General features: G+C 40.8%; 2 protein-coding genes and 1 pseudogene across 2 annotated transcripts; 1 reads left to right on the top strand and 2 right to left on the bottom strand.

The window, feature by feature from the left end:
* Nucleotides 1-17,218: 17,218 nt before the first annotated feature.
* Nucleotides 17,219-17,864, top strand: LOC110943153. The gene is made up of 2 exons (XM_022184909.1): nt 17,219-17,663; nt 17,749-17,864. The coding sequence occupies exons 1-2, from the start codon at nt 17,219-17,221 to the stop codon at nt 17,862-17,864; spliced, it is 561 nt and encodes a 186-aa protein (XP_022040601.1).
* A 32,385-nt stretch (nt 17,865-50,249) lies between these two features.
* On the bottom strand, nt 50,250-53,553 carry LOC110943152. Its single transcript, XM_022184908.1, has 2 exons — nt 51,948-53,553; nt 50,250-51,613 (listed from the first exon to the last, which is right to left on the bottom strand). The coding sequence occupies exons 1-2, from the start codon at nt 53,551-53,553 to the stop codon at nt 50,250-50,252; spliced, it is 2,970 nt and encodes a 989-aa protein (XP_022040600.1).
* Nucleotides 53,554-67,546: 13,993 nt separating this feature from the next.
* LOC118492595 lies at nt 67,547-67,655 on the bottom strand (annotated as a pseudogene).
* Between the last annotated feature and the right edge of the window lie 4,434 nt (nt 67,656-72,089).

Here is a 72,089-nt window from a genome sequence, read left to right as displayed (position 1 = left end):
TCCGGTTCTATCTCCAAATTGCTTCTAGGAATCTTCCACTTCTCCATCAAGCTTCCGTTTTCGAATCTCCGTTTAAACTTGAAGTTCAAAATTCTCGTACGGACAGTCATAATAGCCTCCTGAGCAACCACCGAAGCCGTACGTTGTCTCCGAGTAAACAACCTGTTGTTCCGTTCTTGCCATACAAAGTAGGATGCAGCCGCAATCACCAAACGACTAATGACGTTGTCGGGTTTCTTCAGACTCACGTTTTGTTCCATCCAAGCCATAATATCGGACCATTCACCATTCACATGCTCCATATTGGTCATCATCCTAACATTGTTCCAAACCTGAGCCGCAAAAGAGCATTCAAAAAACAAATGATCTCTCGAGTCCCTGTTAAACAACATAAAGGGCAACACATGAGATTTAGATTTGTTGCACTACCCGCTTCCCAAACAGATAACCGATCTTGCGTCTTCAGTTTGTTTCGAATAACAAGCCAAATGTGGAACGAGTGTTTAGGGATACATTGTTTAAACCACACCATATTCACCCAGTTTACTTTGCTTTCATGGTGACGAATACTATTCCAAACCTCCCAAGAAGTAAATGAACATGTATTTCCTTCTAAGTCTTTCCAAACCAGCCGATCACGAACATTCTCCCGTAGAATAGGAGACACTAGATTAATTAAAACTGGAAAAAGATTGTACCAGGCAATCGGCCACCTCCACTCCCCATCCGGAGACACTATATCCGCTAACGAAGATTGTAGATTAAAACCTGCATTAGCGATAATTCTTGGGGTAATAAGGTTACGAAGAGGACCGGGATCACACCAAATGTCACTCCACGCATTTGTATCAGTCCCACTACCAATAGATTTCCACACGAACGGCCGAATCAGGCTACGGATGGCAAGTAGTTTCCTCCATCCCCATGTCATGCGACCTCGACAAGGAACCTCCCAAAAGTTTCTACCTTTTAGTTTGTAACTATGTATCCATTGAACCCATAACGATTTCCTACATGTAAGGATGCTCCAGACATGAGACGTCAAAAGGGCTTTATTAACATCCGATAAGCTACGAACTCCCAACCCACCCTCATCCTTCGGAAGGCATACAATCTTCCAAGCTACCTTTGGTTTAGCAGACCGATGGTAATTGCCAGACCATAAGAAATCCCGCATGCGCTTTTCCAAATCATTTATAATTCGAGCTGGTAACATGAACACCGTAGCCCAATATATATGCATAGCCGAGAGAACAGATTTCACTAGCTGTAGTCTACCCGCAAAGGAAAGAGTTTTAGTCGTCCAGTTATCAATCTTCTTTTCCACTTTTTCAACCAAAATCTTACATTCCTTATACGAAAGCTTAGAGGAAATTAGTGGAACCCCCAAATAGCGAACAGGAAGGACACCCACTTGAAACGGAAGAATGCTTTGAATTTCCTGCTTGATAGAGTTCGGAACATTACCAAAGAAAACCGTGCTCTTAGACATATTAGGGACCAAACCCGAGGCCACAGAAAACTGATGAAGAGCATCCCTCACAACCTTAACCGAAGTAGCATCACCGTTGACAAATATAAATAAGTCATCTGCAAATGAAATATTTATAATCTTCTGTTTTTTACAGTGAGGATGGTACCGAAACGCATTACTAGAAGTAGCTTCATTCCTTAGTAATAGCGAAAGGGTCTCCATAACCAAAGTAAAAAGGTAAGGTGACATCGGGTCACCTTGTCTTAACCCCCGCTTGCCCTTGAAGTACCCATGTAAATTACCATTAATGTTCAACGAATATGAAACCGTGCTTACACAAGTCATTATCCAACTAACCATTTTCTGATGGAATCCGAACGCAATCAGGATGTCCTCAAGGAAGGACCAGCTCACCGTGTCAAATGCCTTCTGTAAATCAATCTTAAACGCGCATCTAGGAGGCCCAATATTCAGGTGATAATTATGCATAAGCTCTTGTGTCAGGAGGATATTATCCGATATCTTTCTACCAGGAACAAAGGCAGATTGACTTATATTCACCAAGACATCCAGACTACCTTTAATCCTGTCAGTTATAATTTTGCTGATACACTAATACAGCACATTACAACAGGAAATCGGCCGATAATCACCTACCGAGTTGGGGGTTTTAACCTTTGGAACCAAAGCAATGATGGTATGATTTACTTGTTGCAGCAGCTTCCCGTTAACGAAAAATTCCTGGATAGCTTTCGTAACCTCATTCCCAACAATCTCCCAAGAACTTTTAAAAAACGCCGATGTGAACCCATCCGGACCCGGAGCCTTGTTCTCACCTATGGAAAACATGGCACTCTTAATCTCCTCACTTGTAACAGGACGAATCATAGACGTTGCAATGTTAGGATTGAGGACATTAGTGCATAAATCATTAAAGTCCAGCTTATCCACATTACGCGCTTTGCCCAAAAAGTCATAATAATGGTTGACAAAAGCGGCATAAACGTCATCGCCATTAAACTGAGTACCGTTAGCATCTTGGATGTTATGAATCTTATTGTACGCGTTTCTAGTTTTCACACAATTATGAAAGTACTTCGTATTAGAATCCCCTGCCGCCAACCATTCCGCTTTGGCTTTTTGTTTTAAAAAACACTCCTCATCATAGGAGGCCGATTGGAACTCCTTGAGACACCTAGCCTCGGCCTCTCTAAGCATAAGATCCAGCGGGTTAGTATCAATAGCCTTTTGAAGGTCATCCAGCTTCAACCTCAAAGACTTGACCCGTTCATGAAGATTGCCTTGCATGAATAAAAGACGTCTCAGGGGAGACTTCAAGGCCGTGAGCTTCTTAACCACCGAGAACATAGTGACCCCTTGAATCTTCTTAGCCCATTCATTAGAAACACACTGAGTGAAACCCTCCTTGGACACCAGGAAATTCGCGAACTTAAAAGGTTTTGGCCGATCACGTTTCAAACTATGTATCTTAAGAATACACGGGGTGTGGTCCGAAACACGGTAAGGGTGGTATAAAGCATAAGCATCAGGATAAGAGTCCAAGAAGTGCACATTACCCATGATCCTATCTATCTTTTTTAACACACCCACTCCTTGTTTCGGCTTTTGGTTCCAAGTGAAGTGCATCCCATGGCTCTTGACATCAATTAGCTCATTATGTTGGATGCAATCATAAAACTCTCTCATTCCAATGGATAATGTCGACGATCCAACAAGACAGTCCTCCATAGATAAAGCCGAGTTAAAGTCACCCATCACCACCCACGGCCTATCACGAATAAAGCTTTTGTGTTTGCAAAGATTTTCCCATAAAACTCTTCTGTCTTGGTACTTATTTTCAGCATAGATAAACGAATAAAACAACAGCTTGTTATCCGATTTCCTCCTAATTTGAGCATGAATGACCTGATCCGTATAGTGGATAACCATAAGATCCACCATATCCTTGTTCCAGCCAACTATAATCCTAGTGCCCCTCGAGCAGCTACTACCATTCGAGCACCAGTCCCAACTGCGGAAAACCCCTTTGCACACTTTATCCAGATTCGAAATATTGACATGCGACTCCAACACAGCACAAATATTAACATGATTATCAGTTATTAATTGGCGAACCTCTTTTTGTTTCAGGGGCCGGTTCAAGCCCCTAACATTCCAAACCATGGTACTATCCATTAACACCCTTTAAACCGGGAGTGCTTGCCCCCTCAGAAGGTTTTGCGTTCGTCTCAGCTGCCATAAAATCTGAAATTTCAGTGTGTAAATTGTCAATAACTCCATCATCATCATCCGCAATACTGTTCGAGCCTCCCTTATAGCTTACGTCGATAACCGGGTCCCCATCCACAACATGCTCACCCGATAGAGCCGAAAAAGAGTTACGTAAATTCAAATCATTTCCATTGCTGCCATTACCACTATTACTCTTGCCTCCTTTATGGACAGATCTCTCATCATTCTTACTTTTATCAGGCTTCGACACTGGCTCATTCGATGCATCCCCCTTCGTTCCAGACGTGCTAGCATGATTTTTATTAACCTTAGGTCTATACACAACCTTTGGTTTTTGCTTTTTTTTGAGGAAACGAGTACCTTGCCATCCTCCGGTTATCAGTAACAAAGCCCTCCTCGTCAACCGTTATCACCTTAGCCTTACCATTAGATTTTTTGGACAAGAATGATCATCATGGCCAAACAAGCAACATGAACTACATCGAAGCGGTCTCCACTCATATTCAACTTTGACCCGTTCCAAAATAAACCCCTCCTCATCCATTTTCGGGATAGCCACAATGATGTGATCCTTTAGCTCATTATCAGCATTTATCTCAATCATAGCACGAGCGTAACTGCTCCTACCCCAATTATCAACACACATATCAGCAGTATAAGAATCTAACCTTTTGGGGGTTCCTATCTTCGACGCCAGCAAACTCAATCCATCATCCGTATAAACTGCAATTGGCACATTGTGCAACTTAACCCATATAGGAACTGTTTTAATGCTGTCTTTTTTTAGAGTAATCTTGGGCGACCATACATTTAAAAACAGCGGAACCTTCCGTATTAACCATGGTCCTCCTTCCAAAACCTTCGTCAAGCCTTCTTTTGAATCAAACTTGAAGAAAAAGAAGCCTGATTCGTTCATCATAAGTTTTAAAAATCCAAATTTAGCCCAAACATTCTTCGCATAATATTCAACCACCGGGTATGGCAAACGATTCCCTAAAAAGTACCCATAGAGCACATTATCAAATTTGTGTTGTACCTGCTGCACCACCTCTCTTGGAATAACAATGTCCGCATCCTCTCTTATTTCCTTAGGTTCCATATGTCTGAAGTTTACCTCTCTTTTCTTACGAATTGACTGCACTTTCTCAGCATATGAAACTGATTTTTCACCATTTAAGGTATCCCAAAACATCTCTTCATGCACACCTTCCGAATTGTTAACACCACGATCATCAGCCTTATTATCAACTGGAACGGTGATCTTGGAGAGTTCATCAATAATGTTCACTAGCTTTGGTCCCTGTTGATGATCAGATATAACCCCTCTACGCGGGCAGAAAGTCTTGCCGTCAATATTTAACAACCTAGACGCAAAACCCTTATTAGGGTTTGACGAAGAGGACAGAAAATCCGGCGGCTTCACATGCCTAGCATCCGATTCCGACACCTTAAACTGAGTATAATCCATATCTTACCCAATTAAAAGCATGCAACGTGGAATAATCACGAACGAATAAGAAAAAAAACCCAAGCGATTTGACAAAACCCTAGCAGGAAAACGGAAAAGAACACTAACCCTAATCCAGACGTCAAAAGATTAGAAACCACGGTGAAGTCTAGTATCCTTACTCAGAAGGAACGACAACACCACAATCGCTAACCCAAATCAATCAAGAAGAAGATCAGCAGGAACGATGAAGAAGAAAGCTAGGGTTTCAGGAGAGAGCCAAAATCGCCCAGAGCCATTATGGACAGAGGATTGATTACTCAACTTTGTTGTTGACTCGTTGTTACATGCCTTGCAGGTCGTTAGGTGCGTAGATGGAGCTTGCACGAGGAGGAGAGGTCGTTGTGGGACATGGACTGTTGAGTTCCATGTTAACCTTTATGAACTTTTAAACTTACACTTTGGTTTTAAACTTTATGCTTCCGCTGATAACTTGAATTTGATTAACTTGTTCTGAACACCAATTATATTGTGTGGTTGGACTTTTGTTTATTTAGTTACATTGTTCAATATGATTGGTGGCTAGATCCTGGTCAGTCACGCCTCCTGCGGTGATACTCCGCTTGTGGATTTTGGGGGTGTGACAGATTGGTATCAGAGCCATTGGTTATAGTGAACTTGGTTTTAAAAAGGGGAAAAAGCTTTTTGACAAAACCAGACTATAACCTGTACAGTGCTCAACGATCCACAACGACGCTTCGCTCCACGCGCAAGACTCTACACCATAGGTGATACGGTTTATATTTATATTGCCTGACTATTTGTTTGTATAATGCATTGTTCATGGTATGCTTAGTCGGCGTAATGATTATTGTTTGAAACCCTGTGTGCTTACTCTCTTCTGTCATCCCATACTTTTGCACTTCCGCGACACTTCTCTCACTTGTATTTCCTTTGATATGAAGATCATAAGTGGAGGTCTGAACTTGACTCAAGCCCAGTTAACGGCTCTAATCAACGAATGAGTTGCTGAGGCACTCGCAGCAGCCCCTGCAGGAGGTATAACCTGTCATTTCGACTTGTCCTAGGATGTTTAGATCCTACTCTCGCGAACCAACTCTTGTGCTTAACCTTGTCTTTTCTTTCTCGCGCGACAGGTCAGCATGCTCATCCTCCCGTGTGTACGTTCAAGACCTTTATGGACTGTCGACCTAGTACCTTCAGTGGTACAGAAGGAGCTGTAGGTCTTCTCCACTAGTTCGAGAAGGTCGAGTCTGTCTTTGAGATGTGTGAATGCCCTGAGGCTCGGTGAGTGAAATTTGCTACTGGAACACTCGAAGGTGCTGCGTTAACTTGCTGGAACGCACAGGTTCAAATGCTAGGGTTGGCAGCTGCTAATGCCACCCCATGGAACGACTTCAAGGATCTGATCAAAAAGGAGTACTGTCATCGCGACGACATTCACAAGCTAGAGGTGAAGTTTTACAATTTGAAGATGACGGGGTCTGAAATCGAGGTGTATACGAAGAGATCGAACGAATTGGCTGTATTGTGTCCTACTATGGTTGATCCTCCTATCAGACGTATCGAGCTGTACTTTAAGGGTTTAGTGCTAGAGATTCAGAGCCATGTGACTGCAGCTAACGTCCCTACGATCCAGCAAGTCATATGACTGTCCCATCGTCTCACTGATCAGGCAGTTGAGCAGAACAAGCTGCCTAAGCGTATTAGTGCTACTACTACTTCAGATGCTCCTAGCGACAAGAAGCGGAAATGGGATGGAAATTCGAGCAAAGGTTCTACTTCTGTTCAGTCTCAGTCTCAGCAGCGAAGGACTGACGACTACAAGAGCCCCCGTCAGCAGTCTTCTGGGAATCAGGGACAGGGTGGGTACAAGGGAAACCACCCTAAGTGCAATCGATGTAACTTGCACCACAGCGGGCCGTGCAACAAGGGTCGTTGTCATAGGTGTAACAAGCTTGGTCACGTAGCAAAGGATTGCAGGAGCCCATATCCTGTGAATCAGAATTGTCAACAGCAGCCACAAGCTCCACAGAACCAACAGTAGCAACAACAGCAGGGTAATAAAGGGTGTTTTCAGTGTGGTGCTGAAGGTCACTTCAAGAGAAACTTTCCACAGCTGAACCAGAATCAGAACAACAACAACAATCAGGGAAATGGAAACAATGGGGGAAATAATGATGGCAGTGGTGCTAGGGGACGTGTTTCGTGATTGGTCAGGGTGATGCGAGGAATGATCCCAATGTTGTGATGGGTAAGTTCCTACTGGATGATTTCTTTGTTTCAGTTTTATTTGATTCGGGTGCCGATACTAGTTACGTGTCCTTAAAAGTTAGTCAGATGCTTAAGCGTACCCCAACACTTTTGAACACCAAGCACATTGTAGAACTAGCAAACGGTAAAAGTCTTGAGGCCACACACGTAGTTAAGGATTGTAATCTTGTTCTTGTTGGTCAGACCTTCTCTACCGATCTTATCCCCATCGTTCTTGGTAGTTTCAACGTCGTCATTGGGATGGATTGGTTATCTCAATATCAACCGGAGATTCTTTGCAAGGAGAAAACCGTTCGCATCCCTCGTTCTGGTGAAGAACTTCTCGTGATTCGTGGTGACAAGAGTGGTGCTGTAGTGGGCATCATCTCTTTCCTTAAGGCACAGAAGTGCTTACGAAAGGGCCACACAGCTATTCTAGCCCTCGTTACAGACACCTCAATGAAAGAGAAGAAGATAGAGGACATCCCGATCGTACGTGACTTTCCTGAGGTATTCCCTAAGGAATTACCTGGTCTTCCGCCTCATCGACAGGTCGAGTTTCAAATCGAGCTAGCTCCTGGAGCAGAACCAATAGCTCGTGCACGTATCGCTTAGCCCCATCCAAACTAGAAGATCTGTCCACGCAACTACAAGAACTCTTGGACAAGGGTTTCATTCGTCCTAGCTCTTCGCCCTGGGGAGCTCCAGTCTTGTTTGTGAAGAAGAAAGACGGTACCTTCCGAATGTGTATTGACTATCGCGAACTCAACAAGGTGACTGTGAAGAATCGTTATCCTCTTCCATGTATTGACGATTTGTTCGACCAGTTGCAAGGGTCGAGCTTCTACTCTAAGATTGATCTGAGATCGGGCTATCATCAACTGAGAGTCAGAGACGAGGACGTCTCCAAGATAGCATTCAGAACTCGTTACGGGCACTACGAGTTTTTAGTCATGCCTTTCAGGTTGACAAATTCACCTGCGGTCTTCATGGATCATGAACCGAGTGTGCAAACCTTACCTAGATAAGTTTGTTATTGTTTTCATCGACGACATCCTAATCTATTCTATGAGTCAGGAGGAACACGAGCATCATCTGCGACTTATTTTGGAACTTCTTCGAGCAGAGCAGCTTTATGCTAAGTTTTCGAAATGCGACTTTTGGCTTTGTGAAGTCCATTTCCTAGCTCACGTGGTAAACGAAGATAGGATTTATGTTGATCCATCCAAGGTTGATTCAATCAAGAACTAGCATGCACCCCATACACCAACTGAAATCCGCTAATTCTTGGGTTTGGCGGGTTACTACAGAAGGTTTATCAAGGATTTCTCAAAGATTGCGCAACCTCTCACTTCGCTAACTCAGAAGGGTGTCACCTACCATTGGGGTGATGCACAGGAATCTGCGTTTCAGCAACTAAAGGAGAAACTTTGTAGCGCACCTATTCTATCATTACCTGAAGGCACAGACGATTTTGTGGTTTATTGCGACGCGTCAATCCAAGGACTTGGTTGTGTGTTGATGCAACATGAGAAAGTCATTGCTTACGCTTCACGGCAACTCAAAGTTCACGAAAGGAACTACACTACCCACAATCTGGAGCTGGGAGCTACTGTTTTCGCACTCAAGATATGGAGACATTACCTGTACGGTACCAAGTGCACCATTTACACCGATCACAGGAGTCTCCAGCATATCTTCGATCAGAAGGAATTGAACATGTGACAGCGTCGATGGGTCGAACTTCTGAATGATTACGAATGCGCGAACAAGTATCATCCAGGCAAAGCCAATGTTGTGGCCGACGCCCTCAGTCGAAAGGAGACTAAACCTAAGCGTGTACGTGCGTTACAGCTTACCATCCACTCTAGTCTCCTTACTCAGATACGAGAAGCTCAGATCAAAGCGTTGAAAGCAGAGAACATCAGGGCTGAGTCCCTGCGAGGATCGAGGAAATGGTTGGAACAAAAGGAAGACGACGCTTATTACGTGTCAGGACGCATCTGGATTCCATTTTATGGTAATCTACGTGAACTTGTGATGGATGAAGCACACAAGTCTTGTTACTTAGTACATCCTGGTTCTGATAAGATGTGCCACGATCTAAAAGCTATGTATTGGTGGCCTAGTATGAAAGCTAACATAGCGACCTATGTGAGTAAATGCTTGACTTGTGCGAGAGTCAAGGTTGAATACCAGAAACCATCAGGCCTACTTCAACAACCAGAGATCCCGACATGGAAATGGGAGCAAATTTCCATGGACTTCGTTACTGGTTTACCTAGATCTCAACGAGGAAATGATACTATTTGGGTGATAGTGGATCGACTGACCAAGTCTGCACACTTTCTGGCTATCAAGGAAACGAATAAGTTTTCTACTTTAGCAGACGTTTACCTGAAGGAAGTAGTTTCAAGGCACGGGGTGCCAACCTCCATCATATCTGATCGTGACGCACATTTTACCTCTGAGTTGTGGCAAGCGATGCACAAATCCTTTGGTTCTTGTCTAGACATGAGTACAGCATATCATCCGCAAACGGATGGGCAGTCTGAGCGCACCATCCAAACCCTTGAAGACATGCTTCGAGCATGTGTAATCGACTTTGGTAACGGCTGGGAAAAACACCTCCCGTTAGTGGAGTTTTCGTATAACAACAGTTACCACACCAGCATCCAGGCTGCTCCGTTCGAGGCATTGTACGGGCGGAAGTGCCGATCACCTCTTTGTTGGGCAGAAGTTGGCGACAGCCAAATCACTGGCCCAGAACTCGTAGTAGACACAACAGAGAAGATAGCTCAGATACGACAACGAATGGAAGCAGCTCGTGACCGTCAGAAAAGCTACGCTGATAAGCGCAGGAAACCACTCGAGTTCCAGGTTGGGGATCGAGTGCTACTTAAAGTCTCACCTTGGAAAGGTGTAGTTCGTTTTAGTAAATGAGGCAAACTCAACCCGCGATATGTTGGACGTTTCGGAATCATTGAGAAAATTGGCAAGGTGGCTTACAAACTGAATCTACCTGAAGAGCTCAGCGGAGTTCACAACGTATTCCATGTGTCAAATCTGAAGAAGTGTCTGTCATATGAGACCCTCATAGTTCCTCTCAAGGAACTCACTATGGACGATCAGTTATGATTCGTCAAAGAACAAGTAGAGATTATTGACCGAGACATTAAGGTTCTCAAGCGTACCAGAATACCCATTGTTCGAGTTCGTTGGAACTCCCGTCGTGGCCCAGAGTTTACCTGGGAATGAGAAGACCAAATTAAACGCAAGTATCCCTAGTTGTTCAAGGAAAATGAGTCCACTACTGAAGCTACTGCGAAATTTCGGGACGAAATTCCAAACCAACGGGGGGATGATGTGATACCCCAGGAAAACCAGGAAAACAAGCAACCTAACTAGCTTCCTCAGTGACTACGTGCTAAATTTCGCGACGAAATTTCTTTCAACTTGGGGATGATGTGACAACCCGTAACTTCGAGGTATAAATCATTCGTTTCGCTCTTACAAATAAATATATATTTACCTATTTTCGACAAATTAAATTTATACTCATTTAGTTATAGTGTGCACACGTGAAGTCGAAACCAAGTCCATTTAGGGATGAACCGACCCGAACCGTTTGAACCATGACATGACCCGTATAACCCGAAACTCTTGAGGTTCGAGTCATGACATAAACACTATACATTAGTAATTGTTATTGTTATTAACAATTGTGAGCAATTAAGAATGCATGCGTTGCATTTAAGATATATATATAACAATACTATTATAGCATACAAATGAGTGGTGTGTGGCCCAAGCTAGAAGCAAGCCCCCAAGAAATCAACCCATCATGAAACCGTGATATTGGTTCTCGGCCCATGCAGCTCCACCGCCCTCACCCTCAATTTATTAGGTTACGTAACACGCATATTCCCATATTAATCCCCCTCCACCACAAACCCTACGACAATTGGCAGCAGTTTCCTCCACCATCACGCACACCACCTCTCGTCCCTCTCCCTCCCTCGGCAACCGGAGAACATCACCACTCCTCCGTCACCGATCACCGGTAAGCCCCACAAATCTCGTTACTTCATTTTCGAACGCGTTGTCTCGGTTTCGGTCCAACCATAGCGTCGTTCGGTACCTGCGATTGAGTGATTACATGAAACTATATGAAAGTATGTATATACTTGTTCGTTGATCTGTACAAGTGTTGTTCATGCTCGATGTTATACATGAAGGTAGGAATGATAAGTGTTTAGTTTGCACGTGTGTTTAGTTTGCAGTCTATACATGTGAAATATATGATGCCTGGGTTCGCCTTACTCATACCGGTCGATTTCGTTTTAAGGCCATGAACACCGTATATGAATCCTAGTAGTACTTGTTTACGTAACTATGTATATGTATGTATGTATCCGAAAGAAAATTTAAAGAGTATGTACGAGAACGAGTTCCGGTTCGACTTCGGTTCAAAAACAGGAACTCGTGTACGATCAGGCGTGTTAATTGATTAGATTTGCAAGGATGTGAATTGTGAAACATGTCGGTGGACTGTAAGTGATCATATAGGTACATTATGGAACCGAAATGTATATCATAATAAACTGTTGATGAGTTAGAGTGCTTGTATGCTTGACATCATGAAGGTGATTATACTTGACTGTGCTTATGTACTTGATTGTGCTTATATGCTTGATTGTAATGCCGTAGCTAACTGTTCACAATGTATCGGAATGTGAGTGGTTCTTGTGTACGTGATTGAAATCGTACTCGTACTTGGGTGGAGGTGTACTGTATGAACGTAAGACTACCAAATTTCGGAATGTATTGTAGGTGAGCGATGAGGGTATGAGTGTAGCTGTGTTCGCTTATATGTATATATTCTCATGCAATAAAATATTTTTATGCAATCAATGTTATGCACATATGATATGTGAGTGTTGGACGTGTATCTTATGTATATGGCAATGATTCATGTGAGATTAACCTGGTGCAACGAACAGTATCTTTAATGTGTGGTTTAGATATCACAGAAAGTATGGTCTTGGTTATGTGATTTTTGTTTCGTTCTTTTGTACCATGGATTTATTTGTGTCTCATTATGTAAACAACTATGTGATGTATACAATCAATATGCATACCTTTCATGGTTTGACTTAATGTTATGTGATGAATTGAGATTCTAAGGGTACATGTAAATAAATGTGTATGTGATAACTGCGAATGTGCTAGTGATTTAGACGATAGAGTTTTAGTGTAATGATTAGAGTTCCCGACTTTGAAACCAAGACAACCACACGAAACGAAGCGAAGACATTTAAGATTTATATAACTAATAATAAAATAGCATCGATATCAAGGCATACCAAACAAAGTGGCTTCTACCTGTCGATTTACTTAATTGTTGAGCACCCTAAGGTGAGTTCACACTTTCTATAAGGCATGGGATTCCCGGTGGTTTGGGATAGGTTAAGAAACTAAAACGGAACCTGCATATTCTCCTTGGGTAGAATATGTACCTCCATCCTCCATGGGAAGGATGGCAACATTAACCTGCGTATTCTCCTTGGGTAGATTACGTACCTCCATTCTTCCGTAGGATGGATGACAACATATAACTTACTAGACAAAACTCTATCATGAAGTCCCTCATTTTTATATCGACTTAATCGCCATGCCAATGGCGAGCGGGTCATTAGTTAAATAGCGCTATTAGGTTTGACAAGCCTCACACCGTGCCTCAGAGGACGGGAGTGGACTAATGGATCTGGGCACTCAGTCATTGATGATAGACATTGACGTAGGGCACATAAACATGACTCCAGTCAGTTTTCGATATGGTATTGGGTCAAGTGGTTAACATGGGGTAGCCCCCACTGGTTATGGTTTGGGAAACAAGGAATTGGTTAACACATGGTTTTCGAAAGAACTTATGGTTTTTTTGGAACAACTTTAAAATGGACAACCAAGTGTGAACTCGCTCAACTTTGTTGTTGACTCGTTGTTACATGCCTTGCTGGTCGTTAGGTGCGTAGATGGAGCTTGCACGAGGAGGAGAGGTCGTTGTGGGACATGGACTGTTGAGTTCCATATTAACCTTTATGCTTCCGCTGATAACTTGAATTTGATTAACTTTATGCTTCCGCTGATTAACTTGAACTTTTAAACTTATACTTTGGTTTTAAACTTTATGCTTCCGCTGATAACTTGAATTTGATTAACTTGTTTTGAACACCAATTATATTGTGTGGTTGGACTTTTATTTATTTAATTACATTGTTCAATATGATTGGTGGCTGGATCCTGGCAGTCACGCCTCCTGCGGTGATACTCCGCTTGTGGATTTTGCAGGTGTGACATGTAAGATAAAGGGTGTTTCGACACCGACCTATAGGAGACGGCCGGAGTTCCCTGAAAACCAGGCGGGGCTTCTGCTTCGAACTCTAGGTCGAGAGACTTGGTTACTGCTAGTGATGCCGGAGTAGCGATAACTGTAGAGATTGTCGTTGATGGTGGATGACTGGTTGTCACTGCCTGACTTGGTGTTGTTGCCGTGTTCTGGTCGCTTGCCATTGGGTTTAAGTTAACTGGTGATACCGTTGGTTCCACGGATGGCACCAATGAAGAAACACTGACCTGAACGGTAAGGCTCCGACTAGAATTTCAACTCTTGCCGATCCGAACAGCAGGCTGCAAAACAGAATACCGTTAGGACTCGTTATAGGAATGGGGTTATTCCTGTAACCACCCTCCAACGTGAGAATAAGTCACGGTATTTGGGAGTAAGAAAGTATGTAGAGAGAGAGTAGGTAAGAGCAGAATGTCCATACCTTTGATGTTTACTTCTATTTATAGTTTACGATTAGGGTTTCCCATAAACTAGGAGATAATCCGATGAGTTAGGGATCTGCATGATGTTCCCAAAATATTGGGGATTTGGTTTCTTGGTTTATCCATGCAGAATGGAACATTCTAGAATAAACGTGGTAATTGATTATTTATAATAAAAATAATAGGTGATGACCGGGTTGGGCTAGCCGGTCCGGGTCATACCTCGTCAATCATCCAAATCACAAAACACAACCGACATATATGACGTTTTAGTAATCTTCATTTTGTTATTTATGGGTTTTGGGTATGTTTTATTGTTGACATTTTGGTGTTTTATGACTTTTTATACTTTTTTAGGAAATTTGGACTTTGCAGCATATAAAAAATATTTATATTCGTACAAAATTTACACTGGTGCGTAAAAATCCTTTTATTAGTCAAAACTATTGACTCGACAATTTTTTTTTTACTTTTTTTTACGGATGTGTTTATAATATTTTCATCTACGTTTGTGCAAAAAATTTTTGGCCCAACTCACATGGAAAGAAAAAGTTCTCACGGTTCTCACAACTCATGGTGGTTCTCATTTGAACCAAGCTATATATATATATATATATATATATATATATATATATATATAGGGGAGGGTTTAAATGAGAACGCTAAATATTTGTGAGAACCGTGAGAACAAATGAAAAAACCATGAGAACTTGATCAAAAACAATTCAAATTCAAAAAATTTTTCTACACTTATCATTATTATTCGAATACAATGTTAGAAATTCAATTTACACGTTTAAATTTACGTGAATTCATAAATAAAGAAAATTTACACATGTGTAAGTTTGCCATTTACACATGTGTAAATCTGCTATATTTACACATGTGTAAAAAATCTAAAAGGAATGATTTTGAAATTAGAAATGAATTATTTGATGTTATAAATTCTTGTTTTGATGTTGTATCTTAATTACAATGAGTTTTGTATAAAAAAAATTGGTTTTGATTGGTTTTTTCATTCGTTGTCACGGTTCTCGCAATATTTAGTGTTCTCAAGATAACCATCCCCTATATATATACATATATATATATATATATATATATATATTTATACAAACATGTATACACTGGCACACATTTGATACACGTAAAACACAGACACACTAATACATTTACATATGCATACACACCACCCCTAAGATATCATACATGTAAAACCTTTAATAAAACCTTTAAGAAATCGTATAAATTTTTAGTGGTTTATATGTCTAGCATGTTAATAGTTTACATATAATATGTTAGTGGTGTGTATAACTTGGGGTCCATTAGGATTGTCATATTAATTATATGATGACTTAATTTCTTTGTTGATTGAAAAGCCAAGCAGCCGTGATATTAGCTTTGCCATTAAGAAGCCAACTGCCCAAACATTATTTTATTGTTTTTAATATGTGTACCACTTTTATATACTAAGAGTGTGATTTACACGAGAGAAATGGAAATAGAATATATGGTGGGTAAAGAAATGGCTATAGATAAACCTGAATACTTTTTGGAAAACATTTTCCTTAGATGTGTATATGCAAATATGAATCTATTACTATACCACTACATCACTAGAAAAAATCTGAAAAATACGTAACTTTAAGAGTGGTCGGCGCCCAAGATGAAACTGTGGGTTCACGTGGGTAGCAAGGGTACAGTGCCGCAACCATCATGGGTTTGCAATGCTGCTTCAAGTCCTAGTTCATGAACCAGCTATAGAGATGGATGTATTGAATAGTGATGTACACAAGTTTCAACTTTCAAAGCTGCATTTCTTTAATATTGTATTAGATTGAATGGTGTGCTGAAATGAGTGGTGAAAGTTCAACTAGATGGTTGTCCTCTCCCTTCAAATGAGTTCAAATGAGGTGTCATCATTCTTTTAGGTGGGTTCATCATTCATGGGTTTAAGTGGGTTCTAAAATGGATACCTTCATTTGTTAGTTACAAGGCTACACGGTGCGGGCGTGAAAATCTGGCCTGGATGTCAGTCTACGCCAAACTAACCACCTCGTGTCCGGTATGGAGCATGGCGTTGTGTGGAGAGCGAGAAGAATTCCACCGGCGTGGAGGGCAAGTTTGGAGACGACGTGGCCGCGTGTGGTTGGTTGGTTCACGAAACGTTCCACGAAACGACCCTAACGGAGACGAAAACGATGATTAAAGGTTTATGTATTTTTTTAGTTTTAAGTATTTTTAATTTTAAGTTTATGTAATTTTTAATTTTAAGTTTATGTAATTTTAATTTAAACTTTATGTAATTTTTTAATTTATGTTATTTATGCAACTAAAATTAACGTTTTTTATTTAAATTTAATAGTTTTTATATAATTTTTAAATATAAAATAATAATAAAAAGTGTGTGACATGTGTCGAGTAACGCCACTCTTTCACGTCCCATTCCACTCCAACCTTTTTTTCCACCACACCACTTTTCTGACGCGTACTGATGTGGCTGTCACATGTTGTATAACGACCCATTCCATGCCCTTCCATACCGAACAAGGGCGGACCTGGCTTATATCCTGGCGTAGCTACGGCTCAACTTTTTACCGGTCGTGTAAATTTTTTTTCGACTTTTATACAAAGAACACCCCTAAACAACTACGAGGACACCTCTCAAAATTTGTGTTACAAACCAATAATAAGCCCAATTAGAAACTAAATAATAAGCCCAAATAACTAGATAATAGCACATTAGATTAGCCCAAATAACTAAATACAACATTACAATGTTGGACATGACAGAAAGTTATGGTAATCCAAGAAATCGAAAGAATGTCATTACAAATTGACATCATTTTGAAGTTAACATTTTTAATGAGGTTTTGGATATGCAAATTCAAGAATTAGGAAATCGATTTAGTGAGGTAACAACTAGTTTGATAAAAAATATGTCGGGTTTAAATCCTTCTAACGCTTTTTCTAAGTTTGACCCATCGAAGATATTGACCTTTGCTAAGATGTACCTGGATGATCCTACTACACAAGAAATAGAGGCTCTTTTGGGTGATATTGAGTCATTTCGTCACACAATACGCGATGATGATAAATATGCAAACTTGAATGGAATAAGTGATCTTACGCGTGTTATGGTTGAAACGGGAACGCATGGTTCTTGTCCATCAGTTTATCGAGCAGTTAAGCTAGCTTTGCTTTTAACAATTGCAACCACAACCGTTGAAAGGTGTTTTTCAAAATTGAAGTTTGTCAAGACGGATTTACGTAATCGAATGGGCCCGGAATTTTTTAACAATGTTATGGTTTGTGAGGTCGAAAAGGATTTTTTACGTGAAATGGAACGATTTCAGGCTATTAAAAAAAGAACAAATCTATTAGGTACTTGTTTTACATTATTTTTTTATTGTCATTTTTTTAATATTGTATGATTGTACGGTGATTTTTCTTTTTGAATACCCCTTAGTTAATGTTCTACTTCCGCCACTGATACCGAATATAGGTAGATTTACCAAAACAGTTGCAATCAAAAATCAGTTTCTAAACGTCATCAAGATTATGACGATATTTCTCTTAGAGTGAATGTCACAGTTTCAAAGCTAGACAAAAGATGTAGTTTAAAATAATTAATGTAAAAAATATTTAAGAGTAACATTTGTTTTTAAAAAATAAATAGATAGTTAAAATCTTAGAACTTGCTGCTTTACATTTAACAGTTTAAAAAAACTAGGATTATGATGATAATTAAAAAAAAAATCTAACCGAGGGTGAAATAGATATCATGACACTAATTACCCTATATATTACCCTATTACCCTATATATTAAATTAAAAATTATATACTAATAAAATTATAACGGAATGAACAGTGATTATATATTAAATAAATAGTGATTTAGGAAATATAAGAATATGGGGTATGGGGCGGGAATTGTGACGTGGGTTGGGTATAAACGCCCAAATCACCACCTCGGGTGGGCTTGGGTTTCGGCGTGGCCCCTTAGGCGGGGGTTTCAGCCCGGGCGTTGGGCGGGGCTATCAAGATGACATGGCGTGATCTCATTGGCCAAGATAAGTAGCCGTTTGGGCTAGCCGTTTGCCAACGACTATGTGTTTAAAAAAATCTATGAAATATTAGAATATGTGGTATGGGGCGGGGGTTGTGTCGTGGGTTGGGTACAAACGCCCAAGTCATCACCCCGGGTGAGCTTGGGTTTCGGCGTGGCTCCTTTGGCGGGGGTTTCAGCCCGGGCGTTGGGCGGGGCTATCAAAATGACATGGTTGGATCTCATTGGCCAAGACAAGTAGCCATTTGGGTTAGCCGTTTGCCAACAACTATGTGTTTAAAAAAAGATTTAGGAAATATTAGAATATGGGGTATGGGGTATGGGGCGGGGGTTGTGGCGTGGGTTGGGTACAAATGCCCAATTCACCACCCCGTGTGGGTTGGGTTTCGGCGTGGCCCCTTGGGCGGGGGTTTCAGCCCGGGCGTTGAGCGGGGCTATCAAGATGACATTGCGGGATCTCATTGGCCAAGACAAGTAGCCGTTTAGGCTAGCTGTTGGCCAACGGCTATGTGTTTAAAAAAGATCTAGAAAATATTAGAATATGGGGTATGGGGCGAGGGTTGTGTCCTGGGTTGGGTACAAACGCCCAAGTCAACACCCCGGGTGGGCTTGGGTTTCGGCGTGGCCCCTTGGGCGGGGGTTGTATTTGAGGGTAAAAATCGGTGAATACCGGTGCCGAACCGGTACCGAAAATACGTGACGTTTTAGTTTGAGTTACTTTTTGTTATTTGACATGTTTTGTCATTCTTATAGAACGATTTGGTTTAGCGCGCCGCAACGCGCGCGCATGGTAAACAACTAGTTAAATTAAAAATAGAAAGAAATTAACAGTAACATCACATGTATATGTATATTAAAAATAGAAATGAACTAGAAATAGAACCCGGCGCGTTGCAGCCGGTACTACTGTTTGTTGCTCCGATGCAGCGCAACGGGACATGGTTTGATCATTAGTACCAACTGACGTTAAGAATTATGTTAAATAGTTATGAAATTACCATTGTAGTCTTTATATTTGAAAAGAATATATAAAAAAACCCATACAAACCCAGGATATGTCATCAATAAACACAAATAGCTATCAATAAATAACATTGTATTTAACTTGTTTTTTTCATGTTAAACCGCTCTCCCACATTGTAATCAACGATTTGAAGATATAATACAATACGAAATCCCCTATCGTTTTGTCAATCACCATAATTGTTAATACACATAAAACGACACTCCATCCGCACCCCCTCCCATCTAGCTCTGTCCATGACCATGATTGTTAACAGTCAAGAAACAACTTGCACGGAAATTTTAAGGATGTGCATGACCATGATTGTTAATAATCAAGAAACAACTTGGACAGAAAGTTCCAAGGACGTTTAAAATTCAACCAACGCTTAACATTAAATTCAGTAAAGTTTATTTAAAATCATTTTTTGAAACAATAAAAAGTGTGAGAATACTCACTATAGTTGGCTGAAATGCAGGCATCATACTTCATACAACATGCATTAAGTTCATCACAAGGCTTTGCTCCTGGACATCCACTATACAATATACCACAATACTTTCTACAGCTTAAGAATGGTGGCATTGTCAATACAAACATTCATTATATCATTTATTTTTTTAAAACTAAAAAATTATTTAATTATATAATAAAGCCACTGGTAATTATATGTACCTTTGCGGAAAACAAAATATGTTTATGAATAAAGAAATTAATAAATAAAAATGAAGCATACCAAACTAAGGCTTGTGTCTCCACCAACCCAACGCCTTCCCCGGCTCAGCCCCCACCACCGTCACCGCCACCGCCTCAACATCCTTCGCCACAACCCGACCCATCGGCCGACTCCCCACCGCCAAAACCAAATCTCGGAAGCTATAAAATTCATGGTTAACGTTCTCTAGCTGCTCAACTGCTTCTGTGACACGCAAAGAGGACATATCGAAGTATTTGGTTCGACAAACCTGATCAAAATATATATAAATCAGCTACACATAAAAAGATATATGTAGAGTCGGTCCTGAGAATTCAGGGGCCTTGTGCACATAAAAAATAGGCCCCTAACTTTTAAAGTAATTAAATGTTAACTTCAATAACAAATAATAAGTATTAACATAAACAAAGGATTAAACAATATAATATAAGCAAACAACTAACTTAGACAAACATTTTAATACAAGGAAAACACTTAAAAGTAACAGAATCAAATTGAAGTGAAAAAAAAAACTTACATATTCATATGTATATAATTATGTCTTTGTGTAAGCTCCCATTCAATTAAAAAAGTTTGTGGCCAATTTGGTAAACGTTAGGCATTTTGGGCTGAATAGTTGGAGCAAGGAGGGCTATTTGGAAGCTCTTAAAAAGACAGAAAGTCATGGTTATAGTGTAGAAAACAACTCGAAGAAATATTAAAAACACATTGCAGCCCTGAACAGTCTCGAACTGGAGACCTGAACACTGTTTCCATACATTTTATCTGACTGCACTAACAGAACTTTGATGTATACAGAATGGATATATAAATTAAATAGACTATTTAGAAAATATATATATAAATTTAGGCCCCCGGAAGAAACGGGCCTTGGCCGTCGGATATATGATTGGAAGTTCATAATGGATATTAATGCACTAAATCAGAAAGATCGAGTGGTCGCGAAGTACCTCTTCGCTAGTGAATCGGTTATAGTTGTTCTGGACCATGCATCGCTGCCACCACTGTTAGGGTTGAGATCCAATGGTGTCTTGACCGGAGGACACAGACCGTCGCAGGAACCATAAGCGCCACGGTGAATCACTTTGAGACACCTCATCCTTGTTACACGAGTTTCCTTCACACTAACGTTAAAACTTGATTAATAACTGCTATTATTGTGTTTTCAATACTTTTAACATGAATTTACCAAACTTTAGTATAAAATCTCAGCTAAAACTATCAATTTGTTCATCTGAATCAATAAAAAATTTACCTGATAATGAGAATTCCAAAGATCCACTCCTGATGCCTTCTGATACTGATCCAAAAAATGCTTCACCCTGATCCAAACATTAATCATCCAGACACACACAATCAATATCAAACCAAACTAAACTACTTGAAAGCATCTAACCAAATCAAAACCGACTTCATACATCACGTCTACTGACCCAAAAAAAGAGGAACAACTCGAAGCTAATCAACTAATTTGCACACCATCATAAACGGATAACTTTTTACCAACATATAGCTAAACTATAAGAAACACAGTTACAAGCACTTGTACAAACATCCTAATCAATACTTCCTTGCCTATCACTTGGTTGTAACTAAGATCAGCATAGAGAGAATGTCAATTGGTTTCACCAGCAAGTTTGTTCACAGTAGTGAGGTGGTTACCCTTGCTGTGATGGATACGCCCTTGGTGGATAACCTGCAAGAATCGAACAACATATACAAAATCCCTAATGTTGAAATACCATCTGTCGCCATAAAGAAGATCTGGATTGAAGGGTAACTGGCCTTGAGGGGAATGAGCGCTGACTGCCGTTTAGGGTTCGGCGTAGTAACTGATGGTGGTGACTGGTGGTAAACTTTGTTTGATGGAATTGTGTGTGGGAATGGTGTAGTGACTCACGATGATGATAGAAGAACCCTAGGTTCGCAAGAGTCAGGGGTGTGTCCCCTGTTATCTTCACGACCGAGGCACCCTAGAAACACCCACGATGTCGCTGCCGCGACGCCGCCCTAAAACCACCGCTGGCGTGCTCCATCTCCTTCACGGTCTCTCCTTCTTCAAGTCTCTCTTTCTCTCTATATCTCATCAGATCCTTCTTTTTGTTGATTATGTTGCAGGTAGAAAAGGAGAAAACCAAACCCATAAAGCTAGTACAACATTCTAAGCAGAATGTACCAACCTCATTGCATCGAATTGTTGTAAATTAGAGTATATATAAATTAAAAGTAACATCACTAAGTGATGAATAAATGGTATCAGGTACTGGTACCGGTAACAAATTTACCAAACCGGGTGTATTTTCGGTACCGGTTCGGTACCGGTATTCACCGGTTTACCCTCAAATACCGGTGTCGTACCAGTACCGACCGGTACCGAACCGCACCGTAACCGGTATATTCGGTACCTGTAACCACTTTTGGGAATTTCGGTAAAGGTATTTTCGGTATCGGTAGGAATGAATAGTAACATCACTTATATATTAAAAATAGAAATGAATTAATACTAACATCACTAAGTGATGAGTAAATGGTATCGAGTACTGGTACCGGTATCAAATTTACCAAACTGGGTGTATTTTCGGTACCGGTTTGGTACTGGTATTCACCAGTTTACCCTCAAATACCGGTGTCGTACTAGTACCGAACCGTACCGTAACCGGTATATTCGGTACATGTACCCACTTTTGGGGATTTTGGTAACGGTATGTTCGGTATCGGTTAGTAACGAGCTAATCAAATCCTGTAGCAACGTAGCAATGCAAGTAATTGCACCGTTTAGATTACTTTTCATACACACAGTAAGTAAAATGTATTTCGTTTGAATGAGTTTTTATATACACAACTTATATTGCTTTCTTTTTTGTCTTTTTATGTAATTAATGAATTGTAGCATGCAAAATTTACTTGGATCTTTAGATTATTGATGAGCAAATCGTATCAAATCCTGTAATCAAACTGGTATCGTATCGGTACCAAATTTACTATACTAAATCATTTTCGGTACCAATTTGGTACCCACCTTTTGGCTTTTTCAGAATCGTTACTTTTGGTTCGACACCGGTCTAGCACCATACCTGTATTTATTGATTTTTACCTTCAAATACCATATCGTATTGTACCGAGTATTTTCTGTGCCGGTACCTAATTTCGAGATTTTTCGCATCGGTACTTTCGGTGCGGTTACCAGTACCGAGCTCATCCATATTTTAACGTGTTAACGCCGTAATAACTGAACTGAAAACAACCGAATTTTCAACATGTAGGACATGTGGGTCCTATTATTATATATTATGTTATTTAAAATCGCTTTTTTAGGATGGAGTAACTATCCTTACCACGTCATTTTTATTTATTTTTTGATATTCGGTATCTCCTTGTCGTTGCTGACACGCGTTTTGCAGTCATTGGGTCCTCGCCGCAACGCGCGAGTGGAAATTCAACTAGTTTATATAAAAATACATTCAAAGACCAGCCTCCATAAAAGAAACCAATGATATAAGAACATATAGCATCCTATTAGGGATGAGCGTGGTACAAGTATTATACCGAACCGGTATCGTTACCAAAAATACCGATACCGAAATTCGTCAAAACTGGGTATCAGTACCGGTACTGAAATATTCGGTACGGTACCAGTATCGGTACGGAACCGGTACAATACTGGTATTTGAAGGTAAAATTCGGTATTTTACCGGTACCGAAGCCAAAAAGTGAGTACCGGTACCGAAAAATTCGGTACGGAAAATTTGGTACCGATACGGTATTGGTACCCAGTACCAAATACTCGTCCCTACATCCTATGATTATCTTAAAAGGGAATAATTCACTAAAAACTGAGTTTTGCTTAAGTAGGTTAATAAGGATTGTGATAATGACACGTGACACTCTTTACAAGTGGCAAGGAATGACATTTTGTGTCACACCCCCAAAATCCACGTGCGGAGTATCACCGCTTGGGAGCGTGACTGACCAGGATCAAGCCACCAATCATATAGAACAATGTATATAGTTAAAGTAATAGCAATTAAACCAAACCAAATCCATATGAAAGGTGTTTCCAAAACATAAGTAAGTTATCACTGTTTAGCGGAAGCATATAAGTAGAACCCAATATAAATAAGTATGTAATGTCATAAAGTGTTCAACAAACAGTCACGATCCAAGCCCACAACGACCAGCTCCTCCCTGTGCAAGCTCCATGTATCTAACGACCTGCAAGGCATGTAACAGAGGATCAACAACTAGTTGAGCGAGTCCACAGAAAGTAAGTGCGTAATAGTAAGTTCGTTGGTAACATGTGGCTCTACTGGGCCGATAGTACGTTCTATAGATGGGGGCTTCCCATATTGTATAACCACTAGACTATTCGTAACCATAAGTGTTCTACATATCCCGAGAACAGTAACACGTACAAGTTTACGTAGGTTTTACGTAAGTAATCCTTCACAACCGAGGATAGGGGTACGCGGGGGTTTACGTAGGTTTTACGTAAGTGCCTGACACAACCGACGCAGTAGTGAGTATAATTTCACGTAGGTTTTACGTGAGTATCCTTCACAACCGAGGATAGCGAGTATCCTTCACAACTGAGGATAGCGAGTAGCATAAGTATACGTAGGTTTTACGTATGTGTCCTGCACAACCGAGGACGATGGTATGGTAGTCTAGTAATAGAGTAAGTACGATTCTATTCAATCTCATTCCTTCAATCCCAATTCTCGTGCCCTGGGAATCCCATGCCTTAGTAAGATTGTGAACTCACCTTGGTTTGCTCGGTATGCTAGGTTATGCACTCACAAGTAATCAATCAAAGCCTAGAGTATGCATGTGCTCACAGTCAGTTCGTGTTTGTATGGTTTTGCAAGCAAAGTTCATCACAAAGCGTGTGTAACGGTTAACATCATGCATTACAACCAGTTAATCATCTTCATACATTTCATGCTTGATAGGAAGAACAGGCAGTTAACATGCTTCACTAAGTTAACACACTTAACAGGATTCGCATAATAGCAATGTTACATGTCTAGCTGAACTAACATCTTTACAGTCATAACGGGGTTAACGTGTTTAACTGGATTACACTCTAACATAGTTTACTAACTAAGAGAGTTAATAAGGTTAATAACTTAACCAATAATCAAATCATGTGTATAACAAACAATCGGGCTATTTCATTATACCATCAAACATTCAGGCAAAGCTTCCTAGTTAACACTCGGACAATCACCATCCTTATGAAATTCGGATCACAACCATACACAAAAATCGGACCACCTTGCTTGAACCAGAAAGTCGGACCTATGCTACAAATATAAAAGTCGGACATGAGGGGGGGGGGGCAGCCCCCTCCTCAAACTCGGACCACTTTGAGCCCAAACAAAGTCGGACTAAGGGTGGCTCCTCAACAAACTCGGACAGAGGCTGGGGGGGGGGGGGGTTTCCCTTGCTTAAAACTCGGACTAGGGGCTGCCCATTAAAACTCGGACATACATGTGTTGTGAGGAAGCTCGGACCTTTATTAGGTGTTGAAGGTCGGACAAGGGTAAGGGGTAAAAACTCGGACCCCTTACACACTTATCAAACTTCGGACAACATGCTTGGGTTATAAAATTCGGACCATTTCATCCTATAAAACTCGGATATGATATGTTATGTAAAAAAACTCAAACATCACAACATGTTAAAAGGTCGGACATGCTTTAACAATACAACCTCGGACATCAATGTTTACATAACATCATAACATCCTCGGACTCTATGTAATATAATAAAAGTTCGGATCACATAACTAGTTCCAAAAATTCAGACTATAGTGCATGAAACTCAGACAATTACATTCATTCACAATTGTAACAGTTACATTCTCTTGTTCATACGATCTGGAACCCTAATTCGTACATTGCATAACAGGAATCAATTTAACAATTAACAACTTCATCATATCAAGCATATCTTGTCATCAAACAAACGATTTCATGACTAATCATCATCATAACACAATTATCAGGATTCAATCAATAACTATAGAACTAGTATTGTGAAGAACTAGGGTTTACATCCATCAATCAATCAACAATTAATCACAAACAATGATTAAACAATTACCTTGATTTGATTCTAGATGGATTGGTAATCAAACTTGATGCAAAAGAACTTGTGAATCCAAAAATGATGAGAAGATGGTTGTAGAGAGGATTAGAGAATATGAGGGTACGTGTTTTGATTCTTGTGTGATGATTAGTGAATGATTAGGGAAGGAGATTAGGGTTATGAGTTGTTAAAGTTTCACTATTAACCCTAAACACCCTTAAGTATTATTTATTACAGTTTCATCACCATATTCCATTATTTGTCAAATCTTTCACAAGTAACACATAACCATGCACAATCACAAAACACTTTATTGAATCAAGACATATACAATTCCATAGCAATCAATTGTGCAAATAAACAACTAAACAATAAGTGAACGTGCAATAAATACGAAATAGGAATCTTGGAAATTCGAGTTGTCACATTATCCCCAACTTAAAAGAAATTCCGTCCCGAAATTTAGCATGCGGTTACTGAGGAAGCTAGGTAAGTTGTATCGTTTACTGGTTTTCTTGGGGTGTCACATCATCCCCCCGTTAATTTGGAATTTCGTCCCGAAATTCTGCAGTAGTAGCTTCAGTCTCAGTAGTGGTTGCATTGTTTCCGAATAACTGGGGGTACTTTTCTTTCATTTGGTCTTCGCATTCCCAGGTGTACTCTGGGCCACGTCGGGAGTTCCAACGAACTCGAACAAGAGGGATTCTCTTGCTTTTGAGGACCTTAACATCCCGGTCCGTGATTTCAACTGGCTCCTCGACGAACTGCAACCGCTCGTCGATAGTGAGTTCCTTAAAAGGAACTATGAGGGTCTCATCTGACAGACACTTCTTCAGATTCGACACGTGGAAAACATTGTGAACTGTACCGAGTTCAGTTGGTAAGTTTAGTCTGTAGGCCACTTTGCCTATTTTCTCAATGATCTCGAACGGTCCGACATACCGCGGATTTAGTTTGCCCCGTTTGCCAAAACGAACCACACCCTTCCAGGGTGAGACTTTTAATAAAACCCGGTCCCCGACCTGAAATTCCAACGGTTTCCTACGCTTATCCGCGTAGGCTTTCTGACGGTCGCGTGCTGCCACCATGCGTTGTCGTATCTGTGCTATTCGTTCTGTAGCGTCAACCACCATTTCTGGACCTATAATCTGACTATCCCCCACCTCTGCCCAACAGAGAGGTGACCGGCATTTACGTCCGTACAATGCCTCGAATGGAGCGGCTTGTATGCTGGTGTGGTAACTGTTATTGTACGAAAACTCCACTCAAGGGAGGTGTTTTTCCCAGCTGTTGCCGAAATCGATAACACACGCTCGAAGCATGTCTTCAAGAGTTTGAATCGTGCGCTCAGACTGCCCATCCGTCTGAGGGTGATAAGCTGTACTCATGCCTAAACGAGAGCCAAACGCTTTGTGCATCGCTTGCCAAAGTTCTGAGGTGAATCGTGCATCTCGATCCGAAATAGTGGAGGTGGGCACCCCGTGCCTCGAAACAACTTCTTTAAGATAGACGTCTGCGAGGGTGGAAAACTTATCCGTTTCCTTAATAGCCAGGAAGTGTGCAGACTTGGTTAGTCGATCCACGATCACCCATATAGTATCATTCCCACGCTGAGACCTAGGCAGACCGGTAACAAAATCCATGGAAATTTATTCCCATTTCCACTGCGGTATCCTGGGTTGTTGCAGTAGGCCTGAGGGTTTTTGGTACTCTGTTTTGACTCTCGCACAAGTCAAACATTTGCCGACGTACGTTGCGATGAGGGCTTTCATGCTAGGCCACCAATAAGTTGTCCTGATGTCGTGGTACATTTTATCCGAACCTGGATGTACCGAGTAGCGAGACTTGTGAGCTTCATCCATTACAAGTTCTCGTAAACCGCCATATAGTGGGACCCAAATGCGTCCTGTTACATAGTAGACACCGTCTTCCTTCTGTTCTAATCGTTGCCTTGAGCCACGCAAAGCTTCAGCCTTTACGTTTTCTGGTTTCAATGCTTCCACCTGAGCATCTCGTATTTGTGCAGGAAGATCAGACTGAATGGTGAGCTGTAAAGCTCGTACACGCCTAGGTAAGGTGTCTTTTCGACTGAGAGCGTCAGCCACAACATTGGCTTTGCCTGGATGGTACTTGATGGCGCATTCGTAATCATTAAGTAACTCGACCCATCGTCGTTGACGCATATTCAATTCCTTCTGCTTGAAGATATGCTCGAGACTCCTGTGATCGGTGTAAATAGTGCACTTGGTACCGTACAGGTAGTGTCGCCATATCTTAAGCGTGAAAACAACAGCTCCCAGCTCTAAATCGTGCGTCGTGTAGTTCCGTTCATGAACCTTGAGTTGACGAGAGGCGTAGGCAATAACTTTATCCCGCTGCATCAATACACAACCAAGCCCCTGTATCGATGCGTCACAATAGACCACAAAATCATCCGTGCCCTCTGGCAATGAGAGAATAGGTGCGCTGCATAGTCTATCCTTCAGGTATTGAAAAGTCGTTTCTTGTGTATTACCCCAACGATAGGTAACACCTTTCTGTGTTAACATTGTAAGCGGCTGTGCGATCTTCGAAAAGTCTTTGATGAATCGCCTGTAGTAACCCGCCAAACCCAAGAATTGGCGTATTTCTATCGGTGTACGCAGTGCAGGCCAGTTCCTGATCGAATCTACCTTGGATGGATCGACATGAATCCCATCCCTGTTCACCACGTGGCCTAAGAAGTGGACTTCACGAAGCCAGAAGTCGCATTTTGAAAACTTGGCGTACAGCTGTTCCTTTCGAAGAAGTTCCAAGATAAGACGTAAGTGCTGCTCGTGTTCCTCCTGACTCTTGGAGTAGATCAGAATGTCGTCAATGAAAACGATGACGAACTTGTCTAGATAGGGTTTGCACACCCTGTTCATAAGATCCATGAAAACTGCAGGCGCGTTCGTAAGCCCGAAAGGCATGACTAGAAACTCGTAGTGACCGTAGCGAGTTCTGAATGCTGTCTTGGAGACGTCCTCATCCCGGACTCTCAGCTGATGATAACCGGACCTTAGATCAATCTTGGAGTAGTAACTCGACCCTTGCAACTGGTCGAATAAGTCGTCAATACGAGGAAGAGGATAGCGGTTCTTCACTGTGACCACGTTCAGTTCGCGGTAATCTATGCACATTTTGAAAGTGCCATCCTTCTTTTTCACAAATAATACTGGAGCTCCCCAAGGCGAAGAGCTTGGACGAATAAAGCCCTTATCCAAGAGCTCTTGTAGTTGCTTAGACAGTTCTTCCAATTCCGTTGGAGCCAAACGATACGGTGCGCGAGCTATAGGTGCTGCTCCTGGAGCTAGCTCGACTTGAAACTCGACCTAGCGATGAGGCGGCAGACCAGGTAAATCTTCAGGAAACACTTGAGGAAAATCACGTACAACTGGAATATCCTCTATTCTTTTCTCTTTCGTCGCTGCATCAGTAACTAGTGCCAAGATAGCCGTATGATCCTTTCTTAAACATTTCTGAGCCTTCAAGAAAGAGATGATGCCAACCACAGCACCACTCTTGTCGCCTTGAACTTCGAGAGGTTCCTTTCCCGTACGAGGAATACGAATGACCTTCTCCTTGCATAGGATCTCCGCCTGCTGCTTGGATAACCAATCCATGCCGATGACGATGTCGAAACTACCCAGAACTATTGGAATAAGATCAATCGAGAAGGTCTGACCCGATAGAACGATGTTACAACCCTTGACTACATGCGTGGCTTCTACACTCTTATCATTTGCTAGTTCTACGACATGTTTGGTGTTTAGGGGTGTTGGTGTACGTTTTAACAATTTACTCATTTTCAAAGACATATAACTCGTATCCGCACCCGAATCAAACAAAACAGTAACATAAATATCGTTGAGGAGAAACTTACCCATAACTACGTTGGGATCATTTCTGGCATCACCCTGCCCCAACACAAACGCACGACCCCTTGCTTCATTGCCGTTGTTGTTCCCACCGTTGTTGTTGTTGCCATTTCCCTGATTGTTGTTATTGTTGTTGTTGTTGTTCTGGTTCCTGTTTAGCTGAGGACAGTGCCTTTTGAAGTGCCCTTCTGCGCCGCAATGAAAACATCCTTTGTTGCCATGCTGCTGATTCTGCTGTGCTGGTGGCTGCTGCTGATTCTGGTTCGCAGGCCGAGGGCTTCTACAATCCTTGGCCTCATGGCCCATCTTGAGGCATCTTTGACAGCGACCCTTGTTACACTGGCCATTGTGGTGTCTGTTGCAGTTGTTGCACTTTGGAAGGTTCCCTCGATATCCGCCCTGCCTGTGGCTACCTGAAGAGTGCTGACTGGGACTCTGATAACTGTCAGTCTTTCGCTGCTGAACCTGTGACTGAACTGAAGCTGATCCCTTGCTGGAATCCCCATCCCATTTTCTCTTGTTGTCACTGGGAGTAGCAAGTGTAGCAGAAATAGTAGCGGTAGCAGTAGCGCTGATACGTTTAGGCAGCCTATTCTGATCCACTGTCTGATCTGTGATGCGATGAGCGAGGCGTTGAATAGCCTGAATGTTGTCAAGATTAGCCGATGTCACATGGCTCTGTATCTCTGGCGCTAATCCCTTGAGGTACAACTCAATGCGCTTGATTGGAGGGTCCACCATAGTTGGGCACAATACGGCCAACTCATTTGACCTTTTGGTATAAGCTTCAATTTCTGACCCAGTCATTTTCAAATGATAAAGTTCATCTTCCAGCTTATGAATGTCTTCCCGAGTGCAGTATTCCCTTTTGATTAGTTCCTTGAAATCATTCCAAGGGGTGGCGTTAGCAGCTACCAACCCTAAAATTTGCACTTGCGCGTTCCACCAAGTTAGCGCAATCCCTTCAAGTGTGCCAGTGGCGTATTTCACCCTGCGAGCCTCAGGGCATTCACACATCTCGAACACATACTCGAGCTTTTCAAACCAGTGGAGGAGTCCAACCGCTCCTTCAGTGCCACTAAATGTGCTAGGACGACAATCCATAAAGTTCTTGAAAGTGCAGACGGGCTGCTGAGCGTGTTGACCTATTGTGTACGAATAGGACAAGGTTAAACACAAGAGTTAATGTAGGATCTAAAGATCCTAGTGTGAGTCTAAACTGCAGGGTATACTACCTGCTTGAGTAGCTGCAAGTGCCGCATCAACTTGTTCATTGATAAGAGCCGTCAACTGGGCTTGAGTCATGTTAATACGTCCGGCCATTGATATTCACATCAAAGGCAACATAGGTGAGAAAGGTTCGCGAATAGTGCGATGACAGAAGAGTGTAAGCACATAGGTGTTCTCAAGCAATAACAAGTAGTGAGCAATGAAATCTAAGCATACTACGAGCAAGGTTCTATGCAATTCTAGCATGTAGGCAATAAACATAAACCTTATTACCTAGGATGTTGAGTCTTGCACGTGGAGCGAAGCGTCGTTGTGGATCGTTGAGCACTGTACTGGTTATAGTCTGGTTTTAATAAAAACGTTTTCCCATATTAAAACCAAGTTCTCTATAACCAATGGCTCTGATACCAATCTGTCACACCCCCAAAATCCACGTGCGGAGTATCACCGCTTGGGAGCGTGACTGACCAGGATCAAGCCACCAATCATATAGAACAATGTATATAGTTAAAGTAATAGCAATTAAACCAAACCAAATCCATATGAAAGGTGTTTCCAAAACATAAGTAAGTTATCACTGTTTAGCGGAAGCGTATAAGTAGAACCCAATATAAATAAGTATGTAATGTCATAAAGTGTTCAACAAACAGTCACGATCCAAGCCCACAACGACCAGCTCCTCCCTGTGCAAGCTCCATGTATCTAACGACCTGCAAGGCATGTAACAGAGGATCAACAACTAGTTGAGCGAGTCCACAGAAAGTAAGTGCGTAATAGTAAGTTCGTTGGTAACATGTGGCTCTACTGGGCCGATAGTACGTTCTATAGGTGGGGGCTTCCCATGTTGTATAACCACTAGACTATTCGTAACCATAAGTGTTCTACATATCCCGAGAACAGTAACACGTACAAGTTTACGTAGGTTTTACGTAAGTAATCCTTCACAACCGAGGATAGGGGTACGCGGGGGTTTACGTAGGTTTTACGTAAGTGCCTGACACAACCGACGCAGTAGTGAGTATAATTTCACGTAGGTTTTACGTGAGTATCCTTCACAACCGAGGATAGCGAGTATCCTTCACAACCGAGGATAGCGAGTAGCATAAGTATACGTAGGTTTTACGTATGTGTCCTACACAACCGAGGACGATGGTATGGTAGTCTAGTAATAGAGTAAGTACGATTCTATTCAATCTCATTCCTTCAATCCCAATTCCCGTGCCCTGGGAATCCCATGCCTTAGTAAGAGTGTGAACTCACCTTGGTTTGCTCGGTATGCTAGGTTATGCACTCACAAGTAATCAATCAAAGCCTAGAGTATGCATGTGCTCACAGTCAGTTCGTGTTTGTATGGTTTTGCAAGCAAAGTTCATCACAAAGCGTGTGTAACGGTTAACATCATGCATTACAACCAGTTAATCATCTTCATACATTTCATGCTTGATAGGAAGAACAGGCAGTTAACATGCTTCACTAAGTTAACACACTTAACAGGATTCGCATAATAGCAATGTTACATGTCTAGCTGAACTAACATCTTTACAGTCATAACGGGGTTAACGTGTTTAACTGGATTACACTCTAACATAGTTTACTAACTAAGAGAGTTAATAAGGTTAATAACTTAACCAATAATCAAATCATGTGTATAACAAACAATCGGGCTATTTCATTATACCATCAAACATTCAGGCAAAGCTTCCTAGTTAACACTCGGACAATCACCATCCTTATGAAATTCGGATCACAACCATACACAAAAATCGGACCACCTTGCTTGAACCAGAAAGTCGGACCTATGCTACAAATATAAAAGTCGGACATGAGGGGGGGGGGCAGCCCCCTCCTCAAACTCGGACCACTTTGAGCCCAAACAAAGTCGGACTAGGGGTAGCTCCTCAACAAACTCGGACAGAGGCTGGGGGGGGGGGGGTTTCCCTTGCTTAAAACTCGGACTAGGGGCTGCCCATTAAAACTCGGACATACATGTGTTGTGAGGAAGCTCGGACCTTTATTAGGTGTTGAAGGTCGGACAAGGGTAAGGGGTAAAAACTCGGACCCCTTACACACTTATCAAACTTCGGACAACATGCTTGGGTTATAAAATTTGGACCATTTCATCCTATAAAACTCGGATATGATATGTTATGTAAAAAAACTCAAACATCACAACATGTTAAAAGGTCGGACATGCTTTAACAATACAACCTCGGACATCAATGTTTACATAACATCATAACATCCTCGGACTCTATGTAATATAATAAAAGTTCGGATCACATAACTAGTTCCAAAAATTCGGACTATAGTGCATGAAACTCAGACAATTACATTCATTCACAATTGTAACAGTTACATTCTCTTGTTCATACGATATGGAACCCTAATTCGTACATTGCATAACAGGAATCAATTTAACAATTAACAACTTCATCATATCAAGCATATCTTGTCATCAAACAAACGATTTCATGACTAATCATCATCATAACACAATCATCAGGATTCAATCAATAACTACAGAACTAGTATTGTGAAGAACTAGGGTTTACATCCATCAATCAATCAACAATTAATCACAAACAATACTTAAACAATTACCTTGATTTGATTCTAGATGGATTGGTAATCAAACTTGATGCAAAAGAACTTGTGAATCCAAAAATGATGAGAAGATGGTTGTAGAGAGGATTAGAGAATATGAGGGTACGTGTTTTGATTCTTGTGTGATGATTAGTGAATGATTAGGGAAGGAGATTAGGGTTATGAGTTGTTAAAGTTTCACTATTAACCCTAAACACCCTTAAGTATTATTTGTTACAGTTTCATCACCACATTCCATTATTTGTCAAATCTTTCACAAGTAACACATAACCATGCACAATCACAAAACACTTTATTGAATCAAGACGTATACAATTCCCTAGCAATCAGTTGTGCAAATAAACAACTAAACAATAAGTGAACGTGCAATAAATGCGAAATAGGAATCTTGGAAATTCGAGTTGTCACATTTTGATACTAAAATATTTTGGTCCTTATAAGTAGGAGTGTATAGATGACATGTGGCATAATTACTTGTTAATACATGTTTACGATTGTTTCAATAATTACATATCTAGGAACCTGTTTCGTGAAACAAATGTAACATTTGTGCTTGTAATCATTGTGAATAGTTCAATTATCAATAAAACAATGTTATTTGATCCCAATGTTTGTTTGGTTGTGTTTTACATTTTTTATGTTTTGACTTTTGTTCAATTTCAAACTCTACATCGCTTTCTAGAGAATTATACGCAAACTGGTGCGTAAACGTACTCAGTTTAATGCGACAAATACTCCGAAACATCAACATATACTCAACATACCTTAAATAACCTTTACATAACTTAGAAATAAGTTTTGAAGGCTTTGGTATGGCAAAAACTAGTTAATTCGCTTACAGGGACTAAACTTGACAAACTGCAAAAGTATGCCAATTTGAACTGTCACAAACATTCCAGAACATGTCCATAAGTTAAACATACCATAAATATCCTTTACATAGCTTAGAAATAGGCTTTGAGGGGTTTGGTATGCTAAAATAAACTTTTGGATCATTCAGGGGCTAAAAGTGTCAAAAAGTGCACAAGTTTGCACTTTAGCGCATAACTTACGTTCTGAATATATCCGGACATCCAAAAATTTATGTAAGCATCCTTATATTATGCCTTAGTGTATGGCATGAGAAAAATCCATTCGTCGCGCAATTTGGATCGTCTTTCGCGCTTATGCGCATTCCGTCGTAATTAACCGAACATCGCGACCGTACGGCCAAACGAACCGACATCCGAGATATTTTTGAGCACATTTTAAGTTCCCTATACTTTAACTTCATTTTAGAGCTTTGAAATGGGGTTAACAGGGCTTAAACATGTCAAAAATGCATCAAATATCAAGTTTTGGGGCTGCAGGGACCAAAACTGTAAATCTGCCAAACTAAGGGCTTACGGACCGTAAGCCATCACCCATACGGTCCGTAAGGCATCCCCAGTACAGCAGATTCAGCTTTAAATGCAGTTGCCTCTTCATGAAGTGAAAAGCCAAACTTGCCCTTGTCTCTTCCAGCCAATGAGGGGCAAAACCTGCTGTACCATAACATTGTGACAAGTGTATGGACAAGATCATGGCACGATATTCGAGAAACGATCCTAACGGTTATGCTTTTCCTATAAATACCCCCCCCCCCCCATTCTTGCAAAAACCCATAAAAATCTGATCAAAATGCTCTAAGTTGATGCCATTGCTTCATACCTGAGCTCTTTGATCTAGATTAGCATTCGGGGACCCTTCGTAAGTGTTCTTTCGTTCTTTTATCGCTTTTCGAGTCCGAAAGTCGAACTATGTTTGACTTTCTGCATTGACCAGTTTATGGTCGATGCGAAGTTCGTTGGAACTTCATAACGTGAGCGTGATCACGATGGTTATAGTCCGTAGTGACTATACCCACTGATTACCACGTTATCTAGGCTCAGTGACGAGTCGTAGTTTCGGCCAAAATGCGCATTCTTGTGTATTTTGTAACCAAACTACTCGTGGGTATCAAAACCGTTTGTTTTGATACCAAACTTGTTTTCTAAACTTAGTTAAGCATGTTCTAAGATGCTTAGCTCGTCACTTTTAGTTTAGTGCTTATATAGGGTCGTAAGGTAAGCGATCTAAACCATCGCTTATACTTTCGAACCCAACCCATTTGGTCGATCTTTAGGATCCGACCAAACACTTTAGGTGACCATAGTTGTATAGGGAATAACCTTCCGAGGTTATACCTTATGGTCACAATGTTAGGCTTTCCAAACGCGTTCTACGTGAACGACGCGTTAAGGTAGCATAAGCTACCAAAACGGGTCGTAATGGGTCGTAAGCACTTAGGTTAGGTTTCATTTAGTATGTAGGCTTTGTTAAACCATATTACACGAGTCTCCATACTCGTTTGGTTTACGAACCCGCATACTATCCGATCCTCCAATTTATGTCCGGTATATTAACATAGTTACCTATATTAGGTGCCGTTGATATCCGTGATCTCTAGCGTTATTTGGTTGTTATACAAGAACTACAAAGCAATCTCAGGTGAGTACATAGAACCCCATCTTTTAAATGCTTTCGAGGTGTCAATGTGAGTACATTGAACCCCTCTTTTACTGTTTTCCAAACTGTTTTGGGGTGAAACACATGTGCCTACTTGTTACTTTCATGCTTTCCATGCTTTCACATCATATGCTTGTTATGTTCGTTAGTACATTATACTACATGATTTCATTACATTTCATGCTATGTATGCCCATTGTGTGCGTACCTAGTACATTGTTTTACATTACATTTCATGCTATGTATGCCCATTGTGTGCGTACCTAGGACATTGTTTTACATTACATTTCATGCTATGTATGCCCATTGTGTGCGTACTTAGTACATTGTTTTACATTACATTTCATGCTATGTATGCCCATTGTGTGCGTACTTAGTACATTGTTTCACATTACATTTCATGCTATGTATGCCCATTGTGTGCGTACTTAGTACATTGTTTCACATTACATTTCATGTTATGTATGCCCATTGTGTGCATACTTAGTACAATTGTTTACATCACATGCCTTCATTTTGTTATGACATTTGGTTTGTTTAACATGGAACAATACATTCATTAACATTAGCTACGCCGTTCGTTAGTAGGTAGTGGTACCATAGGAATTGACAACTCCCGTTCCTGAAATCCTGGGTTTGTTTGGATTGGAAGGAATGACCGAATTCGATATACATAACTTAGATAAACCTTTAATTTGTTTAAGGGTTTATCGCCACAGTCTCAAGGCTTGAATGTATGCATATTTCACACCGCATAAATGTTTATATCAGTAGAGCATGCATTGTTCCACAAAACATAACGTTGATTTAAACCATGTTTTACTTCAACACCCTGTTTGTGTGCATTTTACATATGGTTTAGTTGATACATTTCACTTGCCATACAAGATATATTTTGGGTACACATTACATGATGTACATTAAACATAAACATTTTGACATTGATATACATACATGGTGGTTTACATTGAACACAGACATTTCGACATGGTTTACACAATAACACTTGACAATTGATTTATACATGAACAATTTACATGGTGGTTGGTTTGGGTAAATGGTTGGAGTAACGTGGCGTATGTAATATGATACAAACATGGTGGATACGCCGCTGGTACTTCCTATATATAAATGCTTGTATAATATTACATATCGTAGCGTTATCTAAGTCATTTCAGTTTAGACACATTACATTTTACACAAATAACACATTCTTCACAAGACATTATTTTTACAAATAACTTATTCAACTCATTTTACTTGGTTACTCGTTTAACCTTACACTTATCTATACATATCATCTGATATTATCGTTTTTCAAATGGTTTACAAAGCAAGACAAATTACAAGGTTCATGACTGACAGTTATTAAACATTTCTTTAAACTCAAGTCATGAATCCCATTTTCACAAAACCTATGTATCTCCCAGGCATTTTTATGCTGACGTACCTACTTTCACATGTGTTTTCAGGAGCTGTTCCATAGGATGATGATCATGACACTAGGGCGGACCTGTGCGTTAGAGACTAAAAATGAAGATAGACTTAGTTAATTATGTTATAAACTCTTTGTTTCATGTTTGAAGACAATGTAACACGTTTGTTGATAAATAAAATGTAACTTTAATTTCCATGGTTATGAAACAATTTATTCTGTCCACAACACTCCCCGGCGTTTCCGCCGCGGTTGCACGTTACACGCGGCCGGGGTGTGAAAACAAAAGTTGCCAAAAGTTCACAATAGGCTTAAATAATGTATAAACGCATAATCCGTAACAAGTTTAAAACAAAATCCATAAATGACAAATCACAAAAGTTTTAAATAATTGATAACATCCATTCAAAACAATGTAAAGTTCATTGGAATGGGAACAGAAAGTGTTAGGGAAACTACAAATGATAAGTGATAATCAGGTATATTTTTTTATTATATTAAAATTGTTAACATGTATTAACAGGTAAACATGTATTTTACCTGTTTAGACACGAAAATTAATAGGTATTTTCGTGTCTACTGGGGTATATTTTTTTATTATATTAAAATTGTTAACATGTATTAACAGGTAAACATGTATTTTACCTGTTTAGACACGAAAATTAACAGGTATTTTCGTGTCTACTTGTTTAGTACCTGTTACCTGTTAAGGCCATACACGATACCTGTTAACTTCGTGTAGGTTCGTGTAGTGTATTTGTGTACGTGTCTAAAATTGTCGGCCCTAATTACAGTCTACCTTCGTAAACCCCATCTATTTATTCCGTTTTGTATATGTGAAATGACCAAATTGCCCATATTGACCCAACTATGTCACACCCTGGCTTTTGCGGAAGCGTGGATTATTTTGGTGTGACTTCTTAACACCATAGCAACAATCATAACAATGCTACATGAAAATAAAAAACAAGATGATCATCCATTCATTAAGTTTAGTACTACCACAACATCATTGTTTGAAAATGTCGACACTTAGGATAAATTACAAACCATGCTTGTTTTAAACGTGTTCATAAGACACCATAAAAGACTTTAAATAAAATGAGGTTTGGTGACATGTGACCCGTCCAGGAAAGGGTTACACCTCCCAAACCTTACGACCCTGGATGACATCTTTATTAGTACGCAGCTTGACACCTATGCAGACACTTGCCAGATCCGATCAGTTCCCTGAAATACATGTAGTTTGAAAAATCAACAAATGTTGAGCGAGTTCATGTGTAAGTGAGTATGTATAAACCTTTGAAATATGTCTGTATGAAAGTCCCTGGTATGTAGCAATTAAGGAAAAAAGAGATCACCAATGGGTTGCAAAGCCACTGGTATGTGTGAAATGGTTTGGAAAAACTCAAACCTAGCGGAGTTGCACCAGGCTTCCAGATGTAAGACACAGTCACCTCTGTGGGCCGCCCCGGCCTCATGGGTGTGGGCTCGCTACACCCAAATAGATCTATCGCTCATGTCCCTCGGTCCTACAACGAGGATTAATGGCTTTAAGTGGCGCGCCCACCACTCACATGATCTAAGTAGTATGCCCTCCTTAAGCTAACCATACCATGTATAAAATTGTCCGTAATAATAGTAACATGTATTTCACCCCCGAAGTTGTAAAACTGAAAATAGTTAAAAAGAAAAGGGGGACATGAACTCACTGTAGTGCGTCTCCTGAATCGTATCGTCAAGTCAAACTTGGTCCGCTACACGACAACCTACAACGTACTAATGTCTATTAGACGAACGGGCCATGCCTTGCTTTCATATTACGGGTTTGAGTTACGCTACTTTGATATCATTCCAAGTTATAACTTCTTGTTAAAATAATAATAATTATTTTAACTTAAGTTTTATTTTTAGGGTTTTGGAATAATGGTTAGGCAACCATTTTGTATTCGTACTTCTCAAGTATTTTATATGAGTATTTCCTTCCCAAGGATGGGGGTATTTATACATGTATTTTGGTGGTTCCGAAAATAATATATTTTTAAATCTGACTTAGAAAAATATATTTAACACATTTGTCGAAATAATGTAGTCCCAAAATATATATTTTTCCCAAAAATAATATATTTTCATTCTTTGTATCAAAATAATATTTACCCAAAATATATTTATAAAAGTATTTTCCGGAATTATAAATGTGATGGTATTTTGCTAAGTTACATTATTTTGCCCTAAATAATATAACTAGTTCACAAAATAAACAAATAATCACACAAGCGTTTTAGTATTAAAATATATATTCTAAATATATATTTATCCATTTTTATTTAAGAAAATCAACCTCCGACACTTGTATTTTGTTACAAAAATTATTGCGAAGTTTATATTTGAAACACAAGTTATAAAATACACTTGTAACACTTGTTTGGAAAAATATTTTCTAAGTGTTGGAATTTTTAGAAAATTTCGCCAGAGTTTTCTTTGTAAACGGAGGTGTCCATGCTTATTAGCATATCATTTTCTTTTCAAAAATTCATTCAACCAATCACAACAAATTATTAAACAACATCACACTAACCAAGTGCAAAAACAATGCACTTTACATAATAACATGAACTTGGTTTTTAGTAAAAACGCGTAGTAACTTAGTGAAGCTCTTAGTGGACTTAGTTACCTTCCAAAGCGTATTTATTTCTTTAAAAATCATTTTCTTGAAAATGTTTAGTGTTTACAACTTGTAAACAATTTTTACAAGAATTAATCTTTTGAACTCTTCTTGTAAATAAAAGGTTTCTACACTTATTTCATTTCCAAAAATGTGTAAGCGTATGTAAAAGTCATAATCTTTTAAAAATCGATTTTTAAACTTGGTTTATTTTGAAAAGTCTTTTGTAAAAATCTGGATCTACATGGTCATTGCTTACTTTGTTCACTCATTTTTCAAGAAAAATCATTTTTATCAAGTTCATGTTTAACTAGAAGGTGGTTACCTCATGTAACACATAATCACCTTCTAATCTTGTTAAATCATGGTTTTAATCATCATTTAACAAGTTCCCTATGGTGATTAACATCACACAACCAAGAATCATCATACAATCAACAACATATTCACTACAACATCCTACTAACAACATTTCATCTTCATGTAAACCTTTATGTTCATGTTTCTTGTTTAACCCTTTTTAGTGTTCTTGTTCTTTAGTGTTCTAAACATACTAGTCTTACTACAACTTTTAACCATAAAAGTAAGATGATCAAGAGTAAAACAAGAACTTACTACTAGCACAAAGGCTAGGGATGATCTCTAGTGAAAAGGATGAAGAAGATGATGGTGAAAAGCAAGAAATAAAGCTCCTTGAAGTTCCACAAGTTGCAAGCTCCCTTGAATCACCTTCTAGTCTTGAATAAAGCTCAAAATTGGATGAAGATGGTGGTGATATGGTGGAGGTGGTGGCGGTTATGTGTGGTCGAGAGGGAGGAGGAGAGAGTGAGTGAGTGAGAGTGTGTGATCTTTGGGTGGATATGTAGAGATATGAAGCCATACTTATAATGATTTGTTCAATATTATGTTCAAAAAAACAAGCAACGATCTAATAAAATAATAATATGTAATCTACGAAGGCATGTTGGTGAAATTTTGTGGGTCCCCTTGGGGTGACCGAAATCGGGTATGGGGAGGGGGGTTGGATGTAAATTTTTGATAAAAGTTGGTAAATATAAGTTAGATTCTAAGTATGTAATTCCATATATTAGTTAGTGGAGAATTTAGTGGGTGTTATGGTATACGGGGACCATGACAATCTCAAAAATAGTTAAACAATGTATTTGACAAAAATTTGGTGTTCCGGGTAATGTCCGGTTATCCGGTTAGATATCGTTTTGTTAAAGTGTTTAATTAGTCCGTAAAGTGTCTTTTATATATATTTTTGTAACACTTTTAATTCCCGGCACTTAGGAAAGCATACAGGACCATTTTGCCGTATTTTTGCACCTTACTAGCATGTTACAATGCTGAATTTTGTAAATAAATGCAGAATTCTGCACTTAAAGTGTCTTTTAGGCACTTCCCGGCACTTTAACTATCACCTAGTGACGCAGTTTTATGGTCCTTACTTCCCTACACTCCATACTAGTATAATATCCTGTCCCTGGCTCATACCGGCCTCAAAAATATTGTCTGTCCATGTGCTGGCATTGTCAGCATGTTTCTGAATTATCCGTTCTGTGTGCTAACTGTGCTTTGTGCATCAAGTATGTCACTAATGTTTGTATGTAATAAATGGAGTGACTGAATGAAATATGATGCATATGTATGTATGATACAAAAATCATAGAGCAGTTTAAACTGTCAGTTGTAATCAAGCACAGTCATTAAGCACATAATTAAAATTAATTAATTGTACGGGTACCTGTAATTGTGAGGGTTGTCACATTCTCCCCCCGTTAAGAAAATTTCGTCCCGAAATTTTAGGTTCTGCTTCTAGTTGCAGGGGTCTTGGGGGATAAATGTGGGTATTTTTCCTTCATTCGATCCTCACGTTCCCATATGAATTCTGGGCCGTGTCGTGCATTCCATCGAACCTTGACGAGTTTGACACTACTCCTGCGTGTTTTGTTAACCTTCCAATCCGTAACCTCAACTGGTTCTTCAATAAAGTGGAGTGTGTCGTCAACAAGAATTTCGTCGGTAGGAATGACCACTGTTTCTTGTGTTGGACTCTTTTTCAAATTTGATACATGGAATGTATCGTGAACGCCATTAAGTTCAGCAGGTAAATCCAACTTGTATGCTACGAGACCAATCCTTTCCAGGATTTTAAATGGAGCAATGTATCTGGGATTCAATTTCCCACGCTTCCCGAAGCGTGCCACACCCTTCCAGGGTGAAACTTTCAACAAAACCATGTCTCCCACCTCAAACTCTAGGGGTTTCCTTCTTCGGTCCGCATAACACTTTTGTCGATCATGAGCCGCTTTGATGCGTTCTCGGATCTGGAAAATCTTGTCTGTTGTTTCCTGGACCAATTCCGGACCAACTAGTTGTCTATCACCCGCATCAGCCCAACAAATCGGTGATCGACATTTGCGTCCATAGAGAGCTTCGAACGGTGCGGCTTGAATACTTGCATGATAACTGTTATTGTATGAAAATTCAACCAACGGTAGGTGAGTGTCCCAACTCCCACCTAAATCCATTACTTAAGCTCGCAATATGTCTTCTAACGTTTGAATCGTTCGTTCGCTCTGTCCATCTGTTTGCGTGTGAAAAGTGGTACTTAGATTCAACTGAGAACCAAAGGCTTCTTGAAAGGATTGCCAAATCCTTGACACGAATCTTCCATCTCTAACAGAGATGATTGAGAGAGGCACTCCATGACGTGCAACAATCTCTCTCAGGTATATCTCAGCAAGTTTGCTTGTGTTGTCTTTCTCCTTGATTGGCAAAAAGTGTGCAGATTTCGTTAAACGGTCTACAATTACCCAAATTGTATCGTGACCTTTGGGCGTCCTTGGCAATTTCGTTGTAAAGTCCATCGAAATCTGTTCCCATTTCCATTGGGGTATTTCGGGCTGTTGTAAGAGACCTGAAGGCTTCTGGTATTCGGCCTTTACCTTGGCACAAGTTAAACATTTGCCAACATATATCGCAACATCGCCTTTCATCCTTGGCCACCAATAAAATCCTTTAGATCTTGGTACATTTTATCCGCTGCCGGATGAATCGAGTACCGTGACTTGTGAGCCTCATCAAAAATAACATTTCGCAAGCCACCAAACGAAGGAACCCAAATTCGTTTCATGAAGCACAAAGTTCCTTCCACGTTTGGTACCAACTGCTTCTCCATCCCACGTAGGTATTCATTCTCAATATGTCTTTCCTTGAGAGCTTCTCTTTGCGCGGCACGAATGCGCAAAGAGAGGTCCGTTTGAACAATCATTTCCAAAGCCCTAACCCTTATGGGCTTGATTCTTTCCTTCCGGCTTAGGGCATCAGCGACCACATTCGCCTTCCCTGGATGATACTTGATTTCACAATCGTAGTCGTTCAACAGTTCAACCCAGCGTCTCTGCCTCATGTTAAGCTCTTTTTGATCAAAAATATGCTGTAGACTCTTGTGATCCGTGTAAATTGTGCATCGCGTGCCATATAAATAATGTCGCCAGATTTTCAATGCGAATACCACCGCGCCTAATTCCAAATCATGCGTGGTATAATTTTTCTCGTGGACCTTCAACTGGCGAGAAGCATATGCTATAACCTTCTGTCGCTGCATCAGCACGCAGCCCAAACCCTTACGCGGAGCGTCGTAGTATACCACGAAGTCGTCCGTGCCTTCGGGTAGAGATAAGGTCGGTGTGTCGCAAAGTTTGTTCTTCAGCACTTGAAATGCTTCTTCTTGTTTGTCTCCCCCAATCAAACTTCTTGTCTTTCTGCGTAAGGAAGGTCAAAGGTTGAGCGATTTTCGAGAAATCCTCAATGAATCTGCGATAATAACCAGCCAATCCTAAGAATTTCCGAATCTCAGTTAGCGTCTTTGGAGTTTGCCAGTTCTTGATCGCCTCGATCTTTGTGGGATCCACATGAATTCCATTTTCGTTAACCACGTAACCAAGAAACTGGACTTCGCGTAACCAGAACTCGCACTTTGAGAACTTCGCGTACAACTTCTCCCTCTTAAGCAGCTCTAGAATGGCTCTTAAGTGTTGCTCATGTTCTTCTTTCGACTCCGAGTAGATCAGAAATTACGAACTTATCGAGGTACGCCTTACAAACTCTGTTCATCAAGTCCATAAATACAACTGGAGCGTTTGTCAGACCAAACGGCATAACCAGGAACTCGTAATGTCCATAACGAGTCCTAAAAGCAGTCTTAGGAATACTTTCCTCTTGTATTCTCAACTGGTGATAACCCGATCGAAGGTCGATCTTTGAGTAAAAACTTGAACCTTGTAACTGGTCGAATAGGTCATCGATCCTTGGCAAAGGATATCTGTTCTTAATTGTCAGCTTGTTCAGCTCCCGGTAGTCGATACACATACGAAAACTACCATCCTTCTTCTTGACAAACAAGACTGGAGCTCCCCAAGGTGAGAAGCTTGGTCTGATAAATCCTTTGTCTAGCATCTCTTGAAGTTGTGTTGACAGTTCTTGCATCTCCGAAGGCGCAAGTCGATAGGGTGCCTTAGCCACAGGCGCGGCGCCTGGAACTAAGTCAATGTGAAACTCGACTTGTCCTTGAGGAGGCAATCCTGGCAAGTCTTCTGGGAAGACTTCAGGATAATCCTTTACGACTGGAATGTCTTCTATCTTCGGTTCAGCGGCTTCTTTATCAACGATATGTGCCAAGAAGGCAACAGATCCCTTCTTCAAACACTTTCGAGCTCTTAGGAAGCTAATGATCCTCAATGGCGTATCGCGCTTTTCTCCGTGTACTACGATCGTTTCTCCATCCGCCATTGGGATGCGAATGGTCTTCTCGTGACAAACAATCTCGGCTTTGTTGCTTGACAACCAATCCATCCCTACTACCACATCGAAGCTTCCCAACTCGACTGGCAGTAGATCTAGTGCAAACTCGCGTTCTCCCAGCTCTATCACGCATCCTCTGATGACTTCATTAGTTTCCACTAGCTTTCCATTAGCCAGTTTAATTGAGTATGGAATGTCTAACTTACTAGCAGTTAACCAAAGCATATTCTTAAATTCTAGCGATACAAAACTACAGTCGGCACCGGTATCAAATAGTACAGATGCAAAGCGTTGGTTTATAGGGAACGTACCAGTGACAACATTTGGGTCCCGGCGTGCTTCCCTTGCTCCAATGTTGAACACCCTTCCACGAGCTTGATTATGTTTTGGGCATTCACGCTTGAAATGCCCGATGTCTCCGCAGTTAAAACATTCCGGTCCTCAACCGTTACCATCTCCATTACCGCCTTGATTGTTGTTTTGATTGCGGTTACCATTCCCTGCTTGATTCCCAAAGTTACCGTGATTACCATTTCCGTCGTTGCTGTTCCCATTCTCGTTACCTACATGGTTGTTGTTACCAAATCCCCTTTGGCCACCACGACCAGTACCAACCCAACAAGTGTCCTTCAAGTGACCAACCTTTCCACAGGTGTCACATTTTCTAACACTGCACCGACCAACATGATGATACTGGCAAAATTCGCATATGGGCAGAGTGCCCAAGTATCCTTTCCCCTTGTGTTCACTGCCAGTTTTTACTTCAGCTGGCGGGTTTGTATCCCTCTTCTTGCTGGCACTGCCGGTACTTTTCTTAAAGTTCGAGAACTTTCTCTAGTTTTCCCCTGAGGATTCAACATGAGTTTCTTTCTTCTTTGGTTCAGAAATTGAAAACTTGTTCAATCTGATGGCTTCTTCTGTAAGTGCCACGCTGAGATCAATGGCTTCAATAATTGTCGGGGGCTTGGATGTTGTTACCATGCTCATGAGCTGGGGTGCTAATCCCCAGATGAAACGCTCCACGCGTGTGAATTCGGGTGTGACCATGTACGGCACCACATGGGACAAATCATGAAATCTCTAAACATATTCGGCGATTTTTGGGCCGTCCATATTTAGGTTCCAGTATTCCATTTCCAGCTTTTGTATTTTAGCCCGTGGACAGTATTTCTTCCTCATGAGCTCCTTCAGCTTAGCCCATGTTAATGCATATGCCGCCGCCTCTCCTAGGGTCTGTACTTGCAGATTCCACCATGATAAAGCACCATCAAGAAAAAGCCCTGAGATGTAAGTAACTTGTTGTTCGGGAGCACACTTGCTCATCCTTAAAATAGAATCCGTCTTTTCTGCCCATCTGACGAATGCAACAGCACCTCCAGTGCCATCGAAATTTAAGGGCTTACAATCCAGGAATTGTTTGTAGGTACAGCTTGTACAGGCAATATTATTCACAATCAGCATTAGTGGATGTGTAAGAATTAACCAAATGTAACGCAAGGTGTCTCGATCGACTTGACATTACCATTTGGTGGGTTGTTGTTGTTGTTTGAGGTATTCCTGCCCGTTTATGCGCGTGAGGCCTCATACCGTGCTATTGCTGTGGCAATTTGCTCCTGGAGTTCCTCCTCAGTAGTAGTAGGCAGGCGGGTGTTTCGTCGTGGAGGCATCTTCTAAAAGATGATCATATTGGTCAGGTCATAGTAAGTATAGTAAATATGCATATATAATAACATCCATCAGCCTCATAACACGTAACATCCCATATTATAATATAAAACAAATAATTCAATAAAGCATGTAGTGAGAACGTTGCCATTGGGCTTTCATTAATCATGACCACGATATAGTTTTACACGTTTTACAGTACATCACACATCAAAATAAGATCATAGGGTTACATCACCCCCAAAATACAAGTCAGTCTACACAAATCATATACAAAAGTGTGGTCTTCCAAAAGTCTTCGTATGTTGGCCCAATTGCGACTTTCTCACCAAAACAATCTACCTGCACCAAACCAAAATATAGCTATGCTGATGGTGGAGGAGGAGGAGGAGGGAAGAAAATCAAACGGCGCAAGCGCACCCAATCCTCCTCAAGTGCATGGATAACACGCAGCAAGTAAGCAATCTGCTGCTCAGGAGTGAGAAAACGAACATCCGAATCAGGGGGTAGTGGAAGAGGAGCTGGTGGTGTAGCAAAAGGAGACTGACAACGACAAGGGGGAGGATGCGGAGTCCTCTCCAACTCCTGAACTCGACGACTCAAGGCATCCTGCTGTAGCTGCAGGGACATAAGTACGTCGTCTCTGGTATATCCAACATGAAACGAGTGATATGGGTCTGACAGAGGCATAACATTGGGCAATGACCACAAAAACGTGTGACACCCCAGGAAAACCAGTAAACGATGCAACTTACCTAGCTTCCTCAGTAACCGCATGCTAAATTCCGGGACGAAATTTCTTTCAAGTTGGGGATAATTTGACAACTCGAGTTTCCGAGATTCCACTTTCGCATTTATTGCACGTTAACTTTTTGTCTAGTTGCTTACTTACACAATTTGTTGCTTTGTAACTGTATACGTTATGATTTGATAAAGTGTATTGTGATTATTGCATGGTTATGTGTTATTTCGTGAATGATATGACAAATGCATGAACTTGGTGATGAAACTGTAAATTATGTTGTGATGGGTGTGCTTTATGTAAAAGGTGATACTTAGGGGGGAGTAGAGTAGTTAGTGAAATGTTTTTTTTTTTTTTGGGTAAAGGATTTTACCCCGGTGATTCTATATATTCACAACCAAAACCGCACAAGTAGTGTAGAGGGTCTACACTAGTTCAATCATGGGACATGCCCCAAGATTGTATAACAAAGAAAAACAAACAAACCCACCAAAAGGAATAAACAACTAGACTACTATCTAGTAAAATCAAAAAACATAAACTCTATCAGCCGCCATCATCATGGAGTTCAGTTCCTTCAATCTCCCACTCCCTTAGAAGTCGCCGCACATTATCACAATTCTTCAACCTCGCTCCCATCAATTTATACCGCACCTGTTGAATAATAAGTTCACTTAGGATTTCCGGAGGTCTCAACTGGTTCTTGAATAATCTAGCATTACGCTCCTGCCAAATAAAATAAGCACTAGCCGCCACCCCCAATCTCGATATATACTCAGCCGCCGATTTCGATTTGGACCGTAACAGGAGCCAATTAACAATATCAACCCATTTGGCCTGCACCGAATCCATACCCACTTTGCACCTAACCATATGCCACACTTGAGCAGAATACTTACACTCGAAGAACAGATGACTGTGAGAATCATGGTTAGCATAACAGAGTAAACAACACATCATATCCATATTCTTCCTACGCGAGAAATCCCAAGACAATATTTTATCCTGAGTGAGTAATTTTCTTCTCATGATCAGCCACATTAAGAACGCATGACGCGGAATGCATTGACCGAACCAAACAATGCGACTCCACCCAACCTCCAATTCTCGGTGCCTAATCGAATCCCAAGCACGAGATGTAGAAAAGTCATGAATCTGATCTCCTTGTCGCCATACTAGTTTGTCAGGTCTGTGTGTATCAAAAGACAATTGATCCAGCTGTATCAGAACCGGATATAAATCCCTCCAAGCGGCTGGCCATCTCCACGAATTATTAGCAAACACATCCGAGACTTTAGATTCCATATTGAACCCCGCATTTGCAATAGATCTAGGCGAAATAAACTGCTCGAGCGGACCCAACAGACTCCAGTTATCAAACCAAGCTGACGTACTTAAACCATTACCAACATCGGACCAAATGAAGCTCCGCATAGTCGGCCGAATCTGAAGAATCTTCTTCCATGACCAGCAACAACTAACAGGAACTCTACAAGCCCAGAAACTTTTCCCTTTCAACCTGTATGAGTGAACCCACTGAACCCACAAGGAGTCCCTTCTCGAAATAATACTCCAAATATGAGCTGTCATAAGCGCTTTATTAACATCTCTGATTCGACGAATGCCTAGCCCACCCTCAAATTTAGGCACACAGATCGCTTTCCAAGACACCTTGGCTCGCCCTTTTTGAAACGCACTATCCTGAGACCATAAAAAATTCCGCATCAACGCCTCCAACTCAAGGATCACCCGATTAGGCAAGATAAACACTGACGACCAGAAAATATGCATCGAAGACAAGACCGAGACAATGAGTTGAACCCTGCCCGCAAAAGAAAGAAGTTTGTTCCTCCAATGCATGATACGTTTTTCAAGTTTCCCCACCATCACTTGACAATCTTTATACAGCAAACGAGAAGATATAAGAGGCACACCCAAATATCTCACTGGCAAAGTACCCTCCCTGAATGGCATAATATTCAAAATCGCAGTTTTAATATAAGACGGCACATTAGAGAAATAAACTGTACTTTTCTGAATATTAGGTAATAAACCCGACATCTTCGTAAACGAATCAAGGGACTTCATAATACACCTGGCCGACGCAATCTCCCCTCTTGAAAAAATAAACAAGTCGTCCGCAAAACAGAGGTTGATAATCTGTTGGCGTTCGCATTTGTTATGAAATTTAAAAGAAGAGTCAATCCTAACCGCATGGTGTAAGATAGCCGTAAGAATCTCCATGACAAGCGTGAACAGGTATGGAGAAATCGGATCACCCTGTCTTAGGCCCCGGTTACCCTTGAAAAAACCATGAACATCCCCATTGATACACATAGAAAAAGTGGTAGTAGAAACACATACCATAATCCAGTGAACCATATCAGCATGAAACCCGAAACCAATCAATATATTCTTGAGAAAATCCCAATCCACAGTATCATACGCCTTCTGAATGTCAACTTTGAAAGAACACTTAGGCGGGCCTATATTCCGGTGATAATTGTGCATCAGCTCTTACGTTAACAATATGTTATCAGAGATTTTTCTACCCGGCACAAAAGCTGATTGGTTGATACTGACAATATCATTCAGCGCCACTTTAATTCTCTCAGCAATAATTTTACTAATACATTTGTACAGGACATTGCAACAAGCAATCGGCCGGTAATCTGTGACTACAGATGGGGACGTAATTTTAGGGATCAGAACAATGAGCGTATGGTTTAATTCCCTAAGGAGCCTCCCTGTAACAAAGAAATCAATCACGGCATTCGAGACCTCATTACCAACGATAGGCCAAGCACTTTTAAAGAAACCAGCAGTAAAGCCATCAGGCCCTGGAGCCTTGTCCGAGCCAATCGAAAAGATAGCCTGTCTAACCTCATCGGGTGTGACCGGTCTAACCATGTGAGTGGCAACACCCATATCCAGCGTTTTTGAAAATAATTCAGGGGATGGAATTAGCGACGTAGTCCCTTTGCATCCCAAAAATTTTTCGTAATGCTCAACAAACGCTTTTTGGACTAATTCATCCTCAAACTCATTACCACTAGCATCCCGAATAACATCGATCCGACTGTAATGAATTTTATTCTTGAGCGCTGAATGAAAAAAAGCCGAGTTCATGTCACCAGCCGAAAGCCAGTCGACCTTAGACTTTTGCTTCAAAAATCTCTCTTCATCTAGCAAAGCCTCTTGATAAGCACGCCGAACATTAGCTTCCTCAACCCGGAGATTCACACTATTCAAATCCGTATCAAGATTTCGCTGGATACCATCAAGTCTATCACGTAAAAGTTGCACCTTTTTATGCAAGTTACCTTGCTGAAACAGTAACCCACGAAGAGGAGGCTTAAGCAGCCGAAGTTTTTTAACCACAGAAAACTGATGCACACCACTAACACTCGTATCCCACGCCTGCTTGACAATCCCCATGAATTCAGGTTTATGAACTAGAAAATTCGCAAATTTGAAAGGCCGATGTTTAGGTTTATTAATTTCCGGAACCTTTAGGACACACGGACAGTGATCCGATAACCTGGACGGGTAGAACATCGCCACAGCACTAGGAAAGCTGGCAATGAACTGGGTATTTCCCATAACTCTATCAATCTTTTTCATTAACCCAATCCCCTTCTTAGGCTTCTGATTCCACGTAAAATGGATACCAGTTCGATTTAAGTCAACCATCTCAATATCATCAACACAAGCTTGAAACTCTTTCATGCTAGCAGACACCGACGAGCAACCCATAGACTTGTCTTCAAGGTTTAGAGCCGAATTAAAATCACCTAGAATCACCCAAGGTTCATTGCGGACGAATAGTTTGTGCATTGAGAGGTTATGCCAAAGATCCCGACGAGTGACATAATAATTCGCTGCATAAATTATAGAACAAAAAACCATTTTCTTCACCTGTTTAAAAAACAGTTGCAAGTGCATAACTTGATCAGATTCTGAGAGCACCATAACATCCAAAATACTAGGATTCCATCCGACAATAATTCTCGTACCCTTATTGCATTGAGCCCCATTAGACGTCCAGTGCCACGAACGAAAAATAGACTTGCAAATTTTAGAAAGGTTGCTCACCTGAACGTGTGACTCCAGGATAGCACATAGACTTAACTTGAAATCCTTTACTGCTTGTCGAACCTCAGTCTGCTTAATGGGGCGGTTCAAACCCCTAATATTCCACGAAGCAATACTAACCATGATTAACCGACGAAGAAGGAGTGCTTGCCCCTTTTGATCCACCCGATTTAACCGTTCCCTTCCGCAAAAAATCGTCCATCTCATCTCCATATGATTCATTCAGCACCTCAACAACCTCTTCATCCTCCACCTCATGATGGGACGGCCCAGAGGTATCCCCATTCTCATCCATAGTAACATCTGGATCATTAAGAGCATCAAACGAGTTCGAAACCTGAACCGACGCAACAGCCGGCTCATCTTTTTTCCTTGAACCACCTGGATTAGAACTCGTACCCCCACCCTTAGACGCAACAGCCGGCTCATCTTTTTTACCCTTAGACGCCACAGGTCTATATTCAAATTTTTGCTTCGGTTTATTGACATTGAATCCAACCTTCCTAGCTACCTTCTTTCCTTGAACCGTGGTATAACCATCATCATCCACCATGGGCTGTCTCTTTGGAATACCCCTCTCCTGAATAGGTTGTTTACCAGTGGACTTTCCATGTTGAGTATTACCATTAAAGCCTTTCGAAGCTTGCTTAGGGCAGCACTCGTTAGTATGACCAAAAACACTGCATCGCCCACATCTATGAGGACACCATTCGTACTCGACATAAACTTTCTCCTTGATAAATCCATCTCCATCAAGCCGAGGGACAGCAATGGTTAATTCCTCCTTGAATTCAGACTCGGCTGAAATCTCAACCAGAGCACGGGCAAAACTGCTTCTACCCCACATATCTACACACATTGATGTAGTGAAAGAGTCCAAGGCTTTCGGTTCCCCGATAGTAGTAGCAATTAAACTTAAACCATCCTCAGTGTATGCCGCTAAAGGGACTTCATGGAACTTAACCCAAACCTGAACCTTCTTCACCTCTTTCTTCTCCAGTTTAACGGACGGAGACCAGAGTTCCAAAAACAACGGCTGTGATCGAATAATCCATGGACCCTCATTCAGAGCATTCATCATACCTGCATGGTCCACAAATTTGAAAAAGAAGTACCCATTGGCGTTCATCATAGATTTTTGTAAACCAAAACGCTTCCAATTATTCTTAACAAAGTAGTCCACAACCGGAAACGCGACACGATCCCCCAAAAAGTATCCATACAAAGTGTTTGCTAACTTATCTTGCACCACTCTGACTGAATCCCTAGATAGAACATCACATCCATCCTGCTTCTCTTCAGCTTCCAACGAATGAAAGTTCACCTTCCTTTCACTAGTTCCCCTAACAGATTGAGCATATGATTTTACACCAGTAACATGCTCCTGCTGACTACTAGTCTCATGAACATGACATTCCCCTACCCCCACACTACCCGAACCGGCTTTCACAGCATTCTCCATAGTAACGGGTTTAGAAATAGCAGCAAGTCCATCTATAACCGAGACATTGTCTGAGTAAAACATACCTCTCCTTGGCAACGTAGATATACCTTCAATATTAGTCACCCGTAGGCCAATACCACGAACAGGAACAGTATCCGGAGAAGAACCTGTCTCGCGAATATCAGCAGCAAACGGAGATAACAGGACCCCATTCTGATCAAACAATCCTTTGCTCACCAGCTTTTCAGGGATGTTACTCCCCGGATAATCACGATCATTCATTAGTAAAAAGACCACTCTCCCTTAATCAACGTAACAGAAAATACCATGCACCCGAAACAGCAACCACAATACCAAGAATCCGAAAAACATGCACCAGACCCAAAGAAGACAGAACCCTAATCCTTTACCCTAGCGCCGAATATCAATCCTAACTTGATTAATCCAGAGTATCAATCTAGCTAAATTTAACTCAGTAAACCGCGACCAATAACAACCGGATTAATTAAACAGGATATCTAGACAGCAACTATGGCGGCGATTTGAAAAAACAAAAGAGAAAACCCTAATTTCAGATTGAAAACTATTGCTAACGAGTTCGTTATAGAGTTTTGAAGATCAAAAACCCTAATCACAGACTGTTATACAAACGATCTCAAAGAAATTGAAGGGTTTCATGATGAACAAGGGAAATCGCCCAGGAGAGAGAGCATAGGGTTCTCGCCATGGGATACTTATGTTAGTGAAATGTTTAGTAACTCTTAACCCTAATCTTCTTCACTAATCATCACACAAAAATCAACATACGTACTTTCACATCCTCCAATCCTCTCTACAATCATTTTCTTCGTCATTGGCACAAGCTTTCAATCATCACTCTTGAATCCCTCTCTTTATCTAGAACCAATCAAAGGTAATTGTTTAATGGTTATTTGTTGTTAATCATTGATTGTTTGATTCATGCAAAAACCCTAGTTCTTCATATGATGGTTCTGTGGTTATTAAAGATTCTGATTGTTGTTAAATGGTTTATGATCAGTTGTGTAATTAGTTGTGTAATCACTTGCTGAATGTTAAGATGCCTGTTATGTTAGAATGTTTGATTTTTGATTTGATCGTGTAAAACGTAACTGTTTACTTGATGCTATCGTAACTGTTCCATTGATTCTGAGTTTTATTTGATGCATATGATCCGACTTTTGATAATGAGCACAAGAGTCCGAACTTTATTAAGTAAATAAGAGTCCGAACTTTATTAAGGAAGTAAGGAGTCCAACCTTTTATTTGTGAATCATGGGTCCGAATTTTCAGCCTAGTCCGACTTTATATATATGCTTGAAAGGGGTCCGAACATTATGAAGTCATGTTGTCCGAATTTTATAGGTGTAAAGTGTTGTCTGACTTTTTGATACACATGCACATGGTCCGAATTTTGAACAACATGGGGTCCGAACTTTAAAGGGTTATCATAGTCCGACTTTTTAATGATATAGGGGATCCGAATTTTTAATGATATAGGGGGTCTGACTTCTTTTATATATGAATATAAGGGAGTCCGAATTTTGTATATGAATATAAGGGTGTTCGAATTTTGTATGGAACTTTTGATAAAAATGAAGGGTCCGAACTTTAGGATTGAATTCTGAGTGGTCCGAGTTTCACTAGGGGTGTTTGTCTGAGTTTTATGCTTGATGCCCTTGTCCGAATTTCATGATGCTTGTGTAGTCTGAGCTTTGTTAATGTTTATACAGTCCGAATTTGGTTATGTTATTAACCCTGATAAACCTTAAAGTGTGTTATTGAGTAACTATGTTAGAATTGACTGTCATATGATGCATGATTTGATGAACGTGAAATAACTGTTATGTGATACATGATGATGATTTGCTTAAACACACTTCGTGACATATACTGCATACGAATCCATGCGAGCTTAACTGATTGTGTATACATGCATAACTATAGGACTTGACCGATTTCTTTTGAGCACATAGTTTAGCATACCGAGCAAACCAAGGTGAGTTCACACTCTTACCAAGGCATGGGATTCCCGGGGTTTGGGAATGGGATTGAATGAATGAGGTTGAATAGATACCTGTACTTACATTGTTACTAGACTATCTACCATCGTCCTCGGATGCGCAGGACACATACGTAAAACCTACGTATACTTGTACTCATCACTGTCCTCAGGTTGCGAAGGACACTCACGTAAAACCTACGTGAACTTATACTCAATACTGCCTCGGTTGTGTCAGGCACTTACGTAAAACCTACCTAAACCCCCGCGTACCCCTGTCCTCGGTTGTGAAGGGCACTTACCTAAAACCTACGTAAACTTTGTACGTACTACTGTTCTCGGTAAGAAGAACACTTATGGTTACAAATAGTCTAGTGTATATACAACTATGGGAAACCCCCACCAATAGAACATATTATCGGCCCAGTAGAGCCACACGTTGCAGACGAACTTACTTTCTGTGAACTCGCTCAACTAGTTGTTGACTCTCTGTTACATGCCTTGCAGGTCGTTAGGTATACATGGAGCTTGCACTGGGAGGCACGGTCGTTGTGGACAAGGATCGTGAATGCTTGATTTAAACATTTTGACATTACATCCTTTATTTATGATTGGGCTTTTACTCATACGCTTCCGCTAAACTTTGTTATTATACTTATGTTTTGGAACACCTTTCATATGGATTGCTTTGGTTTAATTACATTTACTTTTACTATTTACATTGTTCTATATGATTGGTGGCTTGATCCTAGTTAGTCACGCTCCCAAGCGGTGATACTCCGCAGGTGGATTTTGGGGGTGTGACAGATTGGTATCAGATCCATTGGTTATAGAGAACTTGGTTTTAATATGGGGAAAACGTTTTTATTAAAACCAGACTATAACCAGTACAGTGCTCAACGATCCACAACGACGCCTCGCTCCACGTGCAAGACTCAACATCCTAGGTAATAAGGTTTATGATTATTGCCTACATGCTAGAATTACATAGAACTTTGCTCGTGGTATGCTTAGATTACATTGCTCACTATTTGTTATTGCTTGACAACACTTGTGTGCTTACACTCTTCTGTCATCGCACTATTCGCGAACCTTTCTCACTTATGTTGCCTTTGATGTGAAGATCAATGGCCGGACGTATTAACTTGACTCAAGCCCAGTTGACGGCTCTTATCAACGAACAAGTTGCTGCGGCACTTGCAGCTGCAAACGCAGGAGGTCAACCCGCTCAGCAACCTGTTTGCACTTTCAAGAATTTCATTGATTGTCGTCCTAGCACGTTTAGTGGCACTGAAGGAGTGGTTGGACTCCTCCATTGGTTCGAAAAGCTCGAGTCGGTATTTGAGATGTGTGAATGCCCTGAGGCTCGCAGGGTGAAATACGCCACTGATACTTTAGAAGGGATTGCGCTAACTTGGTGGAATGCGCAAGTCCAACTTTTGGGATTGGCAGCTGCTAACGCCACTCCCTGGAATGATTTCAAGGAGCTGATTAAACGGGAGTACTGCTCACGAGACGATATCCCCAAGTTAGAGGTGGAGTTCTTCAATTTGAAAATGACAGGGTCGGAGATCGAGGCATATACTAAAAGGTCAAACGAGCTGGCCGTTCTGTGTCCAACTATGGTGGACCCTCCTATCAGACGCATCGAGTTGTATCTCAAGGGGTTGGCACCAGAAATTCAAAGCCACGTGACATCGGCCAACCTTGCTAACATCCAGGATATTCAGCGCCTTGCTCATCGCCTCACGGATCAGGAAGTGTAACAAGACAGGCTGCCTAAGCGCGTCAGCGCTACTGCTACCGTTACCGCTTCTGCTACTCATGCTACCCCCAGTGACAACAAGAGAAAATGGGAGGGGGATTCCAGCAAAGGTTCAGCTTCAGTCCAGTCTCAGGTGCAGCAGCGAAAGACTGACAACCATCAGAGCCCTAGTTAGCACTCTTCGGGCAGTCACAGGCAGGGTGGTTATCGAGGGAACCTCCCAAAGTGTAACAACTGTAACAGACACCACAGTGGCCAGTGCAACAAGGGTCGATGTCAGAGATGCCTCAAGATGGGTCATGAGGCCAAGGATTGTAGGAGCCCGCGGCCTGCGAATCAGAATCAGCAGCAGCACCAAACCCCGCAGAATCAGCAACAGGGCAACAAAGGATGTTTTCACTGTGGCGCTGAAGGTCACTTCAAAAGACACTGCCCTCAGTTGAACCAAAACCAGAATCGCAACAACAACAACAACCAGGGCAATGGGAACAACAATAATGGGGGAAACAACAATGATGGGAACAACGGCGCTAGTGGTCGTGCATTTGTGTTGGGGCAGGGTGATGCCAGGAACGATCCCAACGTAGTCATGGGTAAGTTTCTTCTTGACGACTTTTATGTTACTGTATTGCTTGATTCGGGTGTGGATACTAGTTATGTGTCTTTGAAAGTTTGCCAGATGTTAAAACGTGCACCAACTCCCTTAAATACCAAACATGTCGTAGAGTTAGCTAATGGTAAAAATCTAGAGGCCACACACATAGTTCAGGGTTGTAATCTTATCCTCGCTGGTCAAGCTTTCTCCATCGGCCTCATTCCTATAGTTCTGGGTAGTTTCGACATCGTCATTGGTATGGACTGGACTGCGAAACTATACCGATTCGTATGGTGTCGAACAGTCCGGAACTTGATCATAAGTTAAACATACCATATATAACCTAAAAATGGCTTAGAAATAAGCTTTGATAGGTTCGGTGTGCGAAAACATGCTTATATGATCTTACAGGGACTAAAAGTGTCAAAAACGGCGTAAGTTTGCATTTTCGCGCATATCTTACCTTCTGGACACATCTGGACATCCAAAAATTTTGTACACACTAAAATATTTTTATTTTAGTAATCGCCATGCAAAAATTCCATTCGTCGCTTAATTTTGGTTCGTTTTCGCATCCGTTTGAATTTCGTCGTAAATAACCGAACAACGCGATCGTACGACCAAACGAGCCGACATCCGTGATGTTTTCGAGCATATTTCAGGTCCCCTATGCTTTAACTTCATTTTGGAGCCTTGAAATGAGGTTAACGGGGTTTAAACGCATCGAAAAAAGGCTTTAAACGCGTGCAGGGACCATTTCTGCCATTTTGTGAAACTTTGCTGTATCAGGCACACCGTAGCGTAGCGCGAGCCCTAAGGCCTATGCCGTCGCGCTACGCGAGTGCCTCATCTGGGCAGAAAGTTCATTTTCAGCATCTGTTTGCAAATTCAGGGGCTGTTTGTGCAATTTCTTTGTGTGGTGGGCAAGTTTGTGTGTTCACCAAGGCTTCTAATCAGCTTGTAACACATATATGGCTAGGATAAATGCTTAATGACCAAGCAAAACACTTGTGATGATCCTATTAACTCACCACAAGTATAAATAGCCATCCAAACTTCTCATTTCATTGCTCATTCTCATTTCTCTTCTCTTCAATCTGCTTTGGAAGCTCTCTCAACTGATTTGGGACTTGTCTTCTTTGTAGAAAAGATAGCAAGGACTATTGTGAGTCTTCTTTTATTCTTTTTCTTGCTTTTTCCTTATGTAGTGCAGAAAGTCAAACAGTTTGGCCAACAGTTTGACTTTCGGTTTTGACCATCAATTGGTCAAGTCAAAGTTCAATTGAACTTTGACACGTGATTGTAATCACGATAGTTATAATCCTTCGCGATTATAACCGCTGATTACCACGTTATCTAGTTGTAGTGTCGAGTCAAAGTTTCGGTCAAAATGCGTTTTAGCACGCATTTTGCAACGGAACTACTTTAGGGTATCAAAACACTTTGTTTTGATACCAAATCAGTAGGTTAGACATGTTTTGACATGTCTAACTCGACACTATTAGTTTGTGCTTGTTTAGGGTCGTAAGATAAGCGGTCTAAACAACCGCTTATACTTCCGAACCCGACCCGTCTGGTCGATCTTTGGATCCGACCAAGCTTAGTTAGTGATCATAATTGCATAGGGAATAACCACTGAGGTTATACCTTATGATCACGTAGGATCGGTTAGTCATTTGCTAGTTAGCTTGTATGCCCATAGGAAATGACCAAAATGCCCTTTTGAAGCTAAAATCCGTAATTTGACTATGTGAACATATTTTTGACTTGTAATCTGATTTAGTAACATGTTTAGGGATAATTGGGCATGTAAGACTTGGCATAGCACATAGATTACCGTCCGAACATAGTTTTACGCTAACGACGCCTTATAGTAGCTTATGTTACCATAATGTGTCGAAACGGGTCAAAAGCACTTAGGTTGGCCTTTCAATCAGAATGTTGGGACTATTAAATCATACCATATGAGTTTAATTACTCATTTGATTTGTAGAACCTCATTCTATCCTATCTCCCGATTTAGGTGTCGATTTATTTATCTAGCAATCCGATACTAGGTACCACTTGATTCCTTGATTGCCCGTGCATCGATAGTTCACAAAATCAAGGATACCCTACAATCTCAAGTGAGTACATAGTTCCCCTATTTTATTGTTTTCAATTGTTTTGGGGTGAAACATATGTGCAAAACGATTTTCAAGGTTTAAACGATGATTTCAAAAACGATTAAGATGGTTTATACAAAACTAATAACGATTTCAATAAGGTGAACAAGACTTGTTGGTTGTTATTACATAACAAATGACATTCATTAGCTCTGATCAAGCCGACCAGTATTAGGTTATGGTACCATAGGATCTGACAAATCCCGTTATCAGACTACACCCATGGTTATGTGTGGGGGTTATGTAGGTAACGACCGAACCTGATGATTGTTAACTTACCCTTTGGTGGTTTGTTAATACGAAACGAGAAACGAGTTAAACGAGTCACGAAGGTTTGAATGTTGTTAACGAGACGACCAAAAGTATCTTTTTCACTATTAAAACGAATACGATTTTGGGACGAGATAACGATTTGAAACGAGATACACGATTTGAAACGAGATACACGATTTGAAACGAGATAAACGAATTAAACGATTGGTTTTGGGTAGTGATTAAATAATGGGACGGGTGTAGTATGATAGAATCATGGTAGATACGCCGCTGGTACTTCTTATATATAAGTGATTCTATCATATTACATTGCGTGTCATTATTTAGTTCACTTGGGAAAACGATTTGAAACGGTATCACACAACGAGGTTTTCAAAACGATATAAACCATACGAGTTTTATTAAACGAGCTTTTACGAGATGTTTCCAAATTATTTTACTAAAACAAATGTTTTTGGGTTAGGAGTCATGGCAACGAGATTTTATAAATTATAACCATCTTGATTTGAGTTGGTTAAACTATGTTGCAATACACTTTTCAAAACGAGGTTTGTATTTTGACTCTTGTAGTCTAACGAGGTATTGCAACAAATAAACAAGCCATGAACCCGATACTCCCACAAAACCTATGTACTCGCTCAGCAATTTCTTTGCTGACTTTACTTTTTACATATGTTTCAGGTGATATTGCTTGATGATGCTTGCTAGGAAGTTTGTGTCACATAGGACCTGGACGAGGCCTTAGTGACTTAAAAACAGTCATAACAATATGTAGTTTGTTTGTTTTGATTTAAAGACAATGTACATTACATAATAATTCAATAAAACAAAACATTTGGTTACCATGGTTGTGAAACAATAATTCTGTTGCAACACTCCCCGACGTTTCCGCCACGGTTTGTTGTTTTAACGTGGTCGGGGTGTGACAGAAGAGTTGGTATCAGAGCCAATGGTTATAGGGAATTAGGTTATTAGCATTGCTTTGACCTAGACTATAACTTTAGGACCCTAACACAAGTTTACTTGTGTTTAGAAATTTTAAAACAATACCGTCACCTATCCTTAGGTGATAACCACAACAAGAACACAATAACGAATCCGCTTCGAAAATTAATCTTCTATCCTTAGATGATTGATTACTAGGTTTTGAACCTTCTATTATAAGGTTTTGAACCCTTCCAGTCTGACTCATCTTTGGCTTTGTGCCTTTCGAGTTTTCAAAATCTCGTCAAAGTTTGCGTTTAAATAATGTGAACACGTGCAAACTGGAAGAGTGAATGCCTGTACCCTGAGTTTTCTGTCTAAGGCTAGAGTGTTCGTACAAATCCGCATTATCGGACCAGTCACTCTTACCTGGGAACTCTTGGGGTGAGTGTTCACTTATAGGCGAGCATGTCTTCGGTGATACATTATTATGACCTATTTACTTTGATTTGTCACTGCGTGTCGTTTGTTTGTTCAAGGTAACGAACAAATGATCGCCTTCCTTGTGTGGTGTCGATATTTTCAATACCTCTTTTGTTCCTCCAATTGTCAACCTCACGCGTTTCCCATGTTTCCTTTTTAGACAATGCCTCCACGACGCAATACTCAACCCGATGCTCGAACTTATACTGCTGAGGAACTCGCAGCCCTTGTCTCTCAACAAATGGCTGCTGTGCTTCCAGGCATTGTGACCCAAATCCACGAGCTATACAATAACAATAATAACAACAACAATGCGCCGTGTAATTTCAAGAATTTCAATTCTGCGAAGCCGCTTAAGTTTTCTGGGTCACAAGGAGCAACTGCACTCCTGCAATGGTTTGAGAGTATCGAGAGCACATTCAGACATGTGCAGTGTCCGAATGCGCGCAAAGTTGAGTTTGCTTCTAGCGTATTTGAAAAGCGAGCTCTTACATGGTGGAACGGAGTAATGCGTGATAGGGGTGCTGAAGTGGCACTAGCACAAACTTGGGATGAGCTCCGAGCTCTCATGATGAGAGAGTTCTGTCCCCGACACGAGATTCGAGTGTTGGAACGAGAATTTGATGATTTGAAACAAGTCGGGGGAGAACACTGTGCTTACACGGATCGATTTGAGGAGCTTAGTTTGTTGTGTCCCACGATGGTTACCCCGTTAGATAAGGCAATCGAGAGGTATATCGATGGTTTACCCGACTCCATTCAGGACATCCTGACTGGCGTTAATCCTACTACCGTTCGTCAAGCGATTGAGTTGTCTGCTACCCTGACTGAATCTCAAGTCAGGAAGGGTAAACTCACCCGCAAGGGTGATAAAAAGAAGTCAACCGATTCTGAAATGGGTAAGGGTGAAAAGCAGGATGAGGCATCAAAGAAGTCAAAGAAGCGCAAGGCTTCCCAAAACTTCGCTGTCACTAATCAGACTGCACAGAACCCTCAGAACCCACCGACTCAACCTCCTGCAAAGAAAGCATATGCTGGTACCGCACCTCACTGCACTCGATGTAATGGTCACCATGTTGCCCAACAGGCCTGTAAACAGTGTGCTACGTGTGGTAGGCTTGGGCATTTGGCCAATACTTGTCGTTTTGGTCAAAATCAGGCTGCCCAGGTTCCAGCACAAGCTCAAGGGAACGCTGCGAGATTCCCACCTGGTTCATGTTTCAATTGCGGAGAAATGGGTCATTTTCGTAACAATTGCCCGAGATTGGTAAATGCGAATGCGAATGTTAATCCAAATCCGAACGCGAACGTGAATGTAAATCCCGCTCGTGGACGAGTGTTTAACATCAACGAGGCGATCGATGATGCAGCTTTAAACAATTAGTATTTTGTATTTCTTCTGGTTGTTATCTTTTAAACATTTAACAGACAATGCGGTTGTTATATAAATAAAATTTGTGGTTTTATTTTAAACTACTGCAATTGCATGAATGTTTGAAGCAACCTTGTAATGTCAACACAAAGACAAACTGCTCGTGTGGTTCTGTCAATCCCATGATCACTTGGATCTCCCCTAAGAACCTTAAACGCTCATTTCTTTTAAAAACCCATTGTTATTCGAGAAAAGGATTCATCTGTCCGAGCTTTTTCACCTTGGGGAGCTCCTGCCCTCTTTGTGAAAAGGAAAGATGGATCTTTTTGTATGTGTATCTATTATCGTAAGCTTGATAAGCTTATCATCAAGAACCGAATTCCTATTAAGATCTTCCTATCTTCATGGTTAGACTCTTGGAAATATTTAAAGTGCCAAATGAAATCCACGGATTGGATTCCTGGCGTACTTTAAATACCCTGGTCCAAAGATAACAAATTAAAGGTCGAATTAATCAATTTTGCGATTTTGTGATTATGTGTTTATGTGTTCTCCTTTGTGTTTTGTGCGATCCGATTTGTTTTTGAAATCCTCATAGAATCTCCCATATCTTTATATGAGGGATTCATAGTAGGATATTCAGAGGTACTACCTTAAATCCTTAATGGGCTTCTACGTGGTAGTTAAGACCCTTGGATTATATAAGTGCCATTTCATATTTTGAAAAAGACCCCTTGAGTGGTCTAGTTAAAGATTGATTCAACATCTGGTCAGGAATGAAATGTGATATAGCTGGAAAGACTTCTAGGTAGTCTGTTTTAAAAGATCATTTATTGATCTACAGGACTCAATGATGGTCTGGTCACGCTCATCACAGGTTCATTCATTTGGTTCTTCCCTACACATTATCAAATACACTACGGGGACTATGCAAGGAATTACGTAATTATGGACGCGTACATAATTATGAAATTCAGTGCACAGAAAACACAGTAAGATTTATCATGTGTAAGAACTGATAGTGGCAACAATGACGGAATGTGAACGATGTAATGAGGTACGGTGGACGCACCAATGACACTTCATATACTTGTATATAAGTGTCCCTCTTACAAAGCAAGCATAATGTTATTAAAGTTACTAGAAGTTCAGAACCCAACCAGTATTGTCTTATCTTTCCGACTTCATGTTTCGAGCTCTCACAAGTTTCCTCTGATTAAATTTCGGGACGAAATTTCCTGAAGTAGGGGAGACTGTGACATCTGTGCCTCCAAGACCATCAAACAAATACCAAACCAATGAAATTTTGTGTTTCATACTTGGGATTTGTGAAAATATGTGTATCGTTTGCACATATCAAATTCTTGTTCGATTTCGAGCTCTAAATCGCTTTCTGGAAAGTTATACGCAAACTGGTGTGTAAACGCAGTCAGTTTAAGGCGACAAACACTCCGGAATAGTGAAATAGGCTTAACATACCTTAAATAACCTTCAAATAACTTAGAAATAAGTTTTGGATGGTTTGGTGTGTCGAAAACAAGTTTATTCGATCGCAGGGACTATTTGTGTCAAACTGCGAAACTATACCGATTCGTATGGTGTCGAACAGTCCGGAACTTGATCATAAGTTAAACATACCATATATAACCTAAAAATGGCTTAGAAATAAGCTTTGATAGGTTCGGTGTGCGAAAACATGCTTATATGATCTTACAGGGACTAAAAGTGTCAAAAACGGCGTAAGTTTGCATTTTCGCGCATATCTTACGTTCTGGACACATCTGGACATCCAAAAATTTTGTACACACTAAAATATTTTTATTTTAGTAATCGCCATGCAAAAATTCCATTCGTCGCTTAATTTTGGTTCGTTTTCGCATCCGTTTGAATTTCGTCGTAAATAACCGAACAACGCGATCGTACGACCAAACGAGCCGACATCCGTGATGTTTTCGAGCATATTTCAGGTCCCCTATGCTTTAACTTCATTTTGGAGCCTTGAAATGAGGTTAACGGGGTTTAAACGCATCGAAAAAAGGCTTTAAACGCGTGCAGGGACCATTTCTGCCATTTTGTGAAACTTTGCTGTATCAGGCACACCGTAGCGTAGCGCGAGCCCTAAGGCCTATGCCGTCGCGCTACGCGAGTGCCTCATCTGGGCAGAAAGTTCATTTTCAGCATCTGTTTGCAAATTCAGGGGCTGTTTGTGCAATTTCTTTGTGTGGTGGGCAAGTTTGTGTGTTCACCAAGGCTTCTAATCAGCTTGTAACACATGTATGGCTAGGATTAATGCTTAATGACCAAGCAAAACACTTGTGATGATCCTATTAACTCACCACAAGTATAAATAGCCATCCAAACTTCTCATTTCATTGCTCATTCTCATTTCTCTTCTCTTCAATCTGCTTTGGAAGCTCTCTCAACTGATTTGGGACTTGTCTTCTTTGTAGAAAAGATAGCAAGGACTATTGTGAGTCTTCTTTTATTCTTTTTCTTGCTTTTTCCTTATGTAGTGCAGAAAGTCAAACAGTTTGGCCAACAGTTTGACTTTCGGTTTTGACCATCAATTGGTCAAGTCAAAGTTCAATTGAACTTTGACACGTGATTGTAATCACGATAGTTATAATCCTTCGCGATTATAACCGCTGATTACCACGTTATCTAGTTGTAGTGTCGAGTCAAAGTTTCGGTCAAAATGCGTTTTAGCACGCATTTTGCAACGGAACTACTTTAGGGTATCAAAACACTTTGTTTTGATACCAAATCAGTAGGTTAGACATGTTTTGACATGTCTAACTCGACACTATTAGTTTGTGCTTGTTTAGGGTCGTAAGATAAGCGGTCTAAACAACCGCTTATACTTCCGAACCCGACCCGTCTGGTCGATCTTTGGATCCGACCAAGCTTAGTTAGTGATCATAATTGCATAGGGAATAACCACTGAGGTTATACCTTATGATCACGTAGGATCGGTTAGTCATTTGCTAGTTAGCTTGTATGCCCATAGGAAATGACCAAAATGCCCTTTTGAAGCTAAAAACCGTAATTTGACTATGTGAACATATTTTTGACTTGTAATCTGATTTAGTAACATGTTTAGGGATAATTGGGCATGTAAGACTTGGCATAGCACATAGATTACCGTCCGAACATAGTTTTACGCTAACGACGCCTTATAGTAGCTTATGTTACCATAATGTGTCGAAACGGGTCAAAAGCACTTAGGTTGGCCTTTCAATCAGAATGTTGGGACTATTAAATCATACCATATGAGTTTAATTACTCATTTGATTTATAGAACCTCATTCTATCCTATCTCCCGATTTAGGTGTCGATTTATTTATCTAGCAATCCGATACTAGGTACCACTTGATTCCTTGATTGCCCGTGCATCGATAGTTCACAAAATCAAGGATACCCTACAATCTCAAGTGAGTACATAGTTCCCCTATTTTATTGTTTTCAATTGTTTTGGGGTGAAACATATGTGCAAAACGATTTTCAAGGTTTAAACGATGATTTCAAAAACGATTAAGATGGTTTATACAAAACTAATAACGATTTCAATAAGGTGAACAAGACTTGTTGGTTGTTATTACATAACAAATGACATTCATTAGCTCTGATCAAGCCGACCAGTATTAGGTTATGGTACCATAGGATCTGACAAATCCCGTTATCAGACTACACCCATGGTTATGTGTGGGGGTTATGTAGGTAACGACCGAACCTGATGATTGTTAACTTACCCTTTGGTGGTTTGTTAATACGAAACGAGAAACGAGTTAAACGAGTCACGAAGGTTTGAATGTTGTTAACGAGACGACCAAAAGTATCTTTTTCACTATTAAAACGAATACGATTTTGGGACGAGATAACGATTTGAAACGAGATACACGATTTGAAACGAGATACACGATTTGAAACGAGATAAACGAATTAAACGATTGGTTTTGGGTAGTGATTAAATAATGGGACGGGTGTAGTATGATAGAATCATGGTAGATACGCCGCTGGTACTTCTTATATATAAGTGATTCTATCATATTACATTGCGTGTCATTATTTAGTTCACTTGGGAAAACGATTTGAAACGGTATCACACAACGAGGTTTTCAAAACGATATAAACCATACGAGTTTTATTAAACGAGCTTTTACGAGATGTTTCCAAATTATTTTACTAAAACAAATGTTTTTGGGTTAGGAGTCATGGCAACGAGATTTTATAAATTATAACCATCTTGATTTGAGTTGGTTAAACTATGTTGCAATACACTTTTCAAAACGAGGTTTGTATTTTGACTCTTGTAGTCTAACGAGGTATTGCAACAAATAAACAAGCCATGAACCCGATACTCCCACAAAACCTATGTACTCGCTCAGCAATTTCTTTGCTGACTTTACTTTTTACATATGTTTCAGGTGATATTGCTTGATGATGCTTGCTAGGAAGTTTGTGTCACATAGGACTTGGACGAGGCCTTAGTGACTTAAAAACAGTCATAACAATATGTAGTTTGTTTGTTTTGATTTAAAGACAATGTACATTACATAATAATTCAATAAAACAAAACATTTGGTTACCATGGTTGTGAAACAATAATTCTGTTGCAACACTCCCCGACGTTTCCGCCACGGTTTGTTGTTTTAACGTGGTCGGGGTGTGACAGAAGAGTAAAAATTTGGACCATTTCTCGATTTGTGCGTGTCATCCTTGCGCAGGGGCCATGCTAATCTTCGCTGTATCGTTCCAACGGGTTATCCAAGCAGCAAGCAGAGATCCTATGTAAGGAAAAGATCATTCGCATTCCCCGTTCTGGTAAAGAATCTCTCGAAGTTCAAGGCGACAAGAGTGGTGCAGTGGTTGGCATCATCTCCTTCCTGAAGGCCCAAAAGTGTTTACAAAAGGGTCACACTGCCATTTTGGCACTAGTTACTGATGCATCAACGACAGAGAATAGAATAGAGGATATCCCAGTTGTACGCGAATTTCCTCAAGTGTTTCCTGAAGATTTACCTGGTCTACCGCCTCATCGCCAGGTCGAGTTCCAGATTGAACTAGCTCTAGGAGCAGCACCTATAGCTCGTGCACCGTATCGATTAGCTCCAACCGAAGTGGAAGAACTGTCAAAGCAACTGCAAGAACTCTTGGATAAGGGCTTTATTCGTCCTAGCTCTTCGCCTTGGGGAGCTCTAGTATTATTTGTGAAAAAGAAGGATGGCACTTTCAGGATGTGCATTGATTACCGTGAACTGAACAAGGTCACAGTGAAGAACCGCTACCCTCTTCCACGTATTGACGACTTATTCGACCAGTTGCAAGGGTCGAGCTTCTACTCCAAGATTGATCTGAGATCGGGTTATCATCAGCTGAGAGTCCGGGATGAGGACGTCTCCAAGACAACATTAAGAACTCGCTACGACCATTACGAGTTTCTAGTCATGCCGTTCGGGCTAACGAACGCAACTGCAGTTTTCATGGATCTTATGAACAGGGTGTGCAAGCCTTATCTAGACAAGTTCGTAATTGTTTTTATCGACGACATCTTGATCTACTCCAAGAGTCAGGAGGAACACGAGCAGCACCTGCGTCTTATCTTGGAACTTCTTCGAAAGGAACAACTGTATGCCAAGTTTTCAAAATGCGACTTCTGGCTTCGTGAAGTCCACTTTCTAGGCCATGTGGTAAACAAGGATGGGATCCATGTTGATCCATCCAAGGTAGATTCGATCAGGAACTGGCCTGCACCGTGTACACCAACGGAAATACGCCAATTCTTGGGTTTGGCGGGTTACTACAGACGATTCATTAAAGACTTCTCAAAGATTGCGCAGCCACTTACTCTACTAACACAGAAGGGTGTCACTTATCGTTGGGGTAATCCCCAGGAAACCGCTTTTCAGCATCTAAAGGATAGGCTCTGCAGCGCACCTATTCTTTCATTGCCAGAGGGCACGGACGATTTTGTGGTCTATTGTGACGCATCGATACAGGGGCTTGGTTGTGTATTGACGCAACGGGATAAAGTTATTGCTTATGCTTCGCGCCAACTCAAAGTTCACAAACGGAATTATACGACACACGATTTAGAGCTGGGAGCTGTTGTTTTCGCGCTTAAGATATGGCGACATTACCTGTACGGTACCAGGTGCACTATTTACACCGATCACAGGAGTCTCGAGCATATCCTCAAGCAGAAGGAATTAAACATGCGTCAACGACGATGGGTCGAGCTGTTGAATGATTACGAATGTGCCATCAAGTACCATCCAGGCAAAGCCAATGTTGTGGCTGACGCTCTCAGTCGAAAGGATACTGTACCTAGGCGTGTACGAGCCTTGCAGCTTACTATTCAGTCTAGTCTTCCTGCACAGATACGAGATGCTCAGGTAGAAGCATTGAAACCAGAAAATGTCAAGGCTGAAGCCTTACGCGGTTCAAGGCAGCGATTAGAATAGAAGGAAGACGGCGCCTACTATGTAACGGGGCGTATTTGGGTCCCACTATATGGCGGTTTATGAGAACTTGTGATAGATGAAGCACACAAGTCACGCTACTCGGTACATCCAGGTTCGGATAAGATGTACCACGATCTTAAAACTACGTATTGGTTGCCAAGCATGAAAGCCCTCATCGCAACCTACGTCAGCAAATGTTTGACCTGTGCAAGGGTCAAGGTTGAGTATCAGAAACCATCAGGCCTACTTCAGCAACCCAAGATACCGCAATGGAAATGGGAGGAAATTTCCATGGATTTTGTCACTGGCCTACCTAGATCTCAGCGTGGGAACGATACAATTTGGGTGATCGTGGATCGACTCACAAAGTCTGCACATTTCCTGGCTATTAAGGAAACGGATAAGTTCTCCATCCTCGCAGACATATATCTTAAGGAAGTTGTTTCGAGGCACGGTGTGCCAACCTCTATTATTTCGGATCGGGATGCACGATTCACTTCAGAACTATGGCAAGCGATGCACAAATCTTTTGGCTCTCGGTTAGACATGAGCACAGCTTATCACCCTCAGACGGATGGGCAATCTGAGCGCACGATTCAAACCTTAGAAGACATGCTTCGGGCATGTGTTATCGATTTTGGCAACAGCTGGGAAAAACATCTCCCTTTAGTGGAGTTTTCATACAACAACAGTTACCACACCAGCATTCAAGCCGCTCCATTCAAGGCATTGTACGGACGTAAATGCCGGTCACCTCTCTGTTGGGCAGAGGTGGGGGATAGTCAAATCACAGGTCCAGAACTTGTAGTTGATGCTACTGAACGAATTGCACAGATACGGCAACGCATGGCGGCAGCTCGCGACCGTCAGAAAAGTTACGCTGATAAGCGCAGGAAACTGCTCGAGTTCCAAGTTGGGGATCGAGTGCTACTCAAAGTCTCACCCTGGAAGGGTGTGGTTCATTTCGGTAAACGAGGTAAACTCAATCCGCGGTATGTTGGACCGTTCGAAATCATCGAGAAAATAGGCAAAGTGGCCTACAAACTGAACCTACCAGCTGAACTCGGTGCAGTTCACAATGTTTTCCACGTGTCGAATCTGAAGAAGTGTCTGTCAGATGAGACCCTCATAGTTCCTTTGAAGGAAATCACTATCGACGAGCGGTTGCAGTTCGTCAAGGAACCAGTTGAAATCACGGACCGGGATGTTAAGGTCCTCAAGAACACTAGAATACCTCTTGTACGAGTTCGTTGGAACTCCCGTCATGGCCCAGAGTTCACCTGGGAACGAGAAGACCAAATGAAACTCAAGTATCCCCAGTTATTCGAAAACCGTGCAACCACTACTGAGGCTGAAGCTACTGCAGAATTTCGGGACGAAATTCCAAATCAACGGGGGGGATGATGTGACACCCCAGGAAAACCAGTAAACGATGCAACTTACCTAGCTTCCTCAGTAACCGCATGCTAAATTTCGGGACGAAATTTCTTTCAAGTTGGGATAATGTGACAACTCGAGTTTCCGAGATTCCACTTTCGCATTTATTGCACGTTAACTGTTTGTCTAGTTGCTTACTTACACAATTTGTTGCTTTGTAACTGTATACGTTATGATTTGATAAAGCGTATTGTGATTATTGCATGGTTATGTGTTATTTCGCGAATGATATGACAAATGCATGAACTTGGTGATGAAACTGTAAATTATGTTGTGATGGGTGTGCTTTATGTAAAAGGTGATACTTAGGGGTGAGTAGAGTAGTTAGTGAAATGTTTAGTAACTCTTAACCCTAATCTTCTTCACTAATCATCACACAAAAATCAACATACGTACTTTCACATCCTCCAATCCTCTCTACAATCATTTTCTTCGTCATTGGCACACGCTTTCAATCATCACTCTTGAATCCCTCTCTTTATCTAGAACCAATCCAAGGTAACTGTTTAATGGTTATTTGTTGTTAATCATTGATTGTTTGATTCATGCAAAAACCCTAGTTCTTCATATGATGGTTCTGTGGTTATTAAAGATTCTGATTGTTGTTAAATGGTTTATGATCAGTTGTGTAATTACTTGCTGAATGTTAAGATGCCTGTTATGATAGAATGTTTGATTGTTGATTTGATTACTGCAATGCAAATGAAATTAGGGTTTCTTGATCGTGTAAAACGTAACTGTTTACTTGATGCTATCGTAACTGTTCCATTGATTCTGAGTTTTATTTGATGCATATGATCCGACTTTTGATAATGAGCACAAGAGTCCGAACTTTATTAAGTAAACAAGAGTCCGAACTTTATTAAGGAAGTAAGGAGTCCGACCTTTTATTTGTGAATCATGGGTCCGAATTTTCAGCCTAGTCCGACTTTATATATATGCTTGAAAGGGGTCTGAACATTATGAAGTCATGTTGTCCGAATTTTATAGGTGTAAAGTGTTGTCTGACTTTTTGATACACATGCACATGGTCCGAATTTTGAACAACATGGTGTCCGAACTTTAAAGGGTTATCATAGTCCGACTTTTTAATGATATAGGGGATCCGAATTTTTAATGATATAGGGGGTCCGACTTCTTTTATATATGAATATAAGGGAGTCCGAATTTTGTATATGAATATAAGGGTGTTCGAATTCTATAACGAACTCGTTAGCAATAGTGATCGATCTAAATTAGGGTTTTCACCTTTTCTTTTGCTTTAATCGCCGCCTTAGGTATCAGTATTGAAACCCTGATTTATTACGTTGGTTGTTATTGATT

The sequence above is a fragment of the Helianthus annuus genome, chromosome 5, assembly GCF_002127325.2.
Source record: "Helianthus annuus cultivar XRQ/B chromosome 5, HanXRQr2.0-SUNRISE, whole genome shotgun sequence".
Lineage (NCBI taxonomy): Eukaryota > Viridiplantae > Streptophyta > Magnoliopsida > Asterales > Asteraceae > Helianthus > Helianthus annuus.
Note: the sequence above shows the minus strand (reverse complement) of the source record. Positions and strands in the feature narration are given on the sequence as shown.

What these genes read in the sequence shown, in the direction of transcription:
- LOC110943153 (XM_022184909.1), top strand. Translation starts at nt 17,219, where the DNA reads ATGTCGGGTTTAAATCCTTCTAACGCTTTTTCTAAGTTTGACCCATCG. An exon ending in AAAAAGAACAAATCTATTAG is followed by an intron (nt 17,664 to 17,748) that starts GTACTTGTTTTA and finishes AATACCCCTTAG; the next exon opens with TTAATGTTCTACTTCCGCCA.
- LOC110943152 (XM_022184908.1), bottom strand. Translation starts at nt 53,553, where the DNA reads ATGAATGATCGTGATTATCCGGGGAGTAACATCCCTGAAAAGCTGGTG. An exon ending in TTCTTCGTCGGTTAATCATG is followed by an intron (nt 51,614 to 51,947) that starts GTTAGTATTGCT and finishes TAATTTATGCAG; the next exon opens with CGAATTATTATGTCACTCGT.